The sequence below is a fragment of the Melanotaenia boesemani genome, chromosome 7 (genome assembly GCF_017639745.1).
Source record: "Melanotaenia boesemani isolate fMelBoe1 chromosome 7, fMelBoe1.pri, whole genome shotgun sequence".
NCBI lineage: Eukaryota > Metazoa > Chordata > Actinopteri > Atheriniformes > Melanotaeniidae > Melanotaenia > Melanotaenia boesemani.
The window spans coordinates 27,612,844-27,684,932 of record NC_055688.1 but is presented as its reverse complement, the minus strand read 5'-3'; the positions used below and the strand labels follow the sequence as shown (position 1 = coordinate 27,684,932).

General features: G+C 38.8%; 3 protein-coding genes and 1 long non-coding RNA gene across 9 annotated transcripts; 2 read left to right on the top strand and 2 right to left on the bottom strand.

Moving 5' to 3' along the window:
• The first annotated feature begins 18,071 nt into the window (after positions 1-18,071).
• Positions 18,072-19,952, top strand: LOC121642632 (hepatitis A virus cellular receptor 1 homolog). Of its 2 annotated transcripts, none has more exons than XM_041989407.1 (5): positions 18,072-18,270; positions 18,443-18,781; positions 19,095-19,171; positions 19,603-19,702; positions 19,828-19,952. In XM_041989407.1, exons 1-5 carry the CDS (start codon positions 18,204-18,206, stop codon positions 19,902-19,904), a joined length of 660 nt encoding a protein of 219 aa, XP_041845341.1. In that variant the 5' UTR covers positions 18,072-18,203; the 3' UTR covers positions 19,905-19,952. The 2 variants fall into 2 exon arrangements, with proteins under 2 accessions (XP_041845341.1, XP_041845340.1); XM_041989406.1 differs by having other exon boundaries at positions 18,080-18,270; positions 19,092-19,171.
• A 2,442-nt stretch (positions 19,953-22,394) lies between these two features.
• Positions 22,395-26,513, top strand: LOC121643672 (Down syndrome cell adhesion molecule homolog). Of its 5 annotated transcripts, none has more exons than XM_041991215.1 (14): positions 22,395-22,529; positions 22,606-22,944; positions 23,058-23,186; positions 23,314-23,481; positions 23,587-23,657; positions 23,731-23,977; positions 24,128-24,139; positions 24,251-24,319; positions 24,640-24,768; positions 24,856-25,020; positions 25,505-25,551; positions 25,716-25,815; positions 25,892-25,919; positions 26,027-26,513. In XM_041991215.1, the coding sequence occupies exons 1-14, from the start codon at positions 22,442-22,444 to the stop codon at positions 26,082-26,084; spliced, it is 1,650 nt and encodes a 549-aa protein (XP_041847149.1). In that variant the 5' UTR covers positions 22,395-22,441; the 3' UTR covers positions 26,085-26,513. The 5 variants fall into 5 exon arrangements, with proteins under 5 accessions (XP_041847149.1, XP_041847148.1, XP_041847147.1 ...); XM_041991214.1 differs by having other exon boundaries at positions 24,242-24,319; XM_041991213.1 differs by having other exon boundaries at positions 24,062-24,139.
• Positions 26,514-29,283: 2,770 nt separating this feature from the next.
• Positions 29,284-47,086, bottom strand: LOC121643673. Its single transcript, XR_006011151.1, has 3 exons — positions 46,901-47,086; positions 33,378-33,461; positions 29,284-30,200 (listed from the first exon to the last, which is right to left on the bottom strand). It is a non-coding gene; the product is annotated as an uncharacterized LOC121643673 (long non-coding RNA).
• Positions 47,087-65,557: 18,471 nt separating this feature from the next.
• egr1 (early growth response 1) lies at positions 65,558-69,408 on the bottom strand. The gene is made up of 2 exons (XM_041989996.1): positions 68,714-69,408; positions 65,558-67,926 (listed from the first exon to the last, which is right to left on the bottom strand). Exons 1-2 carry the CDS (start codon positions 68,922-68,924, stop codon positions 66,602-66,604), a joined length of 1,536 nt encoding a protein of 511 aa, XP_041845930.1. The 5' UTR covers positions 68,925-69,408; the 3' UTR covers positions 65,558-66,601.
• Positions 69,409-72,089: the final 2,681 nt, after the last annotated feature.

Below are 72,089 nucleotides of genomic sequence, written 5' to 3'. Positions count from 1 at the left end.
AAACAAAAAACACAAACAAACAAAAAAAGGGTCTTAGGATGAAGTCAGAACTCTCGGTTTTCCTTAACAGACCTTACAATTAGCCATCATTACTGGAGCCCACATTCAATGAGTCACCTTGGCAACAGGTAAATAAAAGGTTAAGGAGCAAAATTTCTGTTTGAATTCAGTGGAGAAACAATGTGAGTTTGAGAAAGAAAATCATAACATATCACTTTTCTGTTTAATTTAAAGTAGTTTAATTTATAATTTACTCATCCTGACTTTAATGGATGATCAAACTAAAATCAGACTAGAATCTTGTCTACAATTTTTAAATAAACGATGCACAAAATTTGATTTAATTCGGATTAGCTAAAATTTAAAAAAGGTGGTTTGACACTCTTGCATTTCCTCTGGTGAAAATCACAGCTTAATAGTTTTTGTGCATCTAAGAGTCTTAAAGCTGTCACCAGCTTCTTTCTACAAAGTGCATCAAGTTTTGAGATTTTTAGTCTGCAACTAATATAAATGTGTGAACTATGTCAGAAAGTTTAATTAATAACATAACATGCAGCTCATTTATATGTCTTAAAATTTATTTATTTATTTATTTATTTATTTTTTTTTATTCTTTAAAATTGTCTTAAAATTTAAACGCACTCACTATGTTTTTCTTTTTTTTCCGTTTTTTAGGTCTGTTAAATTCATCTTATGATGTTCAGGTTGGGGTGCTGTGATGAACACACAAAATCACAGTCATTTGCTACTCCAAGTTATCCTGCTATTTCTCAGGAAACAAGTAAAAAAGTATATCCAATTATTAAAACCTTTTTGTTTGCTGTATTGGAAAAAAAAAGTATGGCGTTCTTTTAAATTCACCAGTATTTGTTCAGCTGTAAGTTGATAGATCTAAATGCAGATGCAATGAAAAAAGGAAACTGTACAGTACTTTTTCAATGCCAATTTTATGTTTTAAACTTAAACGTTTTCCACCACTTGACTGTAATACCTGCAATGCAAAGTGAACATCAGAAAATTATTAGTTATACATGAAAAACATGGTTTTGTGTGCATGTATGTTTGAATAACTGAATGCATGTTCCTTTTGCAACACACTAGTTTTCTCTACTGTAACTGCACAGGTTTGTATGTGTATTAGTAATGTTTGGTCTAGCAGGTTTGCAAATATAAGGTATTCCATCAACTGGGAATATACATTGCTGTATGAAATTTTAGGTAAACAGACATGTTAAATAGTTTGTTTTTGTTCAAGCATCAGCTTTTAAGTGGATTAAATCTTGCAATGCATTTGTCCTTGGGTAAAGCAAGGAGGCAGGACCCAAATGCAGAACTACACCCAGATGGAGCTAACTGAGAATTTACTATAAATAACAAAACATACAAGAAAGAACACTGTACCGACTGATTCAAGACTAAACTAACGGCAAACCTAGACAGGACTGATGATGTCTGACACGGAAGAAAGGAAACCAAGGACTGTCTGTACTGAGGGAACTAATGACTCAATGCAAAGCAGGTGTGACAATCAGGAACAGAAACCAGGTGTAAGGAGGGAAGAAGTGACTCTAACTGAAATAACAAATGGACAGGTTTTACTGAATATACCAAGAAGTGACAAACTGAGAACACAGAACTACAAACAAGGGAAAACCTAAATGAACAATTAACCCAAAACAGATGACGGTATTATGGTTAAATGTGACTATTTGACTGGCTAAATTTCATCAATGTTGTCTCAATATATTAACTTTGATTGACTTGAATTTGCAGTAGAATAAGAAGTGATGTACTCTCAATTCTGATATTAGTCATATAATATATGCTTGCATATTGTTTTCAATTACCAAGAAAACAAAGTTGCCTTTATTCTAGCCTTTATAGTCTGGACAACTGAGTCCACACACTAACATATTGTCTGAGGAAAGTATTTGCTCAAAACTTGTTCACTGCACCACAGCATAAGGATAGAAGCTCTGCTGCTACAGACAAAATATCAGTCATGTGCTTTCCTGATATCATGATGTGTTGCACATAAAGTGTCAAAGGTTCAAAGGTTATGCAAGATACATTAAAATGATAGCATCAGCATGTGATAGCTAAAATAGATCTGTCACATAAACCTGGAAAAAAGTAATCATTCTCTGACATTCAGGCAAAATACCATCTAAACTGTGAGCACTGAATGTCAAGTAGTCAAATATTTTTATATTTATATTTAATATGAAATATTTATAATGAAAAATGCATTTTCTCCACACAATATGCAACAATGATTTCATCATACAGAGGAGTCATATTAAGAACTTATCAAGGGGAAACAATTAAACGATTAAACATGAAATGTTTTAAAAATGAAATCCACTTTGCTGTTGTTGGTTTGTACATGTATGAAAAAAATATATTTCAGATTTCTCCACTGTCATAACTACTGATTAGCCACTTTATTAGTTAACTGCGTAAACACACATTAACAGACAACAGAATGGGTGAGTTTACATTTTGGAGCAAATCTGCCATCTTCTCTCTGTTTTAATCACTGTCATCACAGGAAATGGTGCAGGCAAACATTCATTTGTGGTGTGCTGTCACTTTGTTCATCGTTTACCCAGAAGTCCACAGCATTCAGGAGAGCCAATCCCAGGCTCAGGCGCCCCACTTAATCATCAGTCGTATTTAGCTCTGCTGTGTACGACTTTGACAGCAAGAGTGCTGCAGATTTACAGCATTACCTTATCACTGTCAGACTGTATCTGCTTTTAAAAATGAAGGTTTGTCAGCATAAAAAATGTTGAACATTTGAGCCACAAACTGTGTGATTTGGCCAGTTATATATTAGTTTTATTGGTCGGCTACAGTTATATGAAAAATGTATAAATTTTTCAATTAAAATGTTTCATATTTCAGGGTATAATTAGGAAGTATTCTTACAGGGTCTTTGAATCTAGTAAGTATAGCCACAGATTAATTCAACCACAATATATTAATTCTACAATCAGAATGATAATACGTACGTGGAAAGTAATCAATCTTACTGGAGTGAACACAGCATATCAGCACAAACACTTCATACCCACTGAGGGCTGATATTAGCTTGTTTAGCATTCACAGATCCTGGCCAATTGCAGTTATTAACACAACCTTGAACTTCTTTGTAAAGTAGACCAAAGTATTCTAGAGCCAATCATAAGATCATATGTTAGGTGGTAAGACTTCGGTTGTGATCAATTCATGCAATAGGACAATGATCCCAAACAGCCACAAAACTTCAACAGATTGGTTGAAAAAGAGAAGCGTCATCGTGCTGCAAACATCTGATCCAGAACTTAACCTGATTAAAATGCTGTACTGGGACCTTAACAGATCTGGGCATAAATTAGGCTGAGAGTGTTTAGAGTGGGCCAAAATGACTCCAATATGATGTGAGAGACCTTAACATTAAACAGAAAATTAGCTTGTTGCTAAAGGTGGTTCTATGAATAAAAAAATAAATAAATATATCAAAGAATAGGGAGACAAATAATAGGAGATAAAATAACAAAGTAATCACATATTTATTTTTTAAATTTCTGAAAGAAATTTTTTTTTAACAGTTTTCTTCACAAGAGCACTTGAAAGCTGACTCTCTGATCCAACATGTTCTTAACAAAAGAACAGGCCAAGATATATGTCCATGTTTCATTTCTATGACAGCTAGACAAGAATTACTACGAGCTTGTACAGAAGTTGTTTTTGTGAAATTAACAGACCTCTGCCAGAATAAACAGCGATACAATGGAAGCTCAACACCGCCCCTCTTTCATGGTCACTCCCTCTCTGCTGTTGTGCTGTTGGATGAAAAAATGAAAGAAACATAAAGTGTAGTTTTGACTGATGTAAGAAGTGATGAGTACAAGATGTGCATACTGTATGATAAATGATATTGTTAGGGAACAGTCAGCAATTTATCTAAATCTTTTTCCTTATAATGGATTTTTAATATCTAGAACTATAAACCAAAAAACAAGGAGTAAATCTGGAAGCAAGGATGACAGGGATGCATCACTCAAGATGTACTATGGGGGGACCTTTTTAAATTTTATGTAAACTCTAACCATTTATGTCAGTTTAAGAAAAAAAAAAGCTTTTAGTTTCCTGCCTCAAACAGGAAACTCCCTTTAAGTAGCCAATGTGTCTTAAGTGGAAGTATTTCTCTTTGCCTAATTGAAATGCCACAGGCATGTGTGAGAAACTCTGACACTCCCACCAGCGACCGGAGTCAGAGCCAAGTGAGCTTCAGTTGCAGCTACAGTGTATCCAAGGAGATCGCATTGCAGTTATAAAGAAGTGCCCCCATGTTTGTAGCCCATCTGCAGGGTGCAGTACAATGCAGCGGAGCTGAGAGGTCAAATACGTAACCTGGGTGTAATTTCACTGATTGGTCATCCACGTCTCAGCTTGGGCTAACAGGCATTACTGGAAGCCCATGAAAAAGAAAGGAAAGCTGTGGGGATACAAAAAGTCCCATTAAAGTGCAGTCGCTCCAGACAGAAAGCTTTAAATCATCTTCTATCACTAAATATAATTCAGCACTATTTTAAGTTTTGGTACAAAGATAGAAAAATACAAACATGTCAGCAAACTTTGAAATAGCAGTTATATGCTATTTTAAAATGTAAACTAAAAACATAACCATATAAAGTAATTTCTAAAAATGTCTTGTTCATATGTCAAAGCATAATTTGTGAGAAACTGGACATCTGTGGAAACAAAGTTCCTCAGAGCAAATGCCAAAAGACAGAAAGTGTTCTTGCTTTTTGTCACCATTCATAACACTAAGGAACAAGGTTTTATTGAGTGGCTCCATATTTAATTTATTCTTTTGCAAACAATTAATATGCACATGCAAAACAAGGACAATGCACGTTCCTGCCAGCACGGCCATAAGATTCCATTAATCGATGAAACACACAAAGGGAGCAGAGAACAAATATAAACAAAACTCACTTCCAAAGTGAGGGAGCAAATAAACTCAACATGTTTTCTAAGCCTCAGATGTTCTTCTGGAAAGAAATGTAAAAAGCTTTTGTTTAGTATACTAAACACATCCACAGTAACTATTTTATCTGAAGAATTCAGAACAAAAAGATAAAATGACAACTCAAAATCCTTCTGACATTGTCATAATGGGATGCAATTTTCCAATTTTGAATTTTTCTAACAAACCTAACAGACTTTGGCCCAGATTTACCAAACTGGAAAATAATGTTGTGTGGCAAATTCTGAGTAGCAAGGATGTCAGTGTTCAGGTTTGTGGGCGATGTCCTAAAACTGCACAGACGTATAGAGGTGCAGCTGACAAGCTAACATTTCTTTGCCGCTGTCTCCTCCAACAAAGAAATCGTGTTTGACAGCAAAGATATAAAATGAAAAAAAAAAACACAAAAGAAACAGGACTGAAAGCGCTTTGGGTATCGTTCCAGGTATAGTAAAGCGCTATATAAATACGGACCATTTACCATTTACATGTAAACACATCTGCAGTACGTGGGTACCACTGTTTGGCATGTTGTACATTACGGGTACAGTGTGTCTACAAGGATGTTGTTTTGTGCAGATGAAATGCAACCCATATGTGAAAATGAATGAAAATAAAAACAAAAAAGAAAAAATTTATTTATTTGCATATGAGAAACAGTTTCAGTTATTAATCCATCTGGACATTAATACATTCTGATAACAAGCATTGAAAAAAGAAAAAAATAGCAACTAGGACCTGGCAGGACCTAGTTAATTACCTGTTCTCACCCAGATATGAACATTTCATTTGTCTAACAGTATAACATCTGTTTCTCCATCTTGAAAACAAATGAAAGTATTAATAATACTATTATTTGGAAAACATAAAGCTAAGTAAATACATATTCACACATGTTTATAGGCCAGGAACAAAAATCGCTATGCTCACACCTTTCAGATCTCACCACTGCACCATTCAGTAAGTACTTACCAGATATGTTCAGAAGTCCTTTTCTTGCAAAAAGTCAAGTCTCAAGTCTCTGACCACAAGTCCAAGTTAAGTCTCAAGTCTTATGGCTCAAGTCCAAGTCAATTTGCAAGTCACTTTTAGTTGTAATCTGCTCTGCTTAGAAGACTCATTATAATATCCAATGAATTTAAAATCTCTTTTCACCCTTTATCTACCAGCATTAGAGAACTAATCTTTAGCTTAAACGGACTCCTCTGAACAATTCCTTTGCTTTTCTGAATTTGGAAAACCTGTAGATGAACTTTATTCAAATTACCAAATATGCTCTCAACATAACTCATCCAAGAGTTTTTAATGTGTACAAAAATCTATTTGGACTCATAGAAATATTCTAAACTAATCTGCAGTTCATAGATTTTTTTTCTTTAATGTAGAGAGGAGGGTCAATATGATACACTTCATTGCAGGGATCACCAACTGTCCTGCAGGTTTTAGATGCTTTCCTGGTGCAACATACCTGATCCAAATGACAGCTTGTTGTCAAGTTCTGCACAAGCCTCTTTATGACCCATTAATAGTTGGACTCAGGTGTATTACAGCAGGTAAACATGTAAAATCTGCAAGAAAGTGGCCTAACAGGTCTACAGTTTGCAATTCCTGCACTAGCGCATCACAAAAATATTATTTTTTAAAACTTAAATCTTAAGTATGACTCGAGTTTCAGTGTCAGACTTGAGTCCTCATCCCTTACAGCAACAATTTAACACTAAAATGGAATTACAAGACACATGGAAGACACATGGAATTACTATATCTGGGCCTTGTTTATTATCATGTCCATTACACCAGCCTCAAAAATTTAATTCAGCAAGACCACTTTGAGAATGTAACACTAAAACTTATAAATTGTGTTATTTATAAGATGTGTTGCTTACTGTAAATGTTCAGTTTTATGACACGTTATTTGCATCTTTTAGATGCATCGTGATGCAGATGTGGACAATTTGGAATTGATGTACAAATATTAAAAAGTATAATTACAGCCATATATGGAATGAGAAAGTTCTGATAGAAAATTCTTCAAATCAAGATCGTCAGGATTTGATGCAGCTCCATGTTTTCCATCGCAGGCAACCATAAACTAATCATGAGGTGTCTGTCTTAAGATTTCAACTCCTACTAGTTTGTAGCCATTGCAAGAAAGTACTTTTTCCTTGACTCTATGTGGTCCCAAAAATGCTCTGTAAAACAGTTTGCCAACAATAATAATAAAAAAAGCGTAAGAACATATGTTGCACTTTGTAACGAAAACTTTAACTGAATTCTAGACACTGTAGAAAAATATGATAAATGCTTTACATCCAGACAAAATATTACATAAGGCCATTTGATTACTGGAATGTCACATTTGCCCTCTCGGTTGAGTTTTATGTATTTTTTTCCCACCTGGCTCATTGTCCTCTCTCCAGGTCCCAGTTGTGCTTGCCCATGCAGATGGTGTTTCCTTCCCTTCTTTGTTTAGGTTTCCCATATGAATCTAATAAACAGGGATCACTGACAGAAGATGGATGATAGACTGCAGACTCGATGACTGGAAGTACAACAAATGTGCATGTTCATGTGTGAGTATGTGTGTTTTGAAGATTCCTGAGATTCCTCAAGCATGTTATTAATTAAATGCAGATTCCTTCTCTGACCTTGACTCCTGCGCAGTAGGAACACCAGCTGCTATGTGAGAACTGACCTAATGCTAACAGTGACAATGTTTGAATGGCAGTTTAAATCACTGTGAGGTTTCAAATGCTAGCAGGCTTTCTGGGAAAAAAAAACTCAGTTAAATCTCTCTCTGTTTGAATGCCTTTTCAAATCTGCCTTTTCTTGTAAAGCCTTTCTCAGTAGTTTTAAGCTTGTGAGTTTAAATTATTGAGTTATTGTACAGCTAGCAGTTCTATTCTCTTTGAATGCCCAACTTGAACTGGATTATAATAAATCAATTTGCTCTTTGTCTTTTACAATGTATTTTACACTGGTCTAAATAGCTGTACCTCTGTCTTGCCTTACCTTACTTCTGCTTTAGTAATGGTCTGAATGAATGAGACCAGACCAGGATGGGAGTGGGACCAGTTTCTAGGATGAGAGTTTCACATCCAAGACAAGCCAAATTCTCGTTGTTGTGGTGGAAATGGATACATTAAACAACAGATAAGTTCTTACTATCCTTCAGTTTTTATTGTTGGGCCTTATTTATATTTAGATTAAGGCTACTGCCTCACCTCAAAATCAGAGTGGTGATTTCTGCAACCTTGTTGGTGTCTCATTGTCAGTGGATGTGATGTACATTTTTGGTACATGTTCATTTCTTAAAGTTATCATATACCACTTAAAAACTAAGATAAGATTAAATTAAATAAAATAACACTTTATTTTACGCTTGCAAAGAAAACTGCACTGCAATCAATGATCATTGCCCTGCAACATAAAAATGTATACAGTGTCATGGCATAAAACTATTTTTTAAAAGTAGCATATGACTTAAAAACTGCACAACACATCACAAAGAGTTTTAATAAAAAGCTATATGTCACCCATGTCAATGTAAGGGTGAATGACAAATTAAAGCAAAATTTTAGGTTCATGTTTATTTAGGGCTCTTATTCACTCTTCACTGACCCCTCATGAAAACCAGGAGCTGATCCACCATGACCCAACATCTTTTGTGCTCCTTAGTATAGATTCAACAGACTCAAGCTGTTCTGATAGGGTAAAAATTAAAGAGTATGAAGACAGTATTGGTTGTGCATCATATATCAATGTACTTGACAGCATGTAATCAATTAATTACAATCCTTGAATTAATTTAATGCAAATTAATTTCACCTACACTGAACTCTTTGATGAGATGTTACCCACACTCTCCAAAGTATTCTATAAGGCACCGAAGGGCAACTTTTCTGGCTGCCTCAACAGTAGGGCATGCAGAGCTCTGGAGAGGAAAGCACTGATAAGCAAATAATAAAAATCAAACAAAAATCACTGTAGATGTTCTATTAATTTGGAAATGTCAACACATAACACTTAGGGGACTTTTCTGGTTTTGTACAACCTAGATCCTATATTTGTGATTTTAGTCATCATGTTTTTAAATTCTGATAGTATTTTACTTACCTGCTTCACTATAGAGTTAAATATACATTTGGTGAATCCTTGAGGTCTGGCAGTATTCTTTTTGTGTGTGTCTTTCCTGTTCTTATAAATGGAGTCAGTGCAGTGTCATAATTCTGTTAGTTCTGATATACTGCTGCTATATACTCTGCTATAAAACAAACTTCTAGCTTCTAGCTTTGTAATGTGTGGTGTCTGTGAAAAGTACTACATAAAAAAAAACTTTACAATATCAAACACATGATGATAAAATGATAATTGCTATCTTGAAATGGAGCCTAATGTTAAATAAACACTCACAGCACCAAAAATCCAAATCACTGTATAGAGTGGTTAACTTCATAACCACAAAACTCACAATAAATCAACATTTATATGTTGAAAATCTGCACTGATCTGAAACAAAAAGGCTACAAGAGACAAAGGTATTACATCATTTCTCAGACAACTCATACAAGAGCTTTGGGAGGCACATCCAATACTTGCTGCTACTTTGACATCAAGGACTTGATCAATTAGACAAAATTCTTTACAACTCCCTTACTAAACAAATTTTTATCTCTTAAAAGTAATTACAAAATAAGTTTCTCCCAAAATAAACCTTGTTAATTTGATTTTATTACTTCAAACATTTAAAATATTTAAAATTTAAATGAATTGTAAAGCCTAATTGTTGTACACTTAAACTTAAACAAATTAGTTTTAATAGGGATGTTTTCATAGCATGCATCACATCAGGCTCCATCAGTCACATCATGCTTGCAGCACATATACATACATATACACATGTCATGACACCACCCCCACCCCACCACACACACACACACACACACACACACACACACACACACACACACACACACACACACACACACACACACACACACACACACACACACACAAAACTCTTGCTTCATCCGACCTCCTATCTTTCTTGGATAGGCTGGGTGGCTGTTCATCTCAAGCTCGGATCCTCTACCAGAGTCCTAAGAGCTTCAGGGTCCTACGCAGTATCTTAGCTGTTTCTAGGACTGCACTCTTATGGATGAAGATGTCTGATGTTTCTCCAGGTATCTGTTGATGCCACTTCTCCAACGTGGGGGACATGGACCCCAGTGCTCCGATGACCACTGGTAATACTGTTGCCTTCACTTTCCAGGCTTTCACCAGCTCTTCCTTGAGTCCTTGGCATTGATCCAGATTCTCATATTCCTTTTTCCTAATATTTCTGTGTTTGTGGATGGTTACATCAATCTCTACGGCTTTGATTTGTTGCTAATATATGATCACAATTGATTGATTGATTGTCCGCTATTTTGTTGTTCTGTTTCTGGAAGTCCCACAGGATCTTAGTCCTCTCATTCTCCACCACCTTGGAGGTTTTTCCCATTGTGACCTAGGGGTCTCCAGTCCATACTCTGCACAGATGTTTCTGTACACTATGTCAGCTACCTGGTTATGGCGTTCCATGTATTCTTTGCTTGCACCCTGCTGTGAGGTACTGGATTGTTTCAGGGACCTCTTTGCACAGCCTGCACTTGGTGTGGTAGATCTGGGCCTTGATTGCCTGGTACTCAAAGCTTGCTCCTGAGCTGCTGTGATTAGCGCCTCTGACCACACATATATATATATGTATGCATGCATGAAGCAATTCAAATATGCCATTTCATAACTTAATCAGTGCTGTGACACTATTGTGAAACAATAATTATGATAACACTACTCTACAGGGGACAAACAAATCTACTGCGCAGGGTGGAAATGTATCACAGGAAACACAGAGAACTTGCTTTCATCAGTGAAATTGGGTCATTTGACTGATGGGAGCAGAATAGCCATTGCGTCTGGCTAAAATAGTTTTATCAGCTACTCTTTTTAATTTTGAATACACTTCCAAAGTTTTGATGGTCCTGTTGATATTGTAAGATGCCATGTCCCCCTATGGTGCTGACTGGGCTGAAGCACAGCTTTGTAGTTTACTGGAAACATGGACCAGGGTTATGCTTAAGGATTACTGTCCTCCACTAACACTTTCCTAACAGAGCAGGTGTTGTAATAAGTATGAAAATTACCAAACTATTGTGAGACAACATCCTGTGGGGATCTTATTAACCACAAACACAGTAAAAACATTTGTGTTTATTCTTTAAATGGGAGCTTCAACAGTGACACACAGGGGTGTTTAGAGGTCTGGCAGAGCAGCAGGCAAGTCAGCTGTCAATCAAAAGACACACACAGACATCAAAGCCTCCTACAGACTTTTAAACATTAAAAAAAGCACACAAATTATAAGGCCTTCAATTCGCAAATCATAATTGACAAGATTAACTAAATTTGACTTTTTGTTCAGAGTATTTGAGTATGTGTTTGGCCTGAGGTTTGAAATGCAATATTGGATGATGCATGTCAGTAAAAGAAAATGCAACACAATACACAATTAAAAGGGAAACAAGACATTTTATTTTTCCTTTTTGGTGTGAAACAACTGATGAATGATGATTCAGCAGATGGGTTAATGCTATTGAAATTTGTTTGAAAATGTTAATTTTCATTAGATCATTAGGAATAGGGACTTTTTACACTATGGTGCGATTTAAATTAGACTAAAAACAAATTAGAAGGTTTATATGATGATCTTTGATTAATGCGTCACAATACTGTATGTGTCTTGATTGAGTATAATAACAGATACAATGCCTGTGTGTTCATGTGAACATATGCTACACAAATTTTCTCATGAACTTTGACACCAGCAGTGTTTGTGTGCACAGGACATGTGTCCTTGTGTTGATTCACAGTCACTATTGTGAGTATAGCTTTGTCTTTCAGTTGTGCTGAGGTGCTTCGACAGGAAAGAAAACACTGATAGAAGTTGCACAGGTTACGACAGCAGGATGGTGTCTGACGTGCATATACATTTTTCTTTTTATTTTAATCCCTTGTTTGAGTGAATGCTAAGACTTTTAACACACATGTCCCACAAAACTTTGTTTTGTAAGCTAAATGTTCAAACACTGCAAAGTCCAACATTGCGGAGCTGGTGCTCAGGGTAGTCTGTTTCATTCTGGTCCCATGCTCATGTCCTCGTATGGTTTTCTCAGCATCTCTCTGTCCTGTGTTAGTATCAGGGGTGGCCAGGCCATGTGAGAAATGAAAAGAGGCCTTTTTTTTCCCAGTGGAGAGAAAGAGTTGGATCTGAATCAGCTGTGGACTGAGGAAGCTTCTTCCGTCTGTACATCCCCACTTATCCCTACTTTAGGGGAATGTTTATATTTGACCATTTTTCTCCTTTAAATGAATAAATTCTTGGTACTGTTTCACATCTTCCTCATAATCTGTTGTAATAAAAGATGGCTTAACATCCCACCTTTTAATGCCTTTTTAGGGGTCGTAATCTGTAACACTGTCCCCCAAGTACAGAGCACAGATGATTATGAACATCAACAAATGATAAGTCATTGACCCACAAGAGGGTGTGGGAAAAAAAAAAAAAAAAAAAAACTGATGCAACTGGCTCTCCCATAATGATGCTGCAGTGGATAATAGTGGCAGGGTTCATGGCACTGTTCCAACATGTGGGGTGTGGGAGGAAAAAGAGAAAAAAAAGAGTATTGGGAATGTTCAGAGTAACACTACTCAGTGTGTAGTTTAAAAGATGAAAACATGAATACTACGTCTTGTTCTGAACATCTTCCGTGCAAATGTGCTGCTTCACACAGGATGCTTTTCTGTCTGGGCCAGATCTTCTTGTTCTGCTCTGTGCCAGCTTCTCTATCGTTGCCTAGTGTTTTTACTTTAGCTCCTTTTCTTTCACTTCCATCCTGTTTCCTCTCCTTCCTCCCACTTCCTAATCCTATTTCACACAGCCAGACTGAAACTGTCATGTCATCTGTGTTAATCTTCTCTGTCCCTCTTCTTCCAGGGATGTTTTGAGGTGTTTCCGCTCCCAAACTCACCATAAGTTCTGGTCCCCCCAGTGGGATATTAATAGGAGAGAGGAGTGGAGTACTGAGATAAACTCCCAGGAGGGGCAAGGGTGGGAAGTAAGGAGTGGGGAATGGGCCAATCTCCACATTCACCCACAGTTGTAAATCCATCATACAAGAGTTGCACATGCACATACATACACACTGATACACAATAAGATTTGAGTTTCTTCTTGTGGAGGAAATGGGAAATAAATACATATAGAGACCAAAACTGACGAGAATATGCAATCCACTCTATATTCTGAGCAACATTTATGCATAGATTTCCATAAATTCCCTATAAACACAATATCATATTAATTGATGGTAAAGGAAGCAAAACCCCCAAAAATTATAAATTCAAAAGTAATTTAGTTAAGTTGGTCTATATATATAAATCCATCATTGTCTGATAATTTTATAGTTTGAAAAACATATTTTATATGGTTTAAAGCTGGATTTATACTAGAGACAATAAATCTTAACATACTAATGTAGTATTTTTATGTAATGTTGCATTAGTTCTACATTGCATGTAATTAGTTACTAGTTATTCTGTCAAATGTGCATTTCATTTCAGCTTGTGACTTTTTTTTTTTCTACCACAAAGAAAACAACAAGGAAAGAAAGAGAGAAAATAAACAAATCTCTGGCACTTAGCAGGTGAGTTTGTCAAAATTCAACCTCATCTGGAATTTGTTTTTCCACGGCAAAATAACTTAATTCGTACATAGCTGAAGGATATGTCCCCTTTAGTGGTTGTGAAAGCATGTGAATTGTAAAAATGTGAACCACAAGGACAATAGTGATGTCATACTAAGAATATTTTAGCCTAAACCAAGATTGTTTTCTGTCTGTAACTAAGTAGTTTTATTTTTTTTTTATTTCTAATCCTAACCAAATAAAGTTTTTGGTTTTGGTGAGAGACTGAACTACCAAAAAACAAACCCCCCCCCAAAAAAAACAAACAAAAAAAAACCAAACCAAACCAAAACAAAACAAAACAAAACAACAACAACAAAAAAAACAACAAAGACAACAAAAAGTGGATGAGACATATCTTGCCCTAGACTTGACCGTAATGCTAATGGTCAGTGGTGGGTAATAAAGAAGCACTGCATCTGACACTATAAAACTGAACTTGAACACAAAGAAAAGCTTGTTAATTACTTTTGAAATAAATGAATCAGCTATATGGCAGAGCTGTTTTATTAAAGCAGCATCCACCTCACTGAAAGTTTAACCCATTTGAAGCAGATTGCAGAATCTCCTGGTTAAACTCCCACTATAGTAGAAATTCCTTCTGCTGCTGACATGGTTTTAACTATAGTTGCCAAGTAGCAGCCACTATACTAACAACTATTTCTGGGGACATAGCTTCATACATTTCTTTGTAACCATCAGAGTGAATGTGGTAGTGTGATTGGGGATGGGGAGGCCTTGACATTATTGTGGCAATGAAAAGAGGGCCCTAGAAAAAAAAGTTTGGGAACCACTGATTTAAATAAAAAAGAGTATTACAGAGCAATTGTTTCATTAATAAACACCCAGTTAGGCTCTTGATATCTGTGTGATTGTAACTATGTTTGAAACATCACAGATGTCCTCTTTGTTAAAGTAGCACTGTGTAACTTTCCAACCTTAAAACTGCACAGTAGGACAATGGCATTTATTATATAAATTTCTTGAACCGTCACTACCCAGCAGTGACCCGAGCCTTTTGCTTTGTGGACGCTGTGCCAGATTGCAGCTGAGTTGTTATGGATTGGAGGAGGAGGGAATAAGAAAGAGAAAAAGGGACAGAGCAACAGATAACGGTAGAGTCAACATGGGACTGTCTTTCACTGTCTTGAGTGAGCTCTCGGTGCAGGTAAGATGTAAGATGGACGCCAAATTAGCCGTTGTTTGGGAGCGCAACAATGAGAAAATCTGCCAAAGTTCAGTAGTGCCTCTTAAGGCAAAAATCAAAATTAGCTATGTGGAGCATTATGATCTTAGTCCCAGTAAACTGGAGTGTTCACAGCGTATGGTGACACACATTGTTGCTTCAACCTATCATGCTCCAGGCTCCAGAGGTGCCAGGTCCATTTGTTATCAGTGACTTTGGACTAATTCTTTTTTTTTAGAACCTGATATAAATTTTGTGGATCAATTTGTTGCTTCTTGTAAATGTAAAACTCATCTACGGGATGTATACACACTTGATAATAGTATCATGTAGGTATCTCATATATCCTCCAGCAGCTGACTCATGTCTCCTCAGCCAAACATATTCAGGAAATGGAGGTCATTTGATGGATCATGAAGCTCTTTAACAGATCAGCATGTTTGTTCCAAAAGTATCACATAAGTGTTTCCTCATGAAAACTGCAAATTGGTGCAACCTCTCCAGGACCACTATGATTGATCACTTTAGGAAACCTCCCATTGACGAGGGTGAAGAGGATGTATATATTCTATTTGTGTAGCCATCCTTCTACAAACCAGAGATCAGTGTATGTGTGTGTGTGTTGTTAGTTTGAGAATGGAGCTGGCCGCAGCAGCTACTACTCTTTTACGACTTCTAAATATGCCACAGACTGACCTCAGTAGTCTCACTTCTCCTGTTCTGTTTGTTCCCTGTTTTATCAGACATCAGCAAAAGTCCCTCAGTCATAGGTTTGTTAGTGCCTGCACTTTGGCTTTAGACCTGTTATTCTTTTCTTAATGCCATTTCTAAACCATTATTTTCACAGCAGATTGACAGTGGCTCAATTCTGAACCCACAACACAAAGTCGTAATAAACAAGCTACTTTTCCAACAAAGTTTGAAAAGTAACAGGTTTTATGCTATTAACAAACGTATCAAGAGTTATTCTTTCAAACGTGTTTAAAACTTTACAGCTTTAGATTTGATCACAGTAATTCCTTCTGAACTGCGGAACATGATTGGGTTAGGTGACAAGCACACAAAACTTTGACCTTTTCTTTGCACCCGGGTTCCCTCTTAGCAAAACTTACAAAGAGAGACCTTCCTTTATTCTTAATGCTGCAAGTGCTTAAACATAACCCTGAGAGTTTAAAATAGCTGTAGCCATTACAAGTATACACTGTACCAGGTCTAAAAAAAGATAAAGAAAAGAAAAGAAAAAATAACAATGAGAAGGAAATAACTTGTCACTGACCCATGACTGATATGTTCAGTTTGGACGTGAAGTAACAATGTTTAATTGATAGAGAACTTTATCCCATTGCAATAATTCATCTGTTTTTTTCTGTAGAAAGTTTTCAGTTTTATCACGTGTTAGCAGACAATGTTTCCAGTCAGAGACTCAGAATCAAGGTAAGAACTAAGAACAGAGGACGTCAAAGTGGCGGGACTGTGATCTCAGGAGCACAGCTCAGTGGGCTGACAGAGTTGACGAACAGAGGTGGAGACAGACCTGACAGAGGTGAGCAGAGGGCAGATAAAGACTGGCAAAGACAAAATATTTTTCTTACACTGCTGTCCTCATATACACACACTGACATTTCCTTCCTGTCAGTAATGCACATAACAATGAGCTTTCAACATACACACACATTGCATGGTGCACACATGCACCAGTGATGGGGCTTCATGCTACATACCATAAACTTGAGAAAGCCAGAGAGCCAGAGGGAACACTCCATCTAAGAGAAAAAATGTGAAAAACAACCCCTGATACTAATCTAAATAAACTGCAGATAGCGCAAAATAAAGCAGCTCGACTTGTCTTAAGCTGCTCATTTAGAACAAATATTAGTGAGATGCATGGCCGGTTAGCCTGGCTGCATGTGAGGGGCAGGATAAAATATTCCTTAATCATATTCCTTAGAAATATAATTATAAGGAAAACACCTGAAATATTGTATAGAAAGTTGACATTTTTCAAGGATGTGCATGAATATTCTACACGACAGATTGGTGAGAATCGTTTTTTGTTGCCGATTTGTCGTACCAGCCAGGGTCAGAGAATGGTTCGCTATAGGGCCATGGTGGCATGGAACTCACTACCACAGTTTCTGATTTCTAATATGTATACAACTAGTTTTTATAAAACAGTGCGACTGTTTTTATTTACCTTAGAATGAATATCATTTTATACTATGAACTATGACTGAACTTGTTAGATGGTGTCATTTGTGTAGGGCTTATTTGAGAATTACTATAATGACCTTAGTAAAATGAATGGAGATATCATAAATTTGAAATTATTTTGGTTTATTTGTGTTTTCATGTAGAGCTTTTATGTATATTTTATTAGTTTTTGTGGATGATATTTTGTAATTATGGTTCTGTATGTATTGATTTTGGGAATTATGTTTGTTATAATTTTTGTTAGGGAGAATGTTGTATGTACATTGTTAAATGTTTTTGCATTTATAGCCTGCTGATGTAGACCCCAGGAAGAATAGCTGTTGCTATGTCAGTAGCTAATGGTGGATCTAAATAAAATAAACAATAAATAAACCCCCAAATGTTTGGCCACAACAATTATTGCGTTTTTGGCAGCACAAAGAGGACTAAAGCAATATTACACATGTGGCCAGAATGTTATGGCTGATCTATGTATAATATAACCATTTCTGCTGAGGATAACTCTTCAAAGAGCCCTTGCATATTGTCTGTTTAAATTGTAAAAGATTTGAGATGCCCAGAATCACACCACCAGCTGTGATCATTACCAATCATCTAACAAGATTAAAATAAAAGAGGAAAGCAGCAAAGAGGAAAATTGCATCAGACATAACACTGACTCAGCCACCATGTTTCCTGTTAGTGTGTCATCCTCTTATGACATTTAAAACTTACCATACTTTAAACTCATGTAAATGCTTGCTGCATTTACAGATTTTACTTTTGCAGAGTTATTGTTTAATGTGGGTCAAACCGTTTACAGGAGCAGATGTGAATACCACATACACAAATTGTGGCATTCGGTTCTCACTGAACACATCCATATTAGACTCAAGTATAAATGTGGACAGGGCAAGCATTGATTTCCTTCCTTATTTTATAGAAAAGAGAAGTTAAACCCTTGATGTAACATCCAACCTAGACGGTGTGTGGGGGGAAGAGATTCATTGTATCATCTCTTCAGGACATGGTTATAGAATATCCTACACACATGCGTGGTCTTTGTTATTTTTTCCTCTTGATCCTCATCCAAGGTAAGTCAATATTTTGCACTTTTTTTGCTTTCTGCTATTTGTAGTGTGCCTACTGGCTGAAGGGTATGTGTAGGTGTGTGTGCTTGAAGGTGCAGTTGAGGGCTTTACACATAAACTTCAACTGTTATGTGTATCGTCCAGTTTGATCCAATTCTTTACTGTCCTTTCACAGCGTCTTTATGCACCATCAAAGTCATTGGTCGCACTGGGCAAAATGTCTCTTTGCCCTGCACGTATGATGCCAAAACTTATGGAGTGCTCAGTTTCTGTTGGGGACAAGGAAAGGTACCCATGTCCAAATGCTCCAACACTATCCTCTCCTTGAATGACGGGGGTGTGTTGTACCAACAGTCCCCCAGGTACCAGCTGCTGGGTTGGGTGACAGAGGGAGACCTTTCTCTCACCATCCTGAATGCTCAGAAGAGTGACGCTGGCATGTACGGCTGCAGGGTTGAGATTCCTGGGTTGTTTAATGATCACAAAGCCAACACACACCTGGTTATGGAAGAAGGTAAGGCTCTGGCAGAATGTTACTGGTGATGTTTTCAAGTTAAGCTAATTAGATATTTTGATTTTGTAAGTGGACCAACCACTTACAGAGAACTGGACACTTTCTGCAGCTGTGACAGAAGGTGAGCATTCATGTTTTATTTAGTTGGTGAAATTAAAAAGAAAAAAAACACTCTTCAGTTGGTCAAATCTTAAACTCTTCAGGTAAATGTTTCCTTTAGAATATAATTTCTAAAATTCATAAACTTGAATTCACTTTGTTAAACTTTATTTAATAGATATTAGAAACTCATAGTGTAATTTCTTTTCAGAAGTACCGACAACATCTGCCATGGAAACTCGGGGATTTATTGATGCGAAGTTGGAGAAAGTTCAAACGGAAACAAATCAGGTGATAAACTGTTTAATAATATTCACAAAGAAAAATGGGACAATGGGACATTAATGTGACAAAAGATTGACTTTTCTTTTAAACTCATGGAAATTAATGAACTTATTATGTGTAAACTGTTAATAACTGAAAAGGAATGACTTCCAGTTCTAGAAAACCTTTGACTTATAAGAGGAAACTACTAAATTATAGCTCTGAGATATTATTGCTATGCCTAATATGGTTTTACAGGATTTATTTTTTCTTTTTTTTTTTATTAATGTTAATGTTTTCCTAATGTTTTGAATTTAGAGGGTAGAAGTCAGAATTTTACTATTTTAAATACACATGTAAAATTAATATAACATCAGACTATTTATTTATAAATTTTTAAAGTGTATGTCTTTGATAATTATCCCAGTCTCTCATAATAAGGTTAATTTTTTTTACAGGAAGTATCTATAGCTTTCCTGGGAATGGGAATTGGGAATATTGGCAGGATAGCAGCTATTTTCTGCCTCAGTGTGATCGTAATCCTCGTTCTTGTCATTCGTAAGTGTGCAGTAGATTAAAGTCTGCGACTCATCCATCATCCAGATTAATTTCATTGTGCTCTTATTCTTATTTATCTTATGACTGAAAAGAAAAAGTTTAATAACTACATCTCTCCAATACAGGGAGGACTATTCTGTCGAGAGGAACGCTTCCGCATCCAACCACCTTGCCAACCGAGAATATTTATGAAAGTGTTTAACAATAGTTAAATGATGCTCAGAATTAAAAAAAAAAAAAAAAAAAAAAAGTTCTGAGGATAAAAGAAGAAACAAGTGGCTGCCAGACGTGTTTCATCCCCCTCTCTCCTTATCTTTTCATCAGCTATTTAAAATCCAATAAACAAGAGAACAAAACTGACCCACTTTCTCACTAAAGCGGCTTATGCTGCACCATTTTCAGATGTCAGTGAGTTTGCTCATCAAATGATGCAAAAGACATTGTGGCGATTGATTAATTTGCTTTATAATTTTTCTCTGTATGGGCCTGCTAAGAAAAGCGCATGGAAAGTTTATACTTGTGGGCAAAGCGCCACCTACTGGACATCCTGAAAGTTGTCTTTAAAAAGTGAAATTAAAAACAGGTCAATGGAAATTTTTAAAAATGTGAGAAATGGGAGATATCTGTTTACAGCTCAATGCTGCATACTGGAAAGCTATGGCTTATAAACACTTGTTTTGGTAACTCTATGATTATAGATCCATGATATTGTTTAAATCAATTGTACATATTTGAGAACCAAAGTAATGAAAGGTTTTGGATTTTCTTTCCCTTTTGTGTGATTTTATTTTATTATCGTTATTTTTTTCTTTTTTTTACTTTGTCACCCTAACACAGCTTCTCTTTCCCCTGTACTCCAGCAAAGGCTTCATCTGCTTATAAAATTTAAGGGCATCTTTACTGTTGAGAGAAAAGCACAAAATCAAGCTTTATTTGTTTTCACATAACTTTAAATTTCATAAAAGTCATCTGAAATTGTTTACCTTGTGTGTTTTTTAAAATGCTAATATTGTATGTTGCTAACTCTTTTAAAGATGTCTGTTTTTGTAATATGAAAGAGTCTTCTCATTAAATATGTGTATCTGCATGAGCAAAAGTAAATAAATGCACCTGATGCTTGTTATGAATAACAGAACGCAGTTTGTTTTAATGATAATGATCTAACATTAAAGGAGTAAAAACACATTTGTGGGAACCGTTAAAGAGGAAGCTCTGAGCTGAGTTATTCTGAGTTCAGCAGACTTACGTGTTTACGCAGCCGTCTAAAAACGTGAAGCAGATCTTTAGCAACCACACATTTTCAATACTGAATATATAATCAAGATCATTTTGTTAACCTGTTTTTTAGTTTGTTTCCTATTTTTAGAGATTTTTTTGCTCATAAAATGAAAAATCTTATAACATCTAAAGAAAATAGTGTCTTTTTGCCTTCTCCGTAATACAAGTGAGTCATAGTATTGTGAAAAACAATAATTTATTTATCAATCTGATAATGATTAATATGTAACATTGAGCACACTTCTGGATAATCTTCATAATATCTCTACCGAAGTTCTAGACTGGCATATTTTACAGTCCCTGAGATGAAGAACACCAATCATAAGAACAGAAGTTCCTCTTTTATTATTTTCAGAAACTGATTTTTGCAGCACTTTGTAAATTTGGAAAAACTGTAAAGTTGAAACCACCCCGTAATCAGATTAAATTTAGTGTAAAAGTGAACTTTGAGTCAACATGTGTGAAACAATTTACCCTGTACTAAATCTGGTGGATAGTTTGCTGTATGAGTGAGTGTGTGTGTTTGTGTGTGAATGGGTGAATGTGTCATGAAGTGTAAAAGCAATTTTAGTGGTCAGCATGACTAGAAAAGAGCTATATAAGTATAGTCCATTTACCATTATGTTGAGCAAAGCAAGCTGTTATGCATGAAAAGTGCTTCATAAATAAAGTTTGATTTAATTTGATTCATCTACATTTGCAGTGGATTTGGATTCTGTGTTCAAATTCAGCAGCTGTGATAATAGATTGAAACTGATAAATAATAATTTTCTTTTGTTTCTTACAAAAATGCAGCCACAGAGTTTTTCTTCAACTTCTTTTTTTTTTACAAATATAATAATAAAAAATCCTCCATGCTTTATAAACATTTTAAACATTAAGCTGTGTCTTGCACATGTTTTATGGGAAGTGGCCTTTGAGGAACTTTTTTGTTGATTTACTAAACATTGAGCAAGCCCAACTGTTTACTCAGCAGTCTAAGAAGTACAAGAAAGTTCAAAACTCTTGAATGAACCCGACTTTAACCCGACACTGGTGTAGGATGCATCAAAAACTGTCTTGCCTCTGTGTTCAGTGTTGAAATTATATGAATTGATTTAGACTTTATCCATCTAGAATTATTTATCTTCATTTTCCCTTCATTTAAAAAAAGCAGCAGAATATCTGTTGATGCTGAGAGATAAAGATCCATATAACCAACAACAAAGGTGAAGGTAACCCTGATTCTCTCTAATCACCTAAATGAAACAAATCTCTGGTAGGAGGAACCAAAACCACACAAAGGGAAACAACATTTTTCTGCATTCCTCTTGTGCCAGCAGAAGTTGTGTGTGTTTGTCTGTGTGTGTGTGTGTGTGTGTGTGTGAGAGAGAGAGAGAGAGCATCAAGGACAGCATCATGTGACTTGGAAATATTTCAGAGCTGAAACCACACTGTGGTCAGTTCAGTGCTGGTTAGGAGATGAACTACTTAAGAAACCAAAGTTTTAAGATGATTATTCTAAACAACAGACATATTGCTTTTGCTTGTCTCCTTTGTTTACTCACAGGTAAGAAGATCATCCAGACAATTCTTATTATTTAATAATTCCTTAATTGATTTTCCCTAAAATCTTACATTTTCAGGTTGTGCGTCAGCAGACCACATAATTACCACAGTGGGTACAGATGTTACTTTAAGGTGCAGCTATGATGTTCAGTTCTATGGTAGGCTGGGTATGTGCTGGGGTCGAGGGGCCATTCCCAACAGCGGTTGTGCTGATGAGGTGCTCAAGGCTGATGGGACATCAGTGATCAGTAGGCTGTCAGAAAGGTACCTGCTCATGGGTAATCTTGGTGAGGGTGATGTGTCGCTGACTATCAGGCAGGTTGAGGAGAGTGACTCGGGCACATATGGCTGCCGTGTGGACATACCAGGCTGGTTCAATGATCAGAAACATCATGTCACTCTTACAGTCAATGCAGGTACTTTTATTCATATTTATGACACTAACACAGATCTACGAAAATTTTCACATTCAAGCATCTGAAAACACTACGTGTTTTTGCTCTGATTAACTGCTTTTCTGTCTCTTTAGCGCGTCCAGCTCCCCTGAAAGTAGAGGCAAGAGAGGTAAAGGAAAGAACTATCACTGTTCGATGGACTCTGGCTTTTGATGGCGGAAGACCAATTACAGAATACATAATTGATCTTAAAAACAAATATGGTAAGCACAAGTAAATTATCCCTGTTATCCTTAAAGAATTTTAATAATAAACAACTTATTATATTGTATAAGATATATTTTATGGGTGATGCAGTCTGGATCTTATCTATATATTCTTTTTGCACAGCATTATGGGATACAGCTATAAGAACTGTAATTTCTCAACCGCAGCTGACTCAGGTGACTTTAATGGATTTGCATCCAGCCAAGACCTACAACATTCGCATGTTTGCTGTCAACAGTGTGGGAATGAGTGATGCCAGCAATGCCCTGACACTCACTACAAAAGAAGCAGGTAGATTCAGCAGCACTTTTTTGAGGCATTATTAAAATAATGCCAAGCTTAAAAGAAACTTACCATTTTGGTGAGAGGCCTCCTAAAAGTTTGACTTCTCTGCAGCACCACAGGGTCCCCCCCTTGATATGCGACTCGAGGCTCAGAGTTCTAACAGTATCAGAGTTTCTTGGAAGGTAAAGTCAGAATTTTCAACAAAATTCAACAACAGATGACATTTCTTGACCGTGATAGACTTTTCTTGACTAGCCTCCAAAGGTGGAAGACAGAAATGGAGTTCTGCAGAGTTACAGGATTAGCTACAGAGAGTATGATCCTTTGGCCAAACTGCTTCAGCGATGGGAACACCTCAGCGTCCCATTCACAGGGGAGCTAGAGAGCACCATTCTGATGAACCTGAACCCATCCACCAAGTACAGCGTGTCAATACAGGCCAAAACAAAAGCAGGAATAGGGCCTGCCTCGATTGCACCTCCCTGCTCTACTTTAGAAGAAGGTAGGTTGTCAAACATAAGACATAATACATGGAAAAACATGATTAACTGGTTATTTTTTTTAACCTATTTTGCTGTATTTTAAGTTCACAAAGAAACAGTGGTAACAAGTCCTTCTTCCATTTCTGCTACAATGTGGATGCAACACACAGGTCTGACTTCAGGTTAGTGCTACTGGGTCGACTGAACTGACATTATTTATCGAGATCTGTAAAAAGTTAACCTTGACAGGAATGACTTTTCTGCTGTGTCCCAACTTTATACAACTTCAACAGCTGAGACCATTTCTTCATTCCCGTTCTGGGAAGAAACCACCACAAGTACCACCATGAGTATTGCATCAGGTACTTTGTGTGTTTTACATGCCGCTTCTTGTGAAACTCTTATAGAAAAAAACAAGTTTTTCTTCACAGATTTAATGATTATAATGGTTTCTATCAAGTATATTTGGACTCAAACTGTTGACCACCAGCACATAACAAGAGGAAATCAACAGTACTGTTGGTTTAGCATCCTGTTAAAGATCCATGCTTTACTGCTACAAGGTTATGTTTACGTGAAATAACTATTTGCAGAAGAAACATGTTCATAGTAATAAAAAAGCTAACTGAGCCATGTGGAATCAAAACTTCATTTGCTGGATGTGTGGCTGTTTCACTCCTAGTGTCCCCAGACCCACCAGTAGTTGAGGTGAAAGAGGTGAAAGACAATACATTTTCTCTCATCTGGACTCCTGGGTTTGAAGGCGATAGCCCCATCATTGGCTACTACTTAGAGTATAAAGCAGCCAATGGTAAGAGACAACTCTGTTCCAAGGATTATATTATTATTCTGATTATTATTTGGTGACATTATGTTTTTTTTTTCTTCTTCTTCACAGCCTCTTGGGATTACAGTAAGAATGTTGTAGACTATGGCCCTAACCAGAGAGAGGCCACAATAATAGAGATAAATCCTTCAACATACAACATCCGTATGTTTGCCAAGAACAGTCTGAGTACCAGTAAAGCAAGTAATGTTCTCACAATCACCACCGGAGAAGCAGGTGTGGCTTTCTTTGCTTTCTCTCTGTTGCATGTTACTGTTGCTCACCAGGCAGAGCAGCAGGGCTTTAAATGGATGTTTTCAGGAAACTTTGGATCATTAAATTGTCGTTTGTTATTCTGACTTAAAAATGTAACTTTTAATAAAATTGCATGCAACAAAATGAAAGTGTTTCAGTTAACTAAGCCTAAAGAACAATATCTGGTACTCATTAAAACTATTAGGTTTTCACAAGGTGAACTTTGTAAGTTGGACCAAAGTAAAAATCATGGTTTCAGAAAAACTAATAAATTTTTAATAATCTTTTTGGAATAATTTTTCATCATTAACATACAGTTTTATTGAAACAATCTCAACACCTCAAGCAACTACTTTGTTTGTTCAGTTAGTTAACGATTAAGTTTTAGCTTGTTCGGCTGTTTTATGAATAGCAACACTTTAAGAACTTCCCTCTGCTTTATTTCTGGCATGGGTGTGTCTGACAGGTTCTCACAGGGACAGTCTCATTGCCACCATTTCAACTGATACTGATGTAAGTATCAAACTGGGACTAAGCAACAGTTTGGATATTAAGTAATATTATCTGAGCCAAAGTGTCCACTCTATAATTTTATCTCATGAAGCTCAAACATTTTTCTTAGGGTACTAGTTGGATGAAATGATTTTTAGTTGTACAAACAGTATATCTTCTGCTAGGTGTCTACTGAGGACAGTCCTGGTGTTCACCCAGCTGCCATCTTTGTGCCAGTGGTAATGGTGGTGTTGACTGGTGCTGTAGTAACTTTGCTGCTTTTACGTGAGTGTTTCCCCTGCAGCACTACCTCGCCCAGTAAAATGTTATTCCTTCATTTGATCCTTGTTTCTTTTCACAGGAAAGAAACACAAGACCAGTATGACCATGTAAGTGTTAACAATGTTTGCCTTGTTGATTCACAAGATCATGTTAGTCACTTAAGACACAACAGTAGTCTCTACTACACTGAACAACTGCCCTCTCATGTCTACAGGTGGCTGACCAACGGAGTGATGCGTTACAGAGGTGCAGAGTCACTACAAGAGCTTTAAAACTGTATTTGTATGTATGTCTGTATTTTATCCAAAGGAGAGAGGGGGAAACTGAAAGGAGCAGTACTTCTTTATTTTATTAAATCTGATAAGGAAGATTGAAGTGTTTCTTCCCTTTTCTTTTTTAAATGTAAGAAAGAGACAGTTTCTCAAACAATGGCTTCTCTTAATGTGATTTAAATGAACTAAGCCAAGAAAATAACTTTTACTCTGCAAAGACTCACTAAAGCTGCTCACAATAAAGTGTAGTTTGGAATTTTTATACTGTTTATACAATGTTTATACATTATATGTAGTTTCAGTCTTTGTTGAGTAACTGCATTTTTATTGCTAACGCTTTTATAACCATCAGCAATTTATCATGTAATGAAAAGGCACCACTGCTTTGAAATAATTTGCTTTTGCTAATAAACATCTGTGGGATTTCTATCTATTCTTGATGTACTTAATTCTGGGTGAACTTAAATGAATAGTAGTAGTTGAACAATTACAATCACAGAGATTTATGAAAAGTTGCTGTTTCTCATAGGGTGACTACCTGCCATTACCTCGGGATGGCTCACTGCAGAGCAGTTACTCATGAGGCTCAAGGTGTAACCCATAGGGTGGTCTTCTTGACAATTGTGCTTGATTGTAAGTAGATGTTTATCTGATTGGTAGACATTTGCTGACTTATTAAAAAATTCACCCAACATCTGAGTCAAAGACATTATATTAAAATCAAATGACTATTAACCAACCATAACTATAAACCATGTAAATGGTAACCTAACCTATCACGTGAAATTTAAACTTAGTCAAAACTTGTGGGCATCATCCGCCCATGTCTTCTACTAAACACAAGAGGGCGCCAGAGTACCAGCAGTCAGTTAATATGCTTTTTTCCATCTCACTAAGATCGCCTGAGTCCTCTAGGGCACGTACTGCAGCCAGCTGGATTTCCATCCATCTGTCCTGTAAATCTCTTAATTGTCCTAATTAAGGAGATGAGGAAGAGGAGGAGATTTGACACCTCTATGGAGCTTTGAGGCAGCTGCCTGTGAGGGAGTCTCCCACTAATAGGGGATCACAGGAGGTATAACTAAGCCACTTGTCACAGTGGGAACCACAAAGCACAATGAATAGATGTTTAAAAAAAACACTTCCACTTCCTTTTCAGCTTGTTTATGTCTTTAAAATAATATGTCACTGAACACAGCCACTGATGGCAGCACAGTTGTTTTTTTTTTTTTTGTTTCTAACAGCTAAAACCGAAGCGTTACACTTCCAGAGAAATAGACTAATCTTCAAATAGACTTCAGTGGTGTAAATATTGGTTGATTGTTGTATTGCTGTGATACTTCATCACAAACTCAAAGCTAAAAGCATGTAAAGTCACAGTAAACTTTGTGATCATGGCCTGTAAACACAACTCAACCACATCCCTCCTATCTGGGCTTCCTCTGATCTATGGACCCCTCGGCTGGCTGTCTTTCTGCTTTTCTTTGCCTCCTCACTCTAGCTTTGCTTACAGTGACTGTTCCTGTCCTGGTGCTTTCCTCCATCTCAAACTTTATCCATCTTCCTCTCTACTCATGTCCTGCTGATTACATTGTGTGGCACTTGCATAAACATAAGAAAAGAGGCAAGGAAGGTTGTGGGTTATACTGGTTTGATGAGGTTTCTTTGATCGGCCACACAGCCAAACCCCCCCCCATGCCCCCCCCCACCTCAACCCCCTCCTTTACCAGCTGTCCTTAGACCATGGCTGCCACCAGTAGCCCACACAAAGCAACAAACCAGAAGTCAATTCACAAAGGATGCGGGATTGGCACACAAATGAAAACAGCTGATCTTGTGGACCTGCAGTCAATTTACAACCTGTCTCATTGCCCTAACAGCTTTGTCACCTCATTCACATCATGGTTACCAGTCCTCTTTAAGCATCTATGACCAAATATCCATTAAGGCAACAGCACAATACATTTTACATAAGCTGTGCAGAGCTGTGTCCGCTGAGTGTGAAACTGCAGGTGGGAGATAGAGGATGGAGGAGGGAGTGCATGGTAATAATAACAGCAGTACCAGCAGTGGGGACAGAGTACTGTAATAAATCATGCACTGTGGTTCTGGCCACATCAAGGTACTAACATTCAGGAAATGGAGACTCTGAATGGTACCGCATACACCAAAGACTTTGCTCCACAGGAGGGGCTGATCTGCAGGCCTTGTTGCCCCGGAACAGATGCATGGTCCTGGACTCAAGAAACAGCCAGATGTTAGCCCTTCAGAAGTTCCTTATGAAGTTGAGAGGAACAGAGCAGATGAGAGTATTGCAAGGGACTGAAATACAAGGGGAATGGAGTTGAGGTGGAACACAAAAGACGGAGTTGAGGTATGGCCTATTTGCTGATGAAAGAGCCACTAATTGATTCAAGTCTTTATCTGAGCCCCCCGCAAACTACAGCAGCTCAAAGGGAACTTTTCATCTTGTTAGACCTATAACATGCCTGTCAGAGTGGAAATGAAAACAAGGCGAAGTAGTTATTCTGAAATCTGAACCAAAAGTTTTGTGTCAGCTGGATAAAATTCAAAGAAATTACGATAACTGATAACAGACCTGAGCTGAGAATATAGATGAAATATTGATCACTTCATATGTGAATCAATCTGATGGTGCATTTAAGCGTGTGTGTATGTGATCTGATTAGTGAACTTGAGCCAGATGGAAGGCGGCGCATATGTCTGAAGGTCAGACATAACAGTTGCCATGGAGACATCACCAGGTATATCAAGTAAACTAACAACAATGTTGTACTGCTCTGTACCTCATGGGGCCTATCAACCCGGCTGTGTGTGGATGTTTGGATAAATATGGTATCCGCAACCTCAGATTGAGAAAGAAAGAAAGAAAGAAAGAAAATCTCTGTAACTTTAAAGTATATAAATTATGATAAAAATACATTTGAAAATAGTTGAAAGAAAGATCAGCTCTGATAGGTTAGCTATGCAGGTTCTAAGATATATAGCTCTGATGACTCTGCTGATAGATATTCAGTGAATGAACCAGTGGACATTTACAGAGAATATTTTTCACTTTTCTCCCAACTGGTCTGAAAACCTCACCGTTGCTACGACGTGCTCCTGTTTCTATGTGTGGTGTCACTCTCTCTCTTTTTACATAATCAATCGTGAATTTGTTTTTCACTGCTTGAGAAAATGGAAGTGTTGCTTGAGAGTGTGAGAAAAGCATGACACTCAATGCAGGAAAACTGAGAGTCCTCCAAGGTTCAAAATGGAAGGTGAAATAAAGAAAATTAAAGTTAAAAAGAACTACCAACAAACATGTAGATGTTGCACAGATGAAGATGTCTGCATGTTTAATATTTGCATGGTTAATAGGTTTGTGTCGGCTTCTGCCTGAGTCTTTTACATGGTTTTACCTAATGCACCAAAGCTTCATAATCCTTCCATGTACGATTGCGAAAGATTTAAATGATGTAGTTGTAGAATTACTGCAAGATTATTATCATCATTATTATTATTATTTAACAGTTACACATGTGCACTGAAAACAATATAAAGACTTATCATACAAGATTACTACTTTGCAAATCTTGAGCTAAGTGGCAAATTCCAACCTTCTCGGAAGTCTAAGTTTCCATAGAAACACACAAGACTTTAGGGTGATGTAGCGAGTTCATCAAAGGCTGAAAAAAAAATTGCATTTGGCAGCCAGTCATTGAGGACAGAAATAGCTATACTGACATGCTTGTTGCTTCCCTTTGCACACCCATAATCCTTAATGCTTGCAGATATTTCCATAAACGTTTGAACATCCAAAACCATATCTTGTACGATTCATATCACACGTCACCTCTCATTCAGGCAGCATTAAGTGTCAGAGCTTTGAACAGAGGCATGGGTCTTAATCTGTTTAAATTTGCTGCCTTTTCTCTGCTAACACCACTGACTTTTACTTTTTTAGACACCTGCCCAGAGGCGAGTTCTAGTAAGGAGAGGCGTCAAATTGGAAGATCTCCATCGTCCTGGCAGCTGAACACAGTGGAACTCTTGGATCTGTTCAGGGGATTGGACCAGCTGAGCTCTGCCATAGAAGACAAGTGGCTGGCGCTGCTGAATGTAGGAAAGAGTGTGGAAGGATGGAGAGAGAGAGGATAGAGTAGAGGGGGGAGAGAGGGAGAGGTAATCACATCAGGGGATTAGTGGCTGTTATTAATGGGGAATAAGGCTTTTTGCTGTCACTCTCACACTCTCATGCACACACAGACCCACACCAAATTCACTTTTGTGATCTATCTATCTATCTATCTATCTATCTATCTATCTATCTATCTATCTATCTATCTATCTATCTATCTATCTATCTATCTATCTATCTATCTATCTATCTATCTATCTATCTATCTATCTATCTATCTATTTCTTTGTTTGTCAGAAAGTAATTCAATTACATTGCTGCTTCTCGTCTCCTCGTCCAAGCTCTGGCCAACGGCAATGCATTATGATTTTGGTTTGTAATATTCTCGCTACCTACTTCATGTGGGAGAAAAATGATCTGCTCCCATGTGCATATATGTGTGTGTGTGCAAGTGGTTGTGTGCGTTTGTGCTGGCATGCCACCCCTTGAAAGATGGCCATTCAGTGGTGAACAAACAAGACATTTGTCTAAAGTCTTGCATCACCTTAGGGAAGACTCTGGAAATGGGCTTTGCCAGGTTATCACTCGCTGATATTTTCAGTCTCTCTGTGATTCACAGGATTCAAACTTCATGACATGATTTGTGAAAAAAAAAGAAAAAATTTAATCTTGTCATTTGTGTCACATGCACTTGGAAATAATTTCATAAATGTCCAAACAATTGTTTCTAACCCAGTTGAAATGATTAAAATGTAACCTTTTTTCCATTACTTTTCATTTTTTAATTTGCTTTGTCTCAATAAAACAGTGTGTGTGTGTGTGTGTGTATATATATATATATATATCTATATATATATATGTGTGTGTGTGTGTGTGTGTATATATTTATAAATATATGAACTACCTTGTAAAGTGTTGTCAGAAGGCAAGCCAGAAACAAAACAAAGACAACAACAAAACCAGCTGCCTAGGCTACATATGTGAATAGAGAAATATCTCTTAGAACTGGCCAATTTCACTTGTAGATGGAGTTTAAATCCCACATATGCATTTAAATTCTTTAAAAACTTAAAAAAAGCACATAAAGCTAATAATTTTGATTTAGTATAAGATGTAGCTTTTCAAAACTGACTCACAAGGATCAAAATGTGGTAGAGCTCTACAGTTTTCTTCAAACTTCGAGCATCTGCTCAAATGTGGGGAAACTTTAAACATCAGTAACTAACTTTGGATTAAAAAATTGCAATTGCTAAATACCTCTGACTACAGGCTCTAGTGATGGTTGTGCTAGACCATTGCAAGCAGTTAGTCTAGTAGTAGTGGCAGAGGACAGTCTAATATCAGCGTAACCAATTGCGTGTCCTAACTAAACTTCCAAGTAAAATATGCTAAAGTTAGCATTTACTAAGTAGTTATAAAACTAGAGAGCAAAACTATCTAAAGTTAAAAATCTTGGTCGGCTAGCAACAAAGCTCTGAAGAGAATTTTTTCCGTTTACCTCACTTCAGTAAAAATGTGAGAAAACAAAATACTGTTAAAAAAGGAGTTTGTTAAACAGTGGCATTAAAATTGTGTAATATTTGATATTTGTTGACTGTTAAAGGGTTAATAAAGAGTTTTGACCGCCTGGAAAACAAAAGAGCCTAACACAGCTTTTTCTTTCTTTCTTTGTTTTCATTATTCATTTAAAAAGGTAAGATAGACTTGACCAACCTGGTCTAAAGTGTCTTTTGGTTTGAGTGATTCAAACGTTTATCATGTTAATATAATAGTCAATTAATATAATATAATAATATTATAGTAACTATACTAAAATTAATTATTATAAATTAGTATAATTACAACATTGTCAATAATAATATGATTAACATTATCATTTGGCTTTCTGTCAATGTCCTGTGTTGCTGCTGTGGAAAATTCTCGTCGGCTAGGCAGGCTGTCTCATTTTATAAATGGTAAATGAACTATGTGGGCTGGTTCATAGCCTATATAGTCTGTGCACTCCACAGTATGTTGAATGGCATTTATGTCTTTACGTTTTGCAGTTTCCCAGGTTGTAATTAATAAAGTATTTTTCAATTCAATTACTGGAAGGTGTTAAGGTGGAGATTACATTATCGAATGTGTATATCAGGGGTAGCCAACGTTGGTCCTCGAGGGCACCAATCTGGCAGGTTTTCCAGATTTCTGTGCCCCAACACACCTGACTTAAACTAACGAGTCATTGTGGAGATCCTTATAGGCTGTTGGATCTATTTAATTTGAGTCAGGTGTGCTGGAGCAGGGAAGTCTGGAAAACCTGCCGGATTGGTGCCCTCGAGGACCAACGTTGGCTACCCCTGGTGTATATGGTTCACAATTGTCATCTGGGAATTGGCTACCAGTGGTGAATACAGCCAATGTTGAAGGGACTGACATCGGTTCAGCTTTATTGGAGTATTTTAACTTTGAGAATCAATATCTATGTGGCATATCATTTCTTGTTTACACAACTTTGCATATCATAAATTGTATAACTTGATCAATAAAGATGAAGCTAAGATGCAAAGCATTCTACTCTGGCATTTCCTTTTATTTAAGTTTGGGTTAGGGTTGAATACGTAATTAGGTTTGGTTTTAATTGAGCACTAAATGCAGTGCAACAACATTATATGTGATATACATGTATATATATATATATATATATATATATATATATATATACATATATTATATGCGAGGGGTGTACTCACTGTATATATATACAGTATCTCACAGAAGTGAGTACACCCCTCTCATTTTTTCAAATTTTTCATTATATCTTTTCATGGGACAACACTATGAAAACTAAACTTTGATATTCTGTATGTCAAAGTTTAATTTCTGTAGTGTTGTCCCATGAAAAGATATAATGAAATATTAGCATGTTTTACAAAACTAGGCACATCAGTTATAATGTGCAGCTGTTGCGAGAATACATTATTCATTATTGATACATAGGGGGAGAAACACTTCTTGATTTAAAAAGGTTTTATTTGAAAAAAAAAAACAAAAAACTTTTTCTTGAGTCTCTTCATTAAGAACAGCATGCATCCCCTCAGTACAACCATTGCACTGCTGTTGTCCTCACTTTTTTTTTAGGCTTTGCAGCAAACCAGCAGTAAACTGCTTACCTCGTTCCTTGTCTTCCTGCGGTTTCTCCTCTGACTTCTCCAGGTATTCCTGCAGTTCTGCATAAGAGTCCTGCTTCTGTTTACCTGTTTCAAAGCACAAAATAAATAAATAAAAATAAACTAGTCAATACAAAATAAAAATCAAAAGTACAGGAAATTACTACCAAGAATGAAGGTATCTATACAATATGTTTGGTATAACTACAACACTTCATTGTAGTACATACCACCTTTAGTTGATAACTGCTTTCATGATGTTAACATTTCTTACTTCGTCTGCTATACCAAAAAAAGGAGGAGGATTACACACAGCACAGATTGCACACAGCAAGCATTAGTGTTTCCTCAATTTACAAAGTTTTGACTGTTAAAAAACAAAAAAGAATATTGGTTTTTGTTAATCCCACAGTAACACTGTGCACTTACATGGCCAACAGGTAGGAACATTTTTGTCACCCATTGCACCTACATTCCAGCTCCCTAAAATCTTTTTTGATCTTATTTAATTTATTAGATGTATGACAGTTCTTGCATAGCATGCTGCAGCATCTCTCTCTGTAGATGTCCAAAAACAGGCTTTGGTCTGACTGGCCTCTTCCAGTTTATGCTGAATAAATGTGGATGACCACAATGCCAGGAAACACTGGATCTCCTCTTCAGATTAACATGTGTTTGTTTTTACAATTCATGGCTTCTCTGGTTTGAATGTGGAGGTTTAGTGTTTCAATGCTTTTTTGTTGTCCAGGTAACCCTGCACCCCCCAACCGTTTACACAAACAACGGAATCAGCTCTGGCCCAGCCAGGAGCCTGTGCTTACACGGTCAAAATCCAAGTAACTGGTGCTAAGTCAGACTCTGGCTCCAAACCAGCACTGGAACCAGCCCTGTGGAAAAAGGGCTTATGTGGCAAATTTCCAGGTTTCTGGAAATTTAAAATGTTAACTTTTAAAGGCACACCATTTACATATTTTTAATAGTGTATGCATTTTAAAAAAAATCTACTCAGACATCAGTGTGTAGATTATAAACCCATTTGTGTGAATAGTTAAATACGCATCAGCATACACACAAGCTCATACAGATGACAGTGACAATAGCTTTTAGGTGAGAAGATGTGGGGGCCCCGGCTAAAGAGGCACATTTACAGGCTCTTTCATCAGTGAGATTTTGTCTCAGCCTTGCATAGAGTCACAAAGACACCAGTATCCCACCGTGAGCTGCAGACGTAGCTGAACTGCAGTTTCATCATCTGAATGGAGTTTCACAGCAGTGGCAAGGAAACCAAAGTCCCCAAGCTCTATCATATCATCCAAGGACCCTGGAAGGGCGGCAGCATGTCGGAAAAGCTCAGCGGTGAGACAAATAAGTAAATAGACAAAATCCCTATGCAAAGCTAGAAGAACTATATGGATGGATGGAGAGAGGCAGTCAGCCATTCCTTGTGGCCAAGCAGAGAGCCAGCAATGAAAATACACTCGGTGCTTTATGTTTTGTCTTTTCTTCCCTTTGACAACCTTACAATAAATGAAGCAAAGAAACTTAACTTAGGCATAAAACTTCCTCACAGGTGTTGAATTGAGATGTACTTTCTTAAATAAATTGGTGCTTTGTTGCTCTAGTCTCTAAATAAGTAAACAATGCAAAAAGTACAACTGCCTGCTTGTTTTTACACAGCTGTGGCTTTTTAAGTTGGTCTCTATGAACAGAAGGAGCTGAAGGCCCTGTGGGGATACACTTACATATCCACAGACACACACATGCCAATCTATCTGTCTGTCAGCTCTGTGCTCATAATCACATCCCAACCCGTCTTGTTCCCAGACACACAACCCCCCTGCCTCGCCTCACTGTAGGGGGAGAAAAATGAGAGATCCCCCCAAACGCTCTCTAAGATTAAGGATTTGTGTTTTACATGTGTTATCATTGCTTCCCTTCGTTACCCACCTGCTTTTGTCTCAGCCTCCTCCTCTAATTAGAATCTTGTCCCTTTCATTCCCCTATTCGCCTTTTTTTCTACCTGTGAGAGCAAAGGGAAGAGGAGCAGAAGGAAGGAAGAAGAGGAGTAGAAGAAGAAGAAAAGGGAGGAAAGAACGGGTGGAGGAAAGATGAAAAGCCCGCCACACGGAGCGAGTGGTGGAGCGTTGTGGAAAGCTGTGTCTGAGGGGAGGATGAAGGCGCTTGTCACGTCTCATCACGCAAACCTTTACGCACACACACACACATATATACACACGCATACAACCTGGCTGTGGTGCGGCAGAGACACGCAGTCCCACTGAGTTGAGCTTTGAAAAGAAGAAAGTGCAAAGAGAATGAAGAAGAAGAAAGAAGAACAAGCATGAAGAAGCCACCGTGTTGGATGTTTCATTTTGACCCATATTTGTCCTGACGCATAAATCAAACAGACTCTGAGGAGCCCAGCGCATCTGTCACAACAGGGTGTTGAGGAAAATATCTAAGCAGATCCACCCGAATACACATACCACTGGTGGCACAAACTGCAATTAGGAACTGAAAATAATGAGAGAAATAGAAAGTATGTAATGTTAAGGCAAGCAAACCTTGATGCCAAAGATGTCTTTTCACAAATGTGTGTGCTTCTCTAACAAGCATCAAATTATTGCCTTATGCTCTTTTGCCCTCTTTTCCTTCCCTGCTCCACCCCCACCCTTCCCGTTTCTCCGTTCCCTTCCCTCCTTGCCTCCAGCCAACTCCAGTGCTGTCTGTCCCTTGGCCCACAGTGTGGCCTCCTTGGCTGTTTATGTGCAAGGTGAGGACAGCCTGGCGCTGGGCCTCAGAGTGTGGTCAGGCCATGTTTACATCTGTCTGGCCCTGGAGCCTGGAACCTGGATCTGTGTGCCGGTGCATCCTGGATATCACCCAAAAAACTGTAGCAGGACCTGAGGACTGACTGTCACTCAGGCTCAGGCTATGCAGGACTGTCTCGTGAATGGCCTACAGTGTCAAAAGGCCTGACATGTCATTTTGTATAACTAACCCATTTTCCTGCTTTGCTCTTAAATCGTGTTGTGCTTTTGTTGTTTTATTGTCCTCAACTTGCTTAGCTGCACACTCCCCCCAGACTTCCTAGTATCTTCATGCTGAAGATGGTAGCATAAGGAGCTTGTGCCTGTTAAAAAAGGCCGCTTTCTCTGATTGAATGTCTATCAGTTAGTGCTTGGGATTTGAGTGTCTGAGATATGTTTAACATGCACTAATCTGCTAGAAGCAGCAAAGAACTGAATAGCACTGGTTGCAGTACATGACAAACATTGTGATCTGTCTTTTGTTTTTGATAGCTGATGAATATGCATGTGGCCATGGGAGTGACTGAGTCTGGGGTGGGGTAGGAGCTCAGAAGAGCATGTTAAACAATAGAATTACATCTCTGACATGCATCCACCGCGAGGCTGGGATTAAACACAACCCAGCAGAAAAAACAGAAAAGAGGAAAGAAGGGAATAAGGATAGAGATAGAGAGTGGAACGATAAAGAACAGATCCGCTGCTTATCTATTGAAGAAATGGAGGCCTCAGGGAGGAGAGGGGAGGAAGGAGATGAGGAGGGAAGCAGTGGTGGCAAAGAGAGAAGAGAGACAGGGAGAAGAGGGATATGTGTGTGTGTGTGTGTGTGTGTGTGTGGGGGGGGGGGGGGGGGGTTGTCAATCCGATGTATTTAATTTCTTTTGCTGTTAGTGAATCATCAAGGGGATGATCCAACAGTGGATCAAAAGAACAAGCAAGGGAAGGGAAAAAGCAGATTAATGCAACAGAACAAAGAAGCACTCCCTCCAAGATGATCAGAACTCCTCTTTCTCTATCTTCCCTTTACTCTCCCTTCATCTCTTTTTCTACATTTTTCTGTTTCTCTTTCAACTTTTATTAAGAGCATAGACAGTAAATAAGACATGAGACCATCTACAGTCAGAAATGGCTTGACAAGGGATATTTCTGGCCCTCAGGACATCTACAAAATGCTCTTGAAAGGTAAAATCTGGAAACATCTGAATCATCGTTATTGCCTTCTTAGCGTTCAGTCATGTAATGTCAGCGCTTCCCGTGAGGCTATGAGCAAACCACTTGTTTAGTCTGTGCTGCACTTGTTGGCTGAGAGTTGAACAGTTTTATGAAAAGCCTACAGATCAGAGTGGTGGATGTCCAGGGAGCGTGTCCGTTTTTATTTTGAATTCTGAGGCCTGCTAAGACACTGTTCATGTTTAAAGCAAAGCCTTAATCTGGGCTGTTATACACCAGTACAGCCATAGCATAGTTCCCCTTGAGTGGTGTTGGTTTGTGGTGGTGTCAAAAGTGTTTTCATGTAATATTGTTATTGGCCCAGAGCTGATCCCTCTGTGTTTCTGCCAGTGAGAGGAGAGTGTTATGGGCCATATCTCACAAGTGTCATCACTGTGGTGTGAGAATTGAACTCAGGAGGGATTTGGATGATAATACTGTTTGCATGTGTGTCTGTGTTTGCAGCAAAGGTGGATGAGGGGCTTGCCAGGTCAGGGTTGAGTGGCACTCCAAAAGACAAAATGGGCAGCAGAGATAGTCAAAGCGTGTTGAATTAAAACAAATATAAGAGGCCCCAGTAAGACTATTTTGAGCCCATTTTGCATTTTATTGCACCCCCCTCCAATGCTACCTCTTTTTCCTTTTCACTTTTCCTACCTCCCTCTGTCACTGTATCCGTCACTGTGCCCATACTGCTTCAACTCCTACTCAGTTCACCATAGAGCCTTCTCATACCTGCCTGTCTTCTCCAGATGGCAAACTGAGACAAGTATGAGTGTGTGTGCATGTCCCAAACTCCTGACTTTACCCACTTTATCCAACTGATAAACTGGAATGACCTGAAGTCTAAAAAGTCAAGTGGTGTCCAGCCAAGCTCACGGATGGTTGACAGTCAATATTGACCCTGGGCTCAGTGTCTCTCTGTGGAAACGAGAAATGCCCACCCTCCCCTCACATGTCACCTTGACTTGCACACACATAGATAGGACCAAGTTGTCGGCAGAGTCTTGACCTGCTGGCTGACCCAGGTCTGGGTATTTTCTCATCCTCTTGTTGGGTAAGAACAGGCTAGGGGAGGCTGTGAATTTGTTCCCACCTCTGCAAGCCAGCAATGAGTGATGGATGGAAGTGAGATATTGTCACTGATGCTTAAATTCGAAGGTGCATTGTTAACTGTGCTTTGCCAAAAGACAACAAAGTAAATCGTCAGGCTTATGTAGTGCATTGAAACTTCTCTTTTGAGAGTTTGTGTGTCTGGAAAGAAACGAAGAAAGTGAAAAAAAGATTGCTTGTGCATACAATGATGTATCAGTGTCCCACTGTGCACTTGCCTTTGTATGTTTGTCAGCACAAACACCTAACATTGAGGGAGACAGGCTGCCTCCTGACAGTTATTTGCTAGTTTTGGTCTCTCTGTGTTCTGTCTAACTTTCTGTCTCTCTTCCTCTACCAAAATTACCCCTGGAGGACTGAGTGAGGGTAAACACCACCACTGAGAAAAGGCTCACAACACTCAGCTTGTTATTGTGAGAAGCTTCCCTCTTTGTCTTTTTTTTTTCTCTTCTGCTTATCTGTAACTCGTATGATTCCCTGTTTGTCAATGATCTGGCTTCAACAGGAACTATGCGTATGCTCTTTATGCTTTTGCCACTCAAAGCCAAGTTAGCACTGTGAGGTATCATTACGTTGCAGATATGTGAAAGGCTCAAATCCAGTGAAGAAATTGTTACAACTGGCTCAGCTTCTCAGTCGGGTCATTACAGAGAAATTCATAATGGAGCAAAAATGAAAGCATTGGTCCTCATTGGACTTGTAAGGTTGTGACTGCAAGTACATGATCGTGGGAGTTTGATGTTACATGAAATTGTGTCAAGTTCCATCAATTATCCAGCTCATTGGCTGAGGTGAGGTGCCATCAGCTTGAACATCAAGGCTTTAGCCTGAGAGGAGCAACTTGATACTAAGTGATTTATTCATGAAACCCCATCAGCAGCCTTTCCCCTCCCCTCTAAGTATAAGCTTCCTTTGGGAAAAAAGTGATTGCTTGATGATGAAGCATCTTAATGCTCTCAGACAAGTGAATCCCAGATAAATACATGGGCTGAAGTCTAACTACCTACATCATACAGACAACTATGTAGTGTGTATTACATGCTGCATTCTTTAATAATGAGTTATATGAAAGTGAAATAGTATAACCTGCAACCTCCAATGCTTTAAATAAAGAGTTGTCATGACTTTCTAAAGCACACCTGAAGACAGGTAATACCTGTTAGACAACTACAAATAATAACTTGCACTCATTCCAGAACAAAAATAGTGTTCTTTTGTCAGGACTGTATGTACGTCATAGGTTATGTGACTAAATCCTGAGACCTGAAACCTTTCCTACCTTAAATTTTTACCTTTTGGTTAGGTATGGAGTAGTTTCAGGGGGAAAAAAAATATAATTTCATATAAAGGTGTTTCATGGTTTCTTCAATGAACTGTAGCTCCCCAGTGCCGGCAGCACTCATGCAGCCCCAGACAATGACATTCCCACCACCATGCTTGACTGTAGGCAAGACACACTTGTCTTTGTACGGCTCATCTTGTTGCCACCACACATTCCTGACATCATCTGAAACAAATAAGTTTATCTTGGTCTCATCAGACCATAGGACATGGTTGCAGTAATCCATGTCCTTAGTCGGCATGTCTTTAGCAAACTGTTTGCAGGCTTTCTTGTGAATCATGTTTAGAAGAGGCTTCCTTCTGGGACAACAGCCATGCAGACCAGTTTGATGCAATGTGCGACATATGGTCTGAGCAATGACAGGCTAACCCCCCCACCCCTTCAACCTCAGCAGCAATGCTGGCAGAACTCACACATCTATTTTCCAAAAAAAAACCTCTGGATATGACGCTGAGCATGTGCACTCAATGTCTTTGGTCTACCATGGCAAGGCCGGTTCTGAGTGGAGCCTGTCCTGTTAAACCTCTGAATGGTCTTGGCCACCGTGCTGCAGCTCAGTTTCAGAGTGCTGGCAATCTTCTTATAGCCTAGTCCATCTTTATGTAGAGCAACTATGGTTTTTCAGATCTTCAGAGAGTTCTTTGCCATCAGTTGTTATGTTGAACTTCCAGTGGCCAGTATGAGAAAGTCTGAGAGAGATACGACCAAATTTAACATGCCTGCTCCCCATTAACACCTTGTAACGAGTCACATGACACTGGGGAGGTAAATGGCTAATTAGATTCAATTTGGACATTTTCACTTAGGGGTGTATTCACTTTTGTTGCCAGCAGTTTAGACATTAATGGCTGTGTGCTAAGTTATATTGAGGGGAAAGTAGATTTACTCCACTAAACGAGCTGTACACAGACTACTTTATATTGTGTCAAAGTGTCATTTCTGCAGTGTCGTCCCATGAAAAGATAAAATTAAATATTTGCAGAAATGTGAGGGGTGTACTCACTTTTGTGAGATACTGTAAATATATATATATATATATACACCCCCCCCCATCATGTTGCTGCGCCCATAGATATCTACAATGAGGCTAGGTGCTATATGGCGGAGTTTCGAACGTCCTCACCCGGCAGCCATCTTGCCACAGGTTAGCTCTCTTGCGGGACCTGTGGTATCTGAAGGAAGGTGAGTGATCTGCACAAACATAAATACTCTTATTTTGCTGAATTCTTGACAGATTCGCAAATGGTTTGGTTTCACCACCATATGCTGCTGACATTAGTTGTGTCCTTGTTTTAAACTTAGGCTGCACCACATTGCCAAGATGACTACACTTAGCTTACAGAGAAACAACATGCACCAGAAGTTCAACAAAACAGTCCTTTTCAAAGGGTTTAAGCCAAGCCATGTTTTGTGGGCTGTTTATTATTTTTATTGATTTATTTTCTTTTCAATTTTGTTTTCCAAGAGCTTGTACTTACTGAGGTGTGGTTTGTGTTTGTTTGAAGTTCTCTCACACTCTGCTATGCCCTGTGTATTTGTTTAGTGAAATCTTCAGTTGGATAATTTAATTGTATATAATGTAACTCAGAGGCCTTTTCAGTGTTAAATTCAATTCCCCTGTTTCAGTCAGACATTGGATTGAATAATGAGAATAATGTGTTATAAATGTATTATGTGTTATGACAATATAAATATTACTAATATATTAAAATTGTTTTGTTTATTACATGTTTGAACTCAGCATGTAATAAATCAAATTATTTTATATTAACATTCACACACACACACACACACACACACACACACACACACACACACACACACACACACACACACACAAATATATATATATATATATATATATATATATATATATATATATATATATATATATATATATACACACACACACACACACATAATCATGTTGTCAATCTGTATGCTGAGTTCTAGTAGCCTAGCTATTGATTTAACATAACTACCTTGTATGTGTGTACATTCATTGCACATATCTGTTCATTTTCATTTGAAAGCCCATGGTTAAAGCTCCGCTCTAGAATCTTTGGCTATGACTATTCATTATCATTATGTATAAATATCATTGATAAGTATGCACTTTGGCATTTATAAAAAAAAAATAAAAAAAAACAAACCCCCAAAGAAATCGCTTAAATTTGAGCAAGTTATGGTTATTTATAAAGTGCATGCACCATTAAAAAAATGTTATGAGCGAGCCTGCTGACTGTGGCAAGATGGCCAGCAGTGCGGATGTTCGACCCCATTGACCAACAGCGCGGTTGAGACATCTAGCCTTTATTGTAGATATCTATGGCTGCAGCCCCCTAAGGGGGCCCGTTCTTCAGTTTGAGAACCACTGGTCTAAAATCACTATATTCTTTGCTACATTAATGTTACCATCACTTAAATGTAAATTACTTTAAGACAGGTATTGAGCAGTGGCAGAGCTAGACTTTTATTCATGGGTTGGGCAAGGCTTTATTGGGAGCCATATACTAAGAAAAGAAAATTTTGTGTTCCTCTCCTCAGCACACACACATACTCATATACAATGCTGTAATAACTGTGACGGTTACATTAGAGAAACAAACAACAACAACAACAAAAAAAACATTTTTTTAAAATTAATAATCTGGGTGAAATTATTTGCAGCAAATTCAAATTGGTCCATGAAAAGTTTAGTTGTTTTTGGGCACAGTATGTGGTGTTTGATGAAAGATGTTCAGTGACTTCTCAGTCTAGCAACTCTGCCTTACTGTCTGCTGATGGCAGCGGTAGACTGGATTCTTGTGTCTAACCACAATGACTTTCACCAGCTCCAAGTTGGGAGACATCGGGCGGCTAACAGTGGGTCTGTTGTTGGTCTCTGCCTTATCTGTGTCCTTCGTCTTTACAAAAAGTTGGAAATAGTTCCCTTTCAATTCATGCTTGCATCTTCCCATACAAATTAAGACTGGTGCTTGGAACTAACTCCAATAATGCTAAAGGATACTTTAAAATCAACTGCCATCCTTGCTAGCCTGCTTTTTAATTTTTTTTTTTTTTTTTTTTTTTTTTTTTAACAGGGACTGCACATTTTAGGAGACAGACCAGACAAAACTGGCTGGTAATAGTGTGTATAGGGGGGGGTTCATGCAACATCAGGATAAAAAAAGAAAGACATATTGAGAATGAGAACAACATTAATGTTGACAAATGTAGGTATCAATGAGCCACTATTTTGTAGTGGAACTGAATGACTGGTAAGTGTCGAGTTGTCTGATATGACTTGGAATAGAGTAAATTAAAATGGATCATGTATCTTTAGCTTAGGTCTTGTTTACATGACAACCTTTCCACAGATAAACAAAATTGCATTCAAACAACGGTCGAATTAAAACGATCTCTGTGTATACAGAAAGCACAAACAGGACTGGAAACAATGTAGTGTGCATGCCAGGCCTGTAGTGGGCAGTGCAACTTTGCAACTACACATGCTATGTGTGCAATACATCCTCATCAGACCAGAGGCCTGTACTACACAGCGGGATTAACATACCTGGGATATCTCTCCATTACCTGAGTTGAATTACCCAGACAATCATAATAAGCAGCACTATGAAGCTGGTTGTCATCTTGTTAACTGAACTCAGGGTTTTCCAATCTTGGTCAGTGCACATTTACATTATAGGAGTGGTATTTGCAGAGTCTTACCAATTGCAAACATGAATTAACCCTGCAAAGCAGCCTTCTGACAATTCCAAAATACGAAGAATTCAAACACGCCATCCAGGCCAAAAGCAACACTGTTAATGCAGCATAAGCTAGGAATGAAAGCTGGCAGAAAATTGCACTCTGTTAATGCAAACATTTGTGAGATTATACAATATTAAATCATTGGAGAATATAAATGGACAGCACTCTGATCACTTTATTTCACTTCATTATGATACAGACGTTTCGGGTAGATTGCTTCCTCAGTGCTTGTCCTTTCCTTTATAGTTTCTATTAAATTCTTTTAAAGCTCAGCAACAAGTACAAAACTGTATCAGTGACAAGGCTTTATATCTTCACACTGTCTGTTGTAAGAATGAAATTTACTTAATTTATTTGATAGTGTTTGCAGCCCATCAGTTGACAAATGTAGTGCAGTCCATACGATAAAAATTGGTACCTTTTGAATAGGATGTCATCAGGGACGTACAAAGGATTAAATCTATCGTTAAAAACAATTTCTCTCCTAAACAGGGCCTGAATGCACAATTTCAAGATACCGTGACAGACGTCCTCATGGCCAAAAGATTCCAGTTCATTCTTACACGGACAGGATTTGCCTTGCATTTGAAGAAAAAAGCAGCTGGAAAACATGGAGAGAACCCACACATACAATGCGGAAAACATGCAAACTCCCTACCGAAAGGCAACTGTTCAAACTACCATACCATCGTGCAGCCAGGGTTCGAATTACGGGGGAGCTAAGGGGAGCTTGGCTCCCCTGAAAGGCAGAGGAGCTCCACTAAAGAGATTCAGCTGAACTTTAGGGGGAGCACTAAAAATCTTCCAAACGACATGGATGATCTGTTACGTTTCCTTCCGCACGTGCACAGCAGCATTGTTTGTCTGTTGTGTGCTGTAAGCGTCCGCACAAGTGACAGGTGAAGTCACGGTGCATGTGTGAAAATAAGGCTCCCCCGAAAACCCCCAGTGTAATTTGAGCCCTGTGTTACAACAAGTAAGTAAGTAAGTAAAACTTTATTTAAATAGCAAAATATAAAATCACAAATTGCATCAAAAGAGCCAACAATGAAAACAACAACAAAGCAATAAAATAATCAACCAAACACACATTTCTTCACTTTTTGTGCTCAGCTTAATAAGGTTCTTATCATTAGGTAAATTACCTTGCTTCCTGCTTTTTTGGTAGGGTTTTGCCCATGTGTATGTTCTTCATTTACTGATCGTCACACCTGCTCCTTGTTTATAAATAGATCTCCATCTGTATAAAATACTCCCAAGTTGTCCTTTCTTCAGTACCAGAGCCTTGCTGTAATGTTCTACATTGGTGAGGGTTTTTTTCTCTGATTTTGTCCCCATTTTTTTCCTCCTGACCTCTGTTTCTAGCTTGTTTTGTAATCAAGTTCTTTGGTTTTTGTGTCTTTGCAGTGTTTCATGTTAGTTTTAAAGTCTTCAAGTATGACATCTGCCCGGGTCCAGCCTGTTAGTCTGGTGTTTGGGTTCTCGTTTATGTCTTGTTATGGCTTGCGACAGATACAACCCCTTTGTCATCACAAACCTTGGCTATTCTTGTTGATAACACTCTAAGACAAGGCTATCCACTTTGGTCCTACAAGGGCCACAATCCAGCAGGTTTTCCAAGTATCCCTGCTTCAACACACCTGCATCAAATCAAATTGATTTAACAGCCAATCAAGTTCTGCACAATGACTAATTAATTTGAGTCAGGTGTGTTGAAGAAGAAATACATGGAAAACCTGCTGGATTGAGGCCCTCGTAGGACCGAAGTGGATAGCCCTGCTCCAAGAGGTTGTTTTTCATTCAGAAAGTGCACATTTTAAATAAAAAACATAATCTAGAAGCATAATCTAGAATACTCATTGTGTGATGTTCCATCCCAGATGCCTCTAACCTCGAGTCTATTCAGTTTCTGGACAAAGTTTCCATGAGGCTTTTTTTGTTTTTTGTTTTGTTTTTTTTCACAGTAGAAGTGTTTGAGAACATTAAATAAATGAATGATGTTTCTTAATGGACTGAGCTTGAAGCTAGTGCCCTCGTTCTTTATATGCTAAAATGCTTTGTATTTAATGGTTCAACGATATTATACACCGACGGAAGGCTGTGACATTGTAGGTGGGCTTAATCAATCTGGGTCCACCCACTTTTTTGATGAGTACACAAAATATTAACATAGAAAATAAGTAAAACAATATTTATTAGGTTATCATAGGAGAACTATGTCAAACATACTAAGCTATTTTTACATTGACCAATACCAGAAGTTACTTGGCAGAAAAATAAATAGAACCTTTTTTGAAAATCTGGCTATGATAAGGAAAAAGAGATATTAATGTATAAATATATTTTCCAGTAAACGTGAAATTGCCTGAATCCTTAGCTGATTGTAACTGGTCATAACAAGTGTCAGCACCTTCATATCAGTATACTAACAGAAGTCAAGCTAATTCTACTATGTGCGCCACACAGGAAGAGGGCTCTGTTGGTGAACAAAAAAGAGGAAAATAAAAGAAAAGCCCCGAGGAACAAGACCTTTAGTGTCACATAGGTAGAAGACAAACAAGTTTTCAAGGGAGAATGTCCGCTTCCATTTTGTCTTCATATATCTCAACCACCAAAGCTACCACAGGCATCTCGACTGTAGTGGATCAGTCAGCATCAGGTGAAATAGCTAAGTCCTATAGCCGCTAAAACATTTTTCTTTGAGGAACACTGATTTCAACCAATTTAATTATTTTTTTCACACATTTATTGATAATCTGGAGATTTTCTGCCCAATTTTCCTTCTTGAAGACCTTTCATGGATGATGCTTTTGTACCAAGTCATTATTCCAGTCACCAGTTTACATCACCTATTTGAATTTTACATCATTTCTAACTGTAAATGAACCCCAAGCCTAACTTATTTATGAAAAAAGGCCTAAAATATATTAACAAAATGTGAAATCAGTTGCATTCAAACTATCTCCAGTAAGTAAAAATTATAGCAACTTTAAGAATCTCAGCTTTTCTTTTTAGATGCAGTTTTTCCTACTTTTTCAACTTTTTCTGATTTGCAGTTGTAGATAGATGGAGGTAAAACACCTGAGGTTGCTGCAGACACATGTACAGTATGTCACGCAGGCATGAACACATACACTATAATCACAGACATCTTTAGGTTTCATCAAAGCCCCTAATTTTCCCTGTTCACATCTTATAACCTCGCCCCCATTTTAGTCTCTCACTGCACACCTGCGCTCAATATGAGTCCTCTAAACTCCCCACAATATCACACACATACATAGACACACTGCACACAGTACCTGCTCATGTGTTCCTAACTGCCTCCCAGCCTCTTCACCACTCTGTGTCATGTGTCCACGGACAGGCATTACTCTTGAGCTCCCCCCTCCTGCAGCCCACGTCGCTCTCTTTCATTCAACCTGGAGTTTCATTGCAACAGGATATCCTGAACATTTTACATTTCCTTCAGTTGTGCAGCAGATGTGCTCAAGTAGCTCAAAGCAAAAGAGAAACTGGAAGAACTGGAACTGCCCTCAGTGAGCCAATGAAAAAACAGCAAGCTACCAGTTCCCATTCCAGGGTTTCTTCTTTTCTCTTCATGTTAATTCCTATCTGTTCACTTCCGCTCTGCTGCATCACCAAGGTGACGGCTGGCTTCTGCTACTGTGGAGCACGCCTAAAGGCTACAGGGCGAATGGGCCTGCTCTCCTTAGAGGTTTGTGACCAGGGGTCAGCTGTCCCTATTGATTCAGACCAAACCTCAATGTCATGTTTCTTTGATGAGCTCTGTCTGAATTAGTTAGCATGAGTTACTCTCCATTTTGATCAAAGTTATCCCCAGTGTCAGAGAACTGGGAGAGAAACCATTGCGAGACTGGCTCAATGGACCTTATAGTCACACAACTGGTGAATTTTCCTTGACGTTCCATGAAATCTTAGAAATGCTTGAGAAAAGTACATTCTCATTTCTATTTCACAAACTGAATCTGCTGAATTTAAAAACACACACACACAAACATAAAATCATATGCCAAACTTAAAATATTATTTGTTTACATCCCCCTCCAAAAAGTCCCAATGCCCTGGAATGCGCAGGGAAAAGCATTCTGAGCCCCAGTGTGTTTGCAGCCCTATAAATAAAGGTGGCGTTAGGGAGTGTGGTTGACCATAATTACACAGTCCTTGTAAAAGTTAGGGCGCGCTCTGTCTGTCTGCCTCCTGGTCCTGTTAGCAGTCGTGGCTACTCCCATTAACATATAAACACAATAACATGTGCACACACATTTACACAAATATACATACACTTTCAGATGGGATGTGGGTCAGTTTTGTTTTTGTAGGCTACATCTGTCTGGACCGTTATGGCTTTATTATTTTCACAATCTATTACATAATATAAGCACTTAAACGGAATTTTGTTTTTCTTCTTTTCCTTTTTCTTTGCAGCCTAAAAGAACCATATTTGTTTTTCTAATATAGCTGTGACAAATGTGAGAAAATTATTTATTTAGGTTGCACAGGTTTCAAAAGTTCTTATGCCTTGAGTGGACTGGTTGGTCCAGCTGCTCAATTACTGCACAGCTCCAAAAAGCTTGCAAGTGAATGACATTTTTGCCCCATTGCAAAAGCCACAGTCAGTCGGTCCTGATTAGAATGGCAAGACTGTTTTTAGTCCTTTTTGATATGTGTATTTTCATCTCTGCGGTGTGCATGTTCACATGCTAAATCTCCATCTGGCCGCTGTGAAATAAAGTTCACAGCATTGGAGACGAGATGTAAACACACATTCACACAGTGTTCTCTTTCTCGCTAAGCTGCAGAAACAGACATTTACCAAACTGTGCTGTGTGTCATGTATATGTACCAGCCAAAAGTGAATAATGGTGTGTGTGTGTGATCATGCACCTGCATGTGTGTGAATGTATCTAAATGCACGGCCATGCATGTATATCAGCCAAGACTTTCATTCAGCAGCCAGAATAAAAGTGCAAACTGTATACTCTCTGCCTCATGGTACAATTTGTTCTAAAGCACTTGCCTTGTTGTACAAATCACAGGCAGCCAAGTATAGCTAGCTCGCTCTATTAGCGTACACAGGCCAACTGCCAAGAAGAAACACATCCAACAGTTTTAATACCTTGTTTTCACACAAGCAGTTTTTCATTCCAGCTTATAAAAGCCAAATGACAATAACAATAGCATGTACAAGGAAACCAGGCTCTTTTTGGTGTAAATTCTTCTTAAAACTGGTGTCGCAGCCGACCAGTGGTTCCTGTTCCCCCTCCCTCTTTGTCCTTTTGTGGTTTGGCATGAAAAGCATCCAGACTGGGTAGGCTGGATAGAGCAGTAACAGTTTGATGTTTTAATGTTGTTTGCCTGTCTTAGTGAACATTGATGAAATACTTGGTCCAGTATACTATTGTGAAAAATCACACACTTTCTAAGTTCTGCCACTCCCTTTCTTTCCCTTTCTTTCTCAGTCTTTCACACTGAATCTTTGTGAGAAAATAGATGGATATAGCTGAGAAATGTTAGGTTAGTGTGATTACTTCTCTTCATCTTTCTAGTTAGTTTTTTTCCTAAGAGATACTGTGGAGCAGAAAAAGCAGTAGCTAATGTATTTTAATGCATCTCTACATGATAAAAGTTGACCGGCTGCTGCTACATGTGCCACGCTTGAGTATTCCCCCCCCCCCCCCCCCATATTTCTAAGTCATATGCACTGCTGTGCCTCGTAGCATTAAACATTAAGGAGAAACAAATGAAAGGCTCTCTTAAAAGCTCTAACCAATAGGCTTTTACAAGCATACTGGCTGCATTTGAATAAAAACAAAGACTAAAGTGGTCTAGACAGCAGGAAATCCAACTTTGAAAGAATACAACTGAAGTTAAATGCTTTCCCCTTTGGTGGTGGTGAATGCATTGCAGTGTATCACATATATACTCATTTGCTTTATTGCTTGAAGAAATTGAATTGGTGCCACAGAGATGCAATATTCAGATCTTAAGGGGGTTAAAGGATAGGGAATGTTGGACCATAAAGACAAATGAGTAAGGGATGGGGATCTTTTTGAGTTTTTGATGAACAGTGATGCATCATCGCACACATAAACTGTCTCCAGCACTCAGGATCAACTCCAGTTATCACAAACAAGGGCAATGACAAATTTCACAAGGGAAATGTGGACATCTATGAAATTCCTTGCTGGTTTGGGTTTAGAAATAACATTAATGTTCAGGAGTAAATCAGCAGTATCCAGAGGTGTTGCTCCCTGTCTCTGTGCATGTCTGTCTGTCTGTTTCTGCCCAGTGTCCTCTAGGTGTCACTAGAGATGTTTATGGGCCAGGCGAGACAAGAGGGGTGTTTATGTATGTGTATGTTAGAAGTGCGTGTCCACATGTGAGTGTGTGCGTGGATAAAAATAATAATAATAATAGAAGAAGAAGAAGAACCTGCAGCCTCTCTTGTGCACTGACAGCCTCAATCCAGTTGCCGTGGTGATATCCTCTCCCAGGTGCATCAGTCACATTCACACTCTCTTTCTCTCCAACGCACACACAAAGGGACACACACCTCCACATCCTCACATGCCTCGACACCCACAGCTGGCTGTTTGTGTCCTTCCCTCCAGTAACTTAGACAACCATTATTAACACACAGTGTCCCTGTGCTGCGCTGGTGTGAGCTCCTCCGTGTCGCTCTCCCTCTCCGCGCCATGTACCCACTTTTTCGCAGGTGTCCAACCCACCCCGCCCCCCGCACCCACCGCGTACTCGCTAATGAGAGTGAAAATGAGAACAATGGGGAGAGGAGCGCAGGGCCCGCCAGCTCATCTGGGCTCCGTTGATCTTGTTAATTGCGTCCGTGGACGCGCTCCGCTCCCTTTGAAGTGTGTCTGAAGAGCCCGCTTCAGAGACTGGCAATTACCGCACATCATGTAATTGCTGCAAGACAGGCAGCCATATGAGAGAATTCATGTTACTGTATGGGTGCGTCAGGGTGTGTGAGTACATCTTGGCAATAAGTGTGTCTACTCTGCATGTGCACGCGCGAGAGAAAGATGATGCCTTCCAAGGTGTTGTAACAGCATAGCCGACGTCCTGTCAAACCACAACACCTTTAGAACAAAATCCCAGCAGCTTTGATGCTACAGACGGCTGCATTTTGCAAAATGACTACTTACTACTTTGTTCAAATCAATTTGCACCGATCAAAAGGAACTCTTACCTTTTGGAATTCAATTAATTTGTCATTTCCTTTATGAAGTGCCAAAGCTGTGATTTTAAGAGGATGGACTCCACTCCTGCTCATGTATGTTTTGGGGTCAGTAGAACTTTGGAATATAAACTTCTGTGTCTTCAAGGACTATAGAGTTCCTTTTTGTGGGTTTAATTTATTGCCTTTGTTGGTTAAAACACACTATAAAGCGGGGGTTTTCTTGCATGCTGATGAAATCTACAAGGTTTTGCACAACAAAAAAGGAGTTCAAGGCTTTGCATCATACTTGTGATCAATGTCTTTACCTTAAAAGACGACTTACTCAAGGTATATGAGCACTTAACTGCAAAAAACGCTGATTACAATACAGTGTTACACAATCAGATCTAGACCAAATGAAATTGCTTCCCATGTCATGACAGACTTTGTTTCACACTCACACACTTATCTGGATTTTATAACACTTGTGTTATTGTGTTACTATCCTTTATTACTGTAATGTGATTTTATTCTTTTTATTTGTCAAATCAAAATTTTTTCACTGTTTAATTAAGCTAATATTTTATCTATCTATCTATCTATCTATCTATCTATCTATCTATCTATCTATCTATCTATCTATCTATCTATCTATCTATCTATCTATCTATCTATCTTTATACATTTCAGGAAAAAAGTGCCAATTCCTCTCTACAAAACAAAGAAGTTGATATACACTGCCAACCTGCTCTGCAAAGCCTCTCACATGTCCCCCTTTTTCCATAAATCAGATAATATATCATCAGCATGCCACTGTGCTTTGAGAAAGATACAGATACAGCGAGGCAACCCTGTGCTCCCACTCCCACGTCTGAATGCACTTAAAAGTGGTGCAGATTAAATGCACCACTTGGGGCTAACTAAAACTACAAGATAAATACTGTGTCACACACTGCCATGGTAGCAGACACAGATTTGTCTCTTTTCTTTTTTTTTGAGTGTGATGGACTATAACTGCACACTTTCAAACACACACATAAAATGGTATGTTTGTGCACGTGACCTGTTGTGTAGCAAGCTGAGGAGTTATCCAAATACTGTTTTCCTCCTTTGTAACACAAAATAAAAACTGGTTTGAATAGCACTGCAGGTCAGAGTCCCACCTGTTATCTCCTATCACATAAATGAGATATTTACAAAGCCTCATGTCTGGGCAGAGAATCAGATAAATGCAATTAAATAAATAGGACTGTAATTTTACAGCCATGTCAGCAACACACTTTACCCAGAAATGCAACATGTAAGCCTTGTTCTTGCACAGGGGAAAAATAAAAAAATAAAATAGAATAAACTCCAGGAAAGTATGTATGTTTCATCATCTGTGGACCATGTATCATGTGTGTACATTATTTAATTTAAAGCTTAATCAAGTTGTTTCAGTTCAGACCAACTCGGTAATGCAGTCATATCACTAGCATGGTGTAAAAGATTGTTTCCTCTAACATTTTTTTTTTTACTTTATTTGAGCAATGCCCATTGAGGTTACCTTGGGAGTTACATCAACTCTGAATTAGTAGAGAAGACAGAAGTCAGTGGATCTGGCCAATGATTAATAACATGAACACCTGGGTGTCATGACTGCTTAAGCCATGTCCAGTACACAGTCCTCTAGCTGTAACAAGTGCTGGAGAAGTTTGTTCTCTATATGAAAACATGTGAATCCATATCTGTGCTTAGCAGTTGTTTAAGGTATTTCTTGACTATATTTCTGGACTCAAAATGTGTCATAATTTTACATGACTGTCAAAATGTTTTACTAATTTAATTTAATTGTGAAAAACTAATTTTCTGACATACATAAGCGTTAGTGACAGTGACTGAAAATGCATAGGGGCTTCTCTTTTTGTTTGGTATCTGTCATTTACAACATGCTATTGCATGTTGGAGATTGATCCCATTAACAGAATTTACATTTCACTTTTACTGTTTGCACTGTAATTTGTTAACTGACCATTTTTGAATTATTGAGGACACAGATGTTTTCCCAACATGTGGCTGGACTCCCAAATAATCACACACATCTATCCATCTATCCATCTATCTATCTATCTATCTATCTATCTATCTATCTATCTATCTATCTATCTATCTATCTATCTATCTATCTATCTATCTATCTATCTATCTATTTATCTATCTATCTATCTATCTATCTATCTATCTATCGATCTATCTATCTATCTTCCCCACCCTTCCACCTCACAACTTACTCCTTTTACTTCCAGACACTGCTAACTGTCTCATTGTTCCTCCACTGTAAGAAATTTTAATAGGTCTAAAATCTATTCATTGTCAAGAAGAATATAAGGATCACATGATTTCTTATTATATTTAGGTGATTTTGTACGTAATCTGCTCAGTTGATAAGTTAATGGCTCTACATTTGGGGTGGGAAATGATACAGTGAGGTCATGACATGGGCAACTGATTATGAGAAGACAGTTTTATTAAAATTATTGCCATGAAATTGTGTGCAATTTGTTTAAAGGAAGAGAAAGTCTTGATGTTTAGGCTAGAAAAAAGTCTTTTAATTCTAATCCAGTAAAGGTACCAAGAAAACTTTGGTGAAATTTGTGAATTTATTGTTATTAAAACTTTTGGTGTGTTTCTTTGTTTTCCTACCAAGTTTATCAAGACACTTTCCAAAGGTTTGTCTCAAAAAACTCTGCTTAGCCTCAAGAGGTGTGTAGCAACTCAAAAAAAAAAAAAAAAAACCATTCCCTTAGATGATTATGTTTTTATTTAATTTGCATATGTGCTTTATTCTAATCTGATGTCTTGTAACACATTAACTTGAGTGTAAAAAAAAGGACTGTAAGCTCCATCAACATGATAGCCCCACAGAGATTTTCTGTAAAGCTACACACAACACAAGGAGAGAAATCAAACTTCATGCATTATATACAATATACTGTAGATAAGTTAAAACTCCTGATTGTGTTGCAACATGCTACATTATTTCACTGCACGTGGATTAGCGTAAAATGTAAGCACACACCCACACATATACACACCTAACTGGAAGGAAAAAAAACAGGCTTGCACTAAGAGCCTGCTGAAGGGCTGCCTGCCAAAGGAGTGGGAGAGAGAGACAGACACAGACAGAGGGAGAGGGCAGGAAAGTCCTTACATAGCCCACAGGAAGAGCTGTGTCAGGACAGGAAACTCCTTGTTTGGTCATGGAGGTTTCCTGGTTGGCTAGAAGACTGACATTTCCTCTACTGGTTGGCTTCTGGAGAGAGGATCACATGAAGGCTTGAGGGAGGTTGCAGAGGTAGCGGTGGTGGGCCGCCAGCTGGGAAGGGCCAGGCTCGATCTCTGGTTTCAGCTCCAGTGCTCTTTCTCTCACTGTCTCTGCTTTGTTTTGTTCACAGCCGGCAGCTAGTGGCTTATTGCTGTAGCAGACACTTCACGGGTCAGCTTTCATTCTACGCACTCATCACGGTGTACCGCAGTGCAGTCAGGAATGTAACATTGCACTCTGTTAGCCTAGTAATGCATCTGCTAAAAAACTCATACTGAGTAAGACAACATTTAATTATGTAGATAGCATCTGGATAAAACTACACGTTTAACAATGACAGATGTTACAGGCAGTTTGTTCTCAGCAAAACTTTCAAGAAAGTTATTTTCATCAAACTGGTGTTGTGGCTGTGGAAATAGAACCGATAATATCAAGAGCAATTAATATGAACTTGTGAAATTTGATAGAAATTTAAGGCTTAGAGACAATCCTTTTGGTGATCCTTTGGTTTCATGTAGTGCCATCTACACTAACTTATATTGTAGAGGCAGGCAGCTGGAGCCTACTCTGAATAATGTTATGGCTAAAAGATGTGGAACATCCTGGAGAAGCCTCCAGTCTACCAAATTTATTGAAAGAAAGTCATACACACATACACAAATATATATATATATATATATATATATATATATATATATATATATATATGTATATATATATATATATATATATATATATATATATATATATATATATATATATAGCTGCACGGAGTGGCTGTCTGCATTTGTCTCAACATTAAGCTTAACTACTACCAGACATGCAACTAATAAACAAACAGGTTTCCGGGTAAACAGCTAGTGCTCCAATCAGACATGAATCATAAAGTGTGTACACACACACACACACACACAAAAGAAAAGCAGCAGACAGAGGATGGACAGTAGACAGGCAGGGTGTGAGAAAATAATCTAGGACAAAAACACTCCAAAATATGCCTGATAATATACACATGCACACGCAACTCAATTACACCTCATCAAACTCATATTTTTCCTAATCATGTGCGCAAAGCTGGTCTGGATGGAAAAGTGATGGAGGTGGCTGCCAGGGGGAATTTGTTGGGAGTTCAACAGATTCAAGCCTTCTGAGCAAAGCTAGAGAATCGGAACAAAACATTGTAAAATGTGTTGATGTGAAGAAAAATGTGTCTTTTACCTAAACAATTACTTATGCTGCAACTTATGCTTAAATGTAAAATTTAAACACTGGAATGTCAAAAAAAGAAGAATGAGGTATGTTTTGGGACAACACAAAAGGTAAACAGCCATTCATTTAACAGCAATTTCCTCCCATTTTATTGCTTTAGAAAAATGGAGACACCCTAATTCTCATCCTCATCGCAGCTTTTAGCCCGCTGGTCTGGATAAAATAACCGAAAAGCTCTGGGGTCATTAGTCACAATGAAGGACTCTATTAAGCAGCAGTATACATTGCTAAATTCACACGCGTGTAAGCACACGCACTCACACCCCGAGGTGTAAAGAGAGCACAGCAAAGTGTTTGTGTGTGTGTGCATGCATGTGAACGGGGGGAAATGTGTGGCCCTTTTTATGGGAATTACACTTAACTGCAGGGATATTTCCGAGCCTTAAAAAAACACACACAAGCTATGCAGACTCTTTGTAATCTAGCACCATTACTGCCAGCTTCGTGTACATTAGAGGATGAAAATGATGGGAGGCAGGAAGAGATAGGACTGCTGAGGGGGTAATTTCACTGAGGGGCATCCGAGATATTTATAGCCAAACGATTGAAGCGTTGAAAGCATATTGAGTTCATGATCTGATCATTGATGTATTTTAAAGGACACACAATAGCCTAGGTACAATAATATACAGCTTAAACCAGGCTTGGTGTTTTAGTGTAAAATTTGCTTTTCTATCACCTTGTCAAAGCATTTCAGCACTGAGCCAAAAATTCCCAAGTTAAAGTGAGGTTATAGCTGTGGTCAAGGCTCATGACTTCACTATGGCAGTAATAACCTGTCAACTGTTTCATATTAGGAACAGTAAAAGTCTACATACACCCTTGTCAAAGCTGACAGATGCTGACAAGCCACTGCATGCAGTCACAGGGCCTAAATAAGGACCTAACGGTGAGGATGTGACAGAGATGTGGCTGAATTCGGCTTTCCACAGCACACAGCTTACTATAAACTAGCTGTTAGGATGGCAGACAAAAGACAAACAGACGATAGGAACTTAGATAAATTGGATTAAATATAAAAACAGAGAAATAGAAAAAAAAGAAAAAAAAACCTAAAAGTTAACATAGAGAAGCCGTGCTGATTTTTGAAAATTGGTTCAATTTGAGTACAGATAAAAAGAGCTGGTGTAGCATTATATTTACAACTGAGTTGCATCAGTTCTTCTTTTAACAGCACTGCAAGAAATTGGAAGCTGAAGTTACCAGTTGCTGTGATTTTTATAGCAAAATGTTTTCTTATTCCTGCTTGAAACAGAGTTTCAGATACTCAACAGTCTGGACTACGTGCCAGTTTATTACCCAGACATCTGCAATATAGAGCAGAACATATATATGTGCAGAACACGGTTTCGTATTGTCTTGTTGAATTAAGGCAATAATTATTAACAATGTACAGATGGTAGTATATGCGGCTTCAGATGCCAGTGTTTTAATGTTTTCCATTCTGTGTGGACTGATGCACCCTTTCACAAATTCACAAATACTGACTTTTGTACTGTGCAGTGACAACAGTTTAAATCTGTGTATGGAGGATCCAGCTGCAAAGCTTTTTTGAGTTAACTCAAGTAGGTTGTGTAAACCTACAGATTCAGCGTAAGCGTAAGTGGTTGTTTGTCTCTGTGTGATGGACTGGTGATCTAACCAGGGTATTTTCTATACCTGCTTATATGCAGCCATTTCTATACCTGCTTATATGCAGGTATAGAAAATGGATGTATAGAATGCAACATTCCCACCTAAAGAATGAGTAGCTGAGACAAAATGCATCAACAAAAAGACTTGTGTTTTGTGAGCTAAGATAAAGTGAGTAAATCAAAGTTGTAATATTAGGTGGACAAACTTAAAACTCAAAATTTTCAGAGGCATTATCAAGTTAACAACAAGAGATCAAAGACGCATAAACCTGAATAGCTGTCCTAAGTTTTTTAAGCTTTGATTTACCAATTTACTCATTGATTTCCATTGATAAAGTTTTCTGATTCTGATTTAAAATCGAAATACCTCTTTAGAAAAAAATCAAATTTATTAATAAACAAACAAACAAAAACTTTTTATTGCAACGTTTTACATACTGAAGTTACGAGAATGTTCAATAAATTCCCATAACCATGAATGTCAGTATATTCATATCCAGTAAAGAGAACATATTTATTCAAACCATATTAACCAATACACACACAAACACTCAAATATACACTATGTGTGTTGACTAAATTAAATAGCTTTTTTGGTATCTGTTCAAAGTGTTTTTTTTCTTTATATTGCCTTTATGGAATTAGCAACAAATTTTCATAAGTACTGTTGAGCCCATGAAGCAATTTCAGTTCATATAATTTCTGTTTTAATGCAATCACAGCAAAACTTACTCAACGTCACGGCTGCTGAGTATTGATTTTTAACCTATACCCACGCATACAGGGATTTCTTCACAATTTCTAAATCTAACGTTTTTTTCATACATTATAGATAATGAAATACTGGAAATATTTGCTTTTTCATGTTGAGAAAAAATATTCTAAAATTGTTCAACTATTGGTATCACCATATTTCCTCAGCGGTGAATATACTTTTAACAGAAACGTCTAATTTCAGTGGCAACAGGTGTGGAAACTAATGATTATATGATTACATTCAAACCATTTATACATGTGCATGTATCTGTGTGCTTGCAATGGTGGACAGCAGAAGCTCCCAGCAGGTATCCCACTATCCTGCTCCTCGCTGCACAATGATGACATCAGCTAGTGTGAAAGTAGCCATTAGTTCCACCTCATCACTGAGGGACAAATATAGCAGCACAAGGCTTTCATCAGACAGAGAGGACAGCTGCAGTGAGAGGGAGGAAAAGGAAACCTGGCCAGATCATGATAACATGGCCCTCCTCATTCCTTATTTTGTTCATTCCTTCATGATAATACTGCCACCCATATGATTGCTGCAAATACGCACGTGTGACATAAAGACACCTATACATATATTTTTATTTATAAGCTCATGCAAATGCAAACACAAAGGAGTTTTCTTTTATATCATATGGGATAATGCCTCTGCAATTAAATAAGGACTCACAACAGCCAGTTTTTGCCATCCCTGCTGCTGGATTATGAAGGCACAGCAGTCATGACACACATCACCACCATCAGAGCACCAGGACAAACAATGTCTCTTTCAATGGGTTATCCCTGATTCATTTCATCTGGACCTAAACTAATACCTTTTATTCCTGCACTTGTGTGACTTCATTTCTAAGGCGCATTACATTATTTATTATCGACTTATTCCACAGGTATTATCTAACAAATGGGTTAGGGATTATTTTTGACCGAGTATAGTCCAAGTACACTGGGTATGATTAAATTATAGTCAGTGCTGATGCTCTTTGGAAAAGCAGAGTGTATGTTGGTGTGTGTGTGTGTGTGTGTGTGTGTGTGTGTGTGTGTGTGTGTGTGTGTGTGTGTGTGTGTGTGTGTGTGTGTGTGTGGAACAGGTGGCTGTGGTGTTGGAGCAGGCACCTGGCCTCCGTCTTTTGAGTGACAGGTGGTGAAGTCACTGTAGGGCACATCTGGAGGATGGAAAAAGAGGCACAGATTTTCTATTTGGTCCCTGTTTCTTTTAGCTTTTGATGTATTACAGTGAGATGTGGAATGCTCTGATCTGATCTGATCACAAAGAGATGGTTAGTTGATTTTGTATCCACTTTATTGCTCTAAAGTTATCCTGCTGTGGTTGTTGTAAAGCTTCTTGTGAAAATATAGAAATGTCCTAAAGGTGAGGAACATATGAATCACAGTCAGCCTATGCAGTTTGAGTTATATTAAATTTTAAAAGCTTAAGGACACATTCAAACTCACACATACTCTCGCCAGTGTAGCTCTCACCTTTAATCTGGACTGTTGTGACAACCTGGTGGTTGTTCTGAACTCCTGAACTGCAGTTCAAGCAAAAGCGATGGCCCTGAAATGCATCCCTACTGCTTCATTGTGGAAAAATAGAAGTCATAGAAATAGAAAGATTTAAGAGGGAAAATGCATTAAAAGCTATCAGCATAGATACAGTGTCTTGTGTAAGTCCTCATCCCGATCATGTGCTTTTCTGTTTTACTCTATTGAATGAAGTAATTTGAATAAATTTGAATATTTTGAGATTTTACATCCTAGACCTGCACAAAGTAGTTGTATTGTTGTAGTAAATTCAAAAGAAAACAAGTTTTAACAATTGTACAAAAACAAAGCAAAGCAAAACACAGAAGAAATGCATTCTGTGTGCTCAACTCTACAATGTCAATATTTTGTAGAGAGCGCTTATGCAACAATTACAGCTGCAAATCTGTTTTGGTCTCCATGAGTTTGGCACATCCAGCCACAGGGATTTTTGCTCATTCCTCAAGGCAAAACTGCTCCAAGTCTTTCAAGCTGAATGGATTCTGTTGGTGCACAGCAATCTTTGAGCTATGCCACAGATTCTCAGTTGAACTGAAGTCTGGGCTTTCACGAAGCCACTCCAACACATTTGAATATTTCCCCTTAAACTACTGAAGAGTTGCTTTAACAGTTCAGTTGAAATAATTGTCCTTTTGAAGGCTAAACCTCCATCTCAGACTCAAATCTCTGGAAGACAGAAACTGTTTTTTGTGTGTGTGTGTGTGTGTGTGTGAATGTGTCTGTATTTAGCATCAACTATTTTCTTCACGTTTGACCAATTTTCTAAGTCGGATTCTAAATCTGCCTCCGTTACTTTTTGTTTTCACATTAAGTGTGTTTAGTCTGTCATAGTCTGACTATACCCGTAAAGTCTTTTAGCATAAGGAAACACATATTTTTAATTTTTTTTAAAGAAAACTGAAACACAAAACAAAAAGAAATGGATAAACCTCACTTCAATAATAAGAAATTGTGACAGAATGACATTTAAAGTACAGGAGGAGAGATCAGAAGTATTTTTTGTTAAAATATGTATGAAGCACTATGCATGCAACCCATATATTACACAGATTTCCAGTATTTTAAAACTAAATGGGAAATATTCTCTTTTGACTGTTTCTTAGCCAGATTGCTCTTTTATCAAACTTTCTGGCACAAAAGCAGTGTCTGAAACCGATAGAAGAGTTAAGATATTTCAACTTGCTTAAGAAAACTGATGGAAAAAAAGACAGAGGTGGAGTTTTATAAATCTATCCAAAATTACAGCAGATAGACTCATGAATAGACTCAGTTTACTCACATATGAACAAAAACAGAAACACTTGGGGTTACATCTCGTTTTCAATTTTCAAGTGTGTTCAGCACATAATATACATATTATAACCCCACAAATGTTCAATGTAAAAAAGTGTTTGTTTGTTTTAAGATGGATGAATTTTTACTAGTGAGAGAGGGTAAACTGGTGTGTAAAAACAAAGCATTGTGCATCACTGTAGGGGTGGTGTCTTTTGATCAGAGTAGCTTCTTCCACAACTTTAGGGAGTCTAATATCTAATTTTTTTTTTTTTCTTTTCCCTTCTTTGAAGTAATGGCACTTCCCAAAAATAACAGCAGTTTTATGGTAGATTTGTTGTAGTACAAAAAAATTGCCAAATTACATACATTCACTTTATTATTGGATTTAATGGCACTCCAATAGATTTTCAGGATTTTTTTTTCAGGCAAGCCAGCCTTCATCTTTTTCCACAACTTTATCCCTGACACGTGTGAAGAGCACCATGGTATTAATTGTAGTTCTTCTCGCTCAATTGTGTTGCAGACTCAGAGACCTTTCACAACAACATTATATACAGTATATCCCCATATCTTATGACACTTGCAACTGAACTAATGTAACTTGTGAAGATGATGGGCAGCACCACATCTTAATACAAGGCTTTGAAGCAAATGGGGTGAGTACATGTTACGTCTATTTTTTTTTTTTTATTTCACCAAATTTTATTTTGCCCCATTTTTCTTAAAATACAAAACACATGTATTTAAATCAGAGATTTCATTTCAACAAGATGGGCAGAACAGCTGGGGTCTAATACTTATGAAAAGCACCACATATTTGTTTCAACATGAGGGCAAGACACCTCTGTATACCACTACTCTGCTCAAGCTGCTGCTCAAGGATTTACATTAGTTTCCTAGCTAAACACTTAAATCAATATTTTTGTTTAAATTATTGCAACTTAGGAACTGAGGTTCTGCGGGGTGCTGTCAGGAGCTTCTAATGTGCAGCTGCACATTAAAGATCTGCTGCACAAAGCACATTTCAGTGATAAAAACAGAAAAATCTGAAAAGCATGACTACATTTATTTACTCTGCTTCATAAAATCTGCTTGGGGATTGCATATGATGCTCAGACTCACTGACAGAAAAGAAAACAACTCAAGCCCACTTACTAACCTTGACACAAAAAGACTTATAAGGGTCTGTTTGCATTTCAGAGCCACCCAGGTGCCTTTTGTAAAGCTGTAGTGTACTTGATGCTGAGTTGAAGAGGTGTCATATTTGGAGGTGCTTAAGCATGCGCTGTTTTGTTGTCTGTTCAAAGCCATGTACTTCAAACAAGCAAGGCTTATTAAGTAGAGCTAAAGTTGCCAGGACACCTGTAGATTATCGTAGAAGTGATATGTCAAAAATCTCTTTTGTGTGCTGCAAATAATTTCAAAGATGTCTGTGAGCTGTGCTGCTATTACATCTTGTGAGTTTCGAGCAGGTGCACTGCAAACAATCTCACATCTTAAATCAGAAACGGGGAACAATTTTGTGACATCTTGAATAAGTATTATGCCTGTGTGCCTTTACACACAGGATGAGCTTCTATTGTTTCTGAGGGTGTTTGAATAGAGGACTGCTACATTTTGTCCTGGTTTGACTTTAAGTTTTGAGTGATACTTGTTATAACCTTAGATATGCCAAGCACACTCCTTGGTGTAAATGTTGCAATCTACCTGAAATGTACCTGCGAGAAGGCTGGAAATCAAGCGGTTTCAATATAACCTACTTATCCCCAAAAAGCACAACAGGTGTTGAGCGCAGGAGGCAGAACAGGAGAAAGCACCTGACAACCGTCTCAGTGCTCCCTTTTGGCAAGATAAAAAAGCCATCCCAGAGAGGTAGAGTGTGGCTCTGAACATGAGATCAATGGAGCATATTTAAAAGGCATTAGAGAGCAGTCCTACTGTCACATTCGTGTGATAAAGTACAGGAATCAAGCCTTCCAGCATACAGTACTATGTTTCTATGAAGGCTATCCTCCAGTGTCAGTGTTCCTTCTGTGCTTAATCTCTATGTCTAGATGAAAGATGGAGGAAGGCCAGCGGTGTCTAAGCCGGGCTTTGGGCCGTCCTACTCGACACTGGCTTCTCCCCAGCGGCCTGGGGGATGTCAAGGGGTGAGGGCAGAGGAGAATGGATAACTGCCGGCCCTGGAGTCCCTCATTCACTCTCAAACTTGCTCACATTAAAGGGAGCTCTAATCACTGCAGGGACTTGGCCAATGATGTGCTTATCAAACGGCATATTTCAAAAAGGCATCTTAAAAGGCCCGAGGGCGAAGAGGCAATAAGAGCACATTTGTATGTGGATGAAAGGGAAAAGTGTAGACAGACCTTGCATCAGAATACAGCGGGGGGAGATCATTAGCATCTCCAGCAAAATATGCACTACCAGAGAGGGAGAGTTAGGTACAGTCAGAGAGGGGGAGAGAGGCTGAGAGGTGGCAGAGGGAGAAAGAAGAGTTCTTTTTGCCATTCGTTCTTTTTTGTTATACACAGTTCCCAAAAAGAATACGAGAACAAATACATTTTTGAACAAAGGCAGGGCTCTTGAAGTGGAAGTCTGTTGGGGGTGCGAGGTGGCTCCATTGTGGGTTACAAAAGAGTGAAGCCACAACGCATCTGCACCCCCAAATCCTTTTACACTGCTCTCCCACCTCCCTAAACACAACATAACCAGCATGTGAGCTTTGATATGCCAGGAAGAGCCTTGAATCAAACTATGTGATGGGCTACACAATTCCCAATATGTTATGATACTGGCCACCGGTCTTTTGAGCATTTTGGTTACAGACTCAGACAAAGTTAGGCCACAGCCTCTCCTGTGTGACCAACACTGCTTGAAATAGTTTCTCTTAACTCTGAAAAAAGGGCTGAGAGAAGCACAGTGGGTTGTTTTCACAATGAGACTTTCCAAAAAAAACCAAACCATAACAAAACAAAAAAAAGAAAAAGTGGTAATAGAAGAAAGTTGCGATACTAAAGCTGCTGAATGGCTCTTTATTTGCTGGCAGACACTGAAGTAATGATAGAACCAATGACAGGAAATAACAGATTTGTGTTTTAAGCCACACACACACACACACACACACACTAAAGTCTTGAGATTTACCCAGAGAAGCCAGATATGCTTCTAAGAGAGAAACATTATAATTTAAACAGCAACATTGTTTATCTAACCACAGTGCTGATTTGTGTTCCTATGATGCACTTAGGTATATCTTGTGTGTTCATTTGAAATATTTATAAAAGAGCAGCACTGGTGTAGATGGCATGCAGGGAAATGAATTGATGCCACTTTGTGTCTTTACTTTTTTCTTCTGTTGGTGTATTATCTGGGAAGTGTTTCAGCTGACACACACCTGCAAGCTCAGTGTCAGCAGATGTGAGGACGGTGTCCAGGTTTGTCTGTTTACATAGGAACACTGAGGAAACAGAAGAATAAAGTCTGAAAATCCTGCAAATTTTACACATTTATATTATTGTTCACTGGCATCATGCAGATGCAACTTCAACCAGTTTGTGTCTATAGATGGGCTTCATACACTGCAAATGGATGCTTAGATAAATGTACACACATGCACTCTCTGATACAAATGCACACAACTCATCAGACCCAATTTGGAAGTTTGGGATCAGGAGACCAATTATCTTAATTATTCTCCCTTTCCCTCCATCAGTTTCTTCTGCATGTTTTCCTGCTTTCTATTTTAGCAGTGTTTGCATTTGTGAGTATTTTGGTTTGTGCATTTCACAACACACAATTACTCCAACCAAAGCTCATAGAAAGTAGAGTTTATATCTACATTGGCTAAAAAAAAAAAAAAAACAAAGAAAATTCCATACTCAAACAAGGAGCAAGACTCTCTTGCTTTGGAAATAGTGGCAGATAAATAATGATGGTGCCATGAAGCTGTTATTATACGCTGCGTGAAAAACCAAAAAGAAACAGAATTTAAAACCTTCAGGGCCAGTCATGCTGTTCTCATGCAACAGTTCACATAACCTACATGGATATTAACCAATTGAGTGTTACAGCTTGTTCACTAAGAGGTGACAGCATCTCGCCAGCCATTTGTGAAGAAGAGAGCAATTATTGTGTGATGGGTTTCACCTGTGACCTGTGAAAATAATCAGCGCATGTCTAAGCACGGTAATTTATCCCAATCCGAACAGCATATCTCTTTCAGCACACACGTATAAATATTTTTATAAATTTTGTTTAAAAACAAATTATTAGAAGTATGTTTACTCAATAGGGTAAAGAGTATATTGTAAAATCTAAAATGAAATAGAAATTTTAGATAAGCGTAAAATCTTCAAGAGCAAGTTGGATCTAGATAAGAATTCCTCATTTTCAGTGTTTATAGGCATGGGAGTGGCATGTCAGTGTTATCATTAATGCAGGATTTCGAAGAGAAAACTAGAAATGGCGAGTTTCATTAAGATTACGCCATGCATGTATTCCTCCAATTAAAGCATAGCTTTCTGTGATGTGAACTTGTGGTATAAATCCACTGATAATCTGCTTACAATTTATATGTGAAAAGATGGAACATGAGATGCTTATGGACGACAAAGTCAAGCACGGAATGTAACGCGATGAAGACATCTCTCTGTGAAAGTGCCTGGAGTCACAAACACAGAAGTCAAACAAAGTATGAAAACAAATCTCCATATATATTTATATTTTTATTTATATTTCATTTCTGGGAGGATATCTTGTACACCAAATATCCTGTTGGCAGTTAAGCGCATTCAATGTGTTTAGAAGCCAGAAACAGTCACTTGTTTTAACAAACACAAATACAAAATAAAGATAACCACAAAATAATGAACTGCATGTATATAACATACAAAAGAATCCCATGCCTACTCAGTAGGTAACTTCAACATTCCAGCTCTTGAAGATGTGGATATTTACATTTAAGTTTTACAAAAATATACTTTATAGTTTTTATCCTTTTTTTTTTTTTTTTTTTTTTTTTTTTTTTGCTTACATTCTGATAAAATGAAGCGGTGCCCTCATAGCTCATCCCTTTTCCTCCCTCTGAGTACATCTTACATTCTGTAACAAAAATATTCCCTCAACCCTTAAGGCGAGATGCAGTGCATCCTCTCTCGCACTCAGCCGAGTCACAACATCAGCAAGGCTTCACAAAAGGCACCAAATAACGGGAGCGTTTGTCTTGTCTTGTTTTTTTTTTTTGTTTTTTTTTTTTTTCATAATGATTTTTTTTTTTCATTTCTCTGTTTTTCCATATAACCAAGCGATATGTTACATGTGAGAAAGAGAGAAAGAGATAGTACCAGTGGATGATATTTACAAACAGAAACTAACATCACTCTTACTCATGCTTGAATACTTAAGTGCTTTTTTTTTCAAACAATGTCAAAACGTATCACAGCATCATCACTACATAATAGAGAAAGTATGTAGAAAATATGGCCCTGCTCACTTCAAATAATACAATGCAAATATGCAAATAATTGTTCACATCAGTGGTACCAAAGAATGATAAAAACGAAACATGGCACATGTACAATATACATATATCATAGCTTATGTATATCATTCAATGTCTTTAGTATGAGTGCCTGCAAGGACGAACGTGCCTCAGCACCACAATTGCTGGCAATCTGTTTGTCTCTTGGTTTGTGTGTACCTACTAGCACAGACCTGCCAGTGCCGTCTCCTACTCTATCTCTGAAGTCCCTTATGCATTTGAATCGCTGCATTTGCTTTACAGAGACAAAGACAATATCCCTTTTCATCTTGCATCGTCTTTGCCCAGTCCTTGACATATGTCTTTTTCTCTCTTTCAGGTAAATCTCAAGATTCACCTAACACTGCACAGGGAGCAGAAAAGTGCGTTTTGGAGGAGAAAAACAAAGTCCTTTTGATGCAGATTTTCCTCCTCTCAAAAAACCTTACAGAAAGAGAGGCGCAAAGAGACTATAAAAAGTTTTTCTCTTTGCTTTTAGCAGATCTCGATTGTCCTTGGGGAGAGGGTGGTCTGCATGTCTGAAAGTGGGGTGGGGACCGGGGAGCTGTAGATGTTGGATGCAACTGAGGATGGGAAGGAAGAAGTGACTTGGGACTGGAAGGTGCTGGACATGGACACCGATGGGTAGGTGGTGGCGACAGAAGGAGATGGGTAGGAAGTGTGGACAGGAGAGGAGTAGCAGGAGGTGACTGGAGAGGGGTAAGACGACACTGGAGAGGGGTAAGAAGTGATGGGAGAGGGGTAGCTGGAGGCAGGTGAGGCGGCTGGTGCTGGAGTTGCTGTTACCACCACAGCTCCTGCCTTCTCAGCTTTCTTGTCCTTCTGCCTTAGATGGATCTTTGTGTGTCTTTTCCTTTCATCACTGCGGGCAAACTTACGTCCGCAGATCTCACAGGCGAAGGGCTTCTCCCCAGTGTGAGTGCGGATGTGTGTTGTCAAGTGGTCACTGCGGCTGAAGTTGCGCATGCAGATGCGGCACTGGAAAGGTTTTTGACCTGTGTGGATGCGGATGTGACGTGTCAGCTCATCAGAACGTGAGAAGCGGCGGTCGCAGGTCTCCACGGGGCAAGCATAGGGCCTTTCATGTGGAGGTGTCTTGCTTGGCCGGGTGGGGTACTTGCGCATGCGGCTGGGCTTAATCAGCTGGGACTGGTAGACACTTTTTAAGTCCTGGGAACCAGTCTGGGTGGCAAAGGCCTTGATGGTGGACAGAGGAGTGAGAGATGGCTGGCTTGACTGACTCTGGAAGGGCTTTTGGTCAGGGGGCACCAGGCTGATTTCTCCCTGCTGCTGAGGGAAGAGGTAGTCAGGAATCATGGGCACGGGGAAGCTTGTGCTGCAGTTCTTGTTGCCGGGATAGGCAGGGGGTGGGTACTGCACTGCTCCAGCTGAGCTGGGGAAAGCCTGCCCCTGGTCAGGGAAGATGTCAGAGTTGGGGCTGGAGTAGGTTGGGGCAGCTGAGTAGATCGGGTTGGGTTCACTGTGGTGAATTGAGGAGCTGAGGCTGGAGCTCTGAGATGAGGAGGTAGAAGAGGAAGATGTGGAGGAGGAAGGGACGGATGAAGATGTGGACGAGGTGGTCTGTGAGACAGCTGAGGAAGAGCCGGAGCTGGGAGCTATATTGCCCATCAGACCGGTGAACAAACCCAAGATGGGCTCCGCCCAGAGGCTGTTGCTGCAGGTGGTGGCGGGTTCAAGGGTGAAACGGCCAGTGTAAGTTATGGGGGGCAGCCTTTGGGTGGGGTAACTCTGCTCCACAACTGGCTTTTCACAGTTGAAGGAGATATCAGGTAATGTATCTGCAGGGAGCACAAAGAAAGGAGACACATTAATCAAACTGTCAATATCCAGAGAAGGGGGGGGGGGGGGGGGGGGTCCTGCCAGGGATGTGGACAGTGTGTCAGCCCCGTCCCCTGTCTTACAGATCAGTCAAGTGCCCACACAGAGAAACACCCTCCAACCAAACTCTTTCTCTTCAAATCTAAAGCTGTCTTCTCTAAATTTAAAGACGCTGCTGTGCAAGCTTTTAGATTTTCATTTGCTCACACTTTCTTGACCTTTCTTTCATTTTCTGTCTTCCTATGCCGCACAAGCACGCCTGCACACACAGATTTTAAAAGCCCATCACAGCCAGAGGCAATTGATTACCAAAACTGCAGCTCAGCTGGTTTCAGGAATGCAATTTGAATTGAGCAGAAGTGTCAGGAGTGAACATGTGGTGAGTGAGCAGTGTTTGACTCTTAAGAGTTGACAGGGAGCAGCAGGTCTATTGCATGGTCAAATATTTTGATTGTGTTTGTATTTAGCATATTATTGCATTGATGGAGACCACCGTGCTTAGTCAGCTAAGATTTTGATTTAATTTCAGCTTCCAAAACCAAAGTTTTGTAATAAAAACATGACTATAACAGCTTTAATTACATACTTAGTTCATATTGTGAGTATAGGAAACAATAAATTAAAAAAACATAGCCGTTTATTTTTTAACACTTTTCAGTTTACTGTTGCTCATCAAGCTGATCTAAACTTTCACTCAGATTTAAAAGCAGCATGGACAAAAAGAGGCAAAAGAAACAGCTCTCTTACCTCCAGCAAGGTGTTCATACTGCTCTCCTGGCTCCCCAGAGCCAAAGCCTGCACCTTCGGGTGCGGAGGCAGTGAGGAAGGGGGTCCCCGTCGTGCTGAGCATCATCACCTCCTCCAGCTTAGGGTAGTTATCCATGGGGGAGTGAGGAAAGCTCAGAGGCTCTGAGATCTGCAGGGCTGGAAGAATCATCTCGGTCTTAGCTGCAGCCATCCTCTGCTGGTGCTGAAGCTGTGCTGTTGTGGAGCGCAGGAAGGCTGGGTGTGCGCTGGCAGAGCCGTGCCTCGCAGGTGGAGAGGATCACTTAGCACAGCTCAGGGAGCGCTGAACTCTTCTACTGATGCTGTGGGAAACACAGTTTTCTGCCTTCCTCGGTGACTCTTGTTCTCCAGTGGTCCTGTTGTTTTCCTTTTCCTCTCAATGACGAGAAAAATCCACTTGTGTTTTCAGAAAAAGTCTAATTTGTCCTTTATACTCATTCCCTAAGATGAATCAAAATCAATCATCAGATCAATTTTGATTTTTGTATGAAATTACTTATCCAATCAGGTTTTGACCGCCTTGGATAGATGTTGCTTTTGAAATGACTTTTTATTTTTGGTGTGATTTTTCGTAGTTAGGGAGTTCTATGTGTTTTTCCCTATCTCTCGCTGCTCTAACAGTTGCTCTTGTGGGCTCTCAGGGCTCTCTCTGAGCTGCGAGGTTTCCCTGCTGCTTATATACACTCTTGCGTGACGTAGATGTCCATATTTGGAAAAGAGGAAGCCCATATTTAGGCACTGCAGTGGAGGACACATGACACTGGCCTGGAGGAAAACAGAGAAGAGACTTCATGTTAAGCCTAGCAGTAAATCGCGAAGACACCGTCGCTCTTCCACTGCCCCGAATCAATGCATCTTCATAGCCGAACGGCTCGGTCAAACGGCAGCATAATTCTTGCTGTCTCCTAGCCGCCCCGTAGGCTTGATTTGGATTTCCCATCTGTTAAACAGGCTTCGCTGCTGCCGGAAAGCCCGGCTCCGCCGTGCCTTATAAGGTCGTGACTACATAAGGACCTATTCCGGTGGGTTTCCATTTCCCTGTCCTTATTTGGAACTTCCTGAGGCAGCGCGGATCGCTGTTTGGCAGTGAATGAGAAGCAGGAGCGCAAATCATGTCCAGCGTTCACAATAACTAATGTCTGCAACAGAGTCCTTCTTGTCTGTTTGAAAACATGTGCTCCGGACTTAATGGTACAAAAGACAAACTGATTTACACTGATTTTATTCATGTGTGACAATTTAAACTTAATATGCAACAGTTAATCATTAAGCTGCTTTAACCCACGCATGTAAAATATCGGTTTAATAAGAATGCATGTTTTTTTTAAGGTATCAGTGTGTGTTAGTGCAGTTGCTGAGAAATACAAGTGTGCAGACTCTGCTGGATAGTGGCAAACTTCCTCTAAATTAACTTTCCGTCTCACTCGCCTGTGTCATTGATTAATGAGAGCAGATAGCCGCGGATGCTGACGAGGTGCGGGGCGATCTGTCTAATTGAGGGGTGTCCCCGGCTCAATATTCAAGGAATCTCTCTGCCACTCAGCGGCCTAATGGGCCGCATTAACAACGCAGCGCGCAGCTGCCAGGACGCCTGCGGGATACCGATGTTCCCCCGGCCGCCCCGGCTTGGGCTGGCGCGCAAGCACTCCGTGCTGGATGCTGACGAGAAATCAATGTGTTTCCCTAGCTGCTGACTGGATCTATATGCGAGCAACCACATTGGGAAACTTCGTGGGTATGAGACTTTGAGGTGGCCCGAGAGAAAGAGAGAGACAGAGAAGAGATGCTGCTGGTGCGCTGTGGAGCTGGAAGCTTTCATTTGTTTAAAATAAATTTTGATTTAGACTCAAGGTCAACGCCAAAACCTTTTTAACTGCCCTTCCTCAAAGTGTTTGTGTTACAGCCATACAAAACCAGGTCCAGATTGGGAAAAACGACAGTAATATCTCTGAAGTCAATCGACTGATTAATTTCAGTGGATATGGCAACAAAACAAAACATTATTCAGATACACACATTAGACTCTTGGTCTTTACTGGATTGCATTCCCTATCAGCCATTTCTGATTTAGCCTTTGGCAAGTCTCTCTGTTTACCCCCATTAGACTGATGGCAAAATTCTGTCATATATTATGGATGATCTGGAGCAGAGGCTCCCGTCACAAAATCCAAATAAGCCTGGAGTAGGGCACAGCTGGAGTATGTGTAATGTTGTTTATTCATACAGAGACTTTTCATATAAACGATCAAATCTCATCTATTTTGTAACTATGTGGCACTGCACAGTGATGCATTTTGAGAGAAAAATGTTGCTCCTACTGTTCACACATTTAAATTTGGGTTATTTTGTTTTCCAGAAAGATGATGTTACTTAAAGAACAAAAGGATGGGAGATGGTGATGGTGAGTTAGAAAAAAACACGACTGAATCTGTGTGGTGAGCTGATGAGCAAAATCTAAACTCCTGTCTGCATCCACTACTGCTGTCATGCATCAGTTACAAAGCTCGATAAATTTGTGGCAAAGCGAAGAAGAAAAAGTAGAGAGCGCAGATGAGAGAACTCATCATCTGATGACAATGTAATAAAATCAGGTTAGGGAAAACTTGGGAAAGTAATAAAGTAATAAAGATGATAAACAGTTCACAGTGCCATCTCTCTGATGCATAGAGGGGGTGGAAACCAGATTCTGTAAGGGCAGGAGAAGGAGAATTAGTCTGCATGGATGTAGAGGTTCATAATTTTTGTGCACTGTTGCATTTTTGCATATGTGTATGTCTGGTTCAGCAGGTTTATTCTCCTTAGTGTGTTTCCCTTAGCTGCCCACATAAACCAGCCAGAGGAGTCCTCACTTGATGAAACTCCAGCTCAGAAAAAAGGCTTACCCATTACCTACGCAGCCACCACGCCCCTGCTTAGGCACACAAATGCAGCCTGCACGAGCAGTTGTTAATATTTAATCATGCCCCAATCTGCAGAGAAAATATGAGGACGTAGATCGAAAATCCAAAAAAAGATAGAGCGTGGAAGAGAGAGGAGGAGTTGGAACAAAACACTATAAGGAAAGTGGGGAGAGAAAGCAAAAATATTGAAGAACTGGAGGCAGGCTGAGAAAAAGAGATGAAGAAGGTGGGAAGGAAGGGTGAAAGTCAGAGAGAAATAGAAATAGAAAGACTGAAAGAGAATCCTAACGCCTACATATTGTATGTGGGAGCAGATACCAAGCTTTGTATTGGCATTTGTCAGCAGCCAAGCAGTCGGTCAGGGAGATAGGACAGACATGCAGACAGGCACCCCTGCTCCCCCGTCACACTTCTACGCCTGCCCACACCAAGCAGTG

Coding starts and splice junctions, on each gene's coding strand:
- LOC121643672 (XM_041991212.1), top strand. CDS start 22,442: ATGAACTACTTAAGAAACCAAAGTTTTAAGATGATTATTCTAAACAAC. Junction 23,187..23,313: donor TGATCTTAAAAACAAATATG/GTAAGCACAAGT, acceptor CTTTTTGCACAG/CATTATGGGATACAGCTATA. Junction 24,140..24,241: donor ACACACAGGTCTGACTTCAG/GTTAGTGCTACT, acceptor AACTTTATACAA/CTTCAACAGCTGAGACCATT.
- LOC121642632 (XM_041989406.1), top strand. CDS start 18,204: ATGGTTATAGAATATCCTACACACATGCGTGGTCTTTGTTATTTTTTC. Junction 19,172..19,602: donor TTCAAACGGAAACAAATCAG/GTGATAAACTGT, acceptor TTTTTTTTACAG/GAAGTATCTATAGCTTTCCT. Junction 19,703..19,827: donor AATCCTCGTTCTTGTCATTC/GTAAGTGTGCAG, acceptor TCTCCAATACAG/GGAGGACTATTCTGTCGAGA.
- egr1 (XM_041989996.1), bottom strand. CDS start 68,924: ATGGCTGCAGCTAAGACCGAGATGATTCTTCCAGCCCTGCAGATCTCA. Junction 67,927..68,713: donor GTATGAACACCTTGCTGGAG/GTAAGAGAGCTG, acceptor TGCTCCCTGCAG/ATACATTACCTGATATCTCC.